The sequence below is a fragment of the Melanostigma gelatinosum genome (genome assembly GCF_949748355.1).
Source record: "Melanostigma gelatinosum genome assembly, chromosome: 13".
NCBI lineage: Eukaryota > Metazoa > Chordata > Actinopteri > Perciformes > Zoarcidae > Melanostigma > Melanostigma gelatinosum.
Window position 1 is genome coordinate 19,258,192 of NC_136646.1, and position 72,089 is coordinate 19,330,280.

General features: G+C 43.1%; 3 protein-coding genes across 4 annotated transcripts; 1 reads left to right on the forward strand and 2 right to left on the reverse strand.

Moving 5' to 3' along the window:
- Window positions 1-21,565: 21,565 nt before the first annotated feature.
- Window positions 21,566-25,180, reverse strand: lgals2a (lectin, galactoside-binding, soluble, 2a). The gene is made up of 4 exons (XM_079282307.1): window positions 25,045-25,180; window positions 22,883-22,962; window positions 22,342-22,513; window positions 21,566-22,050 (listed from the first exon to the last, which is right to left on the reverse strand). The coding sequence occupies exons 1-4, from the start codon at window positions 25,051-25,053 to the stop codon at window positions 21,904-21,906; spliced, it is 408 nt and encodes a 135-aa protein (XP_079138433.1). The 5' UTR covers window positions 25,054-25,180; the 3' UTR covers window positions 21,566-21,903.
- Window positions 25,181-27,351: 2,171 nt separating this feature from the next.
- On the forward strand, window positions 27,352-34,751 carry gtpbp1 (GTP binding protein 1). Of its 2 annotated transcripts, XM_079281868.1 has the most exons (14): window positions 27,352-27,724; window positions 29,372-29,483; window positions 29,610-29,790; window positions 29,973-30,156; window positions 30,447-30,611; window positions 30,728-30,851; window positions 31,086-31,200; window positions 31,298-31,442; window positions 31,535-31,717; window positions 31,876-32,011; window positions 32,597-32,775; window positions 33,134-33,295; window positions 33,541-33,591; window positions 33,760-34,751. In XM_079281868.1, the coding sequence occupies exons 1-14, from the start codon at window positions 27,524-27,526 to the stop codon at window positions 33,871-33,873; spliced, it is 2,052 nt and encodes a 683-aa protein (XP_079137994.1). In that variant the 5' UTR covers window positions 27,352-27,523; the 3' UTR covers window positions 33,874-34,751. The 2 variants fall into 2 exon arrangements, with proteins under 2 accessions (XP_079137994.1, XP_079137995.1); XM_079281869.1 differs by lacking the exon at window positions 33,541-33,591.
- Window positions 34,752-34,873: 122 nt separating this feature from the next.
- On the reverse strand, window positions 34,874-45,008 carry sgsm3 (small G protein signaling modulator 3). The gene is made up of 21 exons (XM_079281867.1): window positions 44,850-45,008; window positions 42,226-42,314; window positions 41,928-42,013; window positions 41,765-41,828; window positions 40,696-40,907; window positions 40,419-40,526; window positions 40,175-40,318; window positions 39,849-40,044; window positions 39,550-39,695; window positions 38,986-39,216; window positions 38,712-38,894; window positions 38,475-38,630; window positions 38,343-38,397; window positions 38,192-38,241; window positions 37,902-38,054; window positions 37,737-37,807; window positions 37,494-37,542; window positions 37,220-37,305; window positions 36,996-37,118; window positions 36,654-36,714; window positions 34,874-36,227 (listed from the first exon to the last, which is right to left on the reverse strand). Exons 2-21 carry the CDS (start codon window positions 42,230-42,232, stop codon window positions 36,144-36,146), a joined length of 2,265 nt encoding a protein of 754 aa, XP_079137993.1. The 5' UTR covers window positions 42,233-42,314; window positions 44,850-45,008; the 3' UTR covers window positions 34,874-36,143.
- Window positions 45,009-72,089: the final 27,081 nt, after the last annotated feature.

Sequence of the window (72,089 nt, forward strand, 5' to 3'; positions counted from 1 at the left end):
AAAATGTGTGGCAGCTGTAATTCATGCACATGGACACACTCTCGCAAACACAGTCCACAATCAATCAATCAACAAATAGACAGAGTGAGGGCTGACATTTTAAGCCCTGCAGCTCTCAGTTGTGTGTGTGTGTGTGTGTGGCCTTATGATGCAGAAAAGGGCCACAATGTACAGGTTTCCATAGTAGAAAGAGAGAAAAGGTCCACAAGATATCGAAAACACGAGTAATAGTCCAGTAATAGTCCAATAAAAGCCTATTTAAGTCGCTCCGACCGCTTGATGTTGACACAGAAGCAGAGGGAGAAAAGCGATGAGATGGTTATGATTAGATTTATTTCGTAATGATGGTAACGATAATTACAATGACGATGATGGCGGTAATGCAGCTGATGATGACAGGGACAGAGACGATGATGTTCATTTGTGGAGAGATGATGACAATGCTGCAGATGAAAATGTCCGATGTGTGATCACGTTGCTGTTTTTAATCGTGACGGCCTTGAAGGCGTTACAAAGTGATTGTGTGAAGGAAGAAACCTCCTCTGATATGCGACGTGTCAATACAATGCGATGGGAAAGACGGCAGGCGAGTCCAAAGTGAGAGTGAGCCGGAGGGGAGCATCGAAAGAGCACAACGGGCTTCCAGCCAAAGGAAAGTTCGCTCTGTATTTCTCATCTAAACACACACACACACACACACACACACACACACACAACAAGACAGCAGTCAATGTTAATTTACAAGCAAATGACAATGCTGAGGAAGTGCGTATGTGTCTGTGAATTTGTCCACACATATACAGCATGAAGAATGATTAGATGTGATTTCATAGCAGTGCTCGTTTCACTGCAAACTGGTGGTATTTGTCAATGCAGGCACATTGCCTTTGATGTCAGATCAATCTCATGTCTGATCAGAAAATCACAACTTTCCATTGGCTTCGCTTGCTGTGAATGGGAAATAATGGAACGCCTGGCATTCAGACAGCAACAGATTCTTGGATCTGTTTCTGTGTTAGAATATTTAGCCATGAAGCTTTGGCAACATTATCTTTGTTATTCTCGTGCCAATAAAACATATTGAATTGAATTGAATTGAGAACAAGAGATAGAATCAGATAGAGCAAAGAGCTGTTTTTCGAGCGATAACTAGTATCATCCACTCAAACGTGTCCCTGGGTCTCCAGACTGCTTAGCCAAAGCTGCTGTTGTTTGAACAAACTCTACGAAAGTGTTTGGAGTGTGTCATAGCGGCTGTTTTCTTTATCTCGTATACTGCAGTGAGCAAAAGTTATTTGTTGCCGTAACATACAACAGTTATAAAGAAATAGAAATGTCACAACATTCCTTGATAATGTAATCGCCAAATGTGAGTTATGTAACTGGAGAGCCTATAATGCTTCATACAGGTGTGCATCTATTTTCAAAAAGAAAAACCAGCATCTTATCATTCTGTACCTCATGAAGCTAAATGATCAAGGTTTGACGTGTTACCACCTTCATCACTGAAAAACTCAAACTTAAAGTCATTTATAGGCTTGAAAAAATCACCGTAATTTGCCACAATTTGTACCGTCAATCATTCTGCATGAATTATTTATTTTCAAGTAACAGATGAGTCATTTCAGAAGCATTTTCTAAGCTATGATTGATAATAACAATTTCCAAGAGGAATTTAAAAAAAAAGCGAAACTAATCTGTTACATTACTCTACGTATCCCTCGCAAGTGCTAAATGATCCATTAATCATGCAATCAACCAAGCAAAACACCATGAGACAGTTACGCCAGGGGAGTGCCACTTTGACTCCAAAGAAAGGGTCACAAATTGTCAAGGCGGGAGCGCCGTTTGTTCACATCACTGAGCAGCGAGCAGAGTGGGGAACGCGGTGTCCGTCAAAATGGCTTAGTGACGGTAGAGCTGAGATGGCCTTCTTCCTTACTGGTATTCATGTACTACGTCAAAACAACTCTATGGTGACAGAGGAGTGACTGGTCATCGTCGTCACTAAGGTCAGATGCACCAGATTAAAGGGAGTTTGTTGGTGGAGTGGTGTGTGTGTGAAGTTTTGTGTGAGGTTAGTGCAGCTGATCATTAATGTGGAGAGCAGGTGTGAAGTTGGATGTTTCTGGGACAACGGGACATACTGAGGTGTCTTCTGGGGGTGTTGTGGTCCGTATTCCATCAAACAGCAGATAGCATACTCTCTGTAGCACACACTCTTTTCCTCTAAAACCTCTACGTTGTTAAAGGGGTGTTGTGTTGTGTTGATTACTGTACAGTATGCTGAAAGAGAGTCTGACCATTAAACTCAACATGATAAGGAAGCCGTTTCGTGGCAACAAATTGTGAGCATTTTGGTGTAAAGATGTAACATACTGTCGCAATATATCATAGTCTAAGTCTAACAACAAGAGAAATTGTAAAAATGAAATATCATTCACTTTGAGAAGATTGATACCACTCTCACATCTATGTGGTAAATATGAAGCTATACCCCCAGCATCCAGTTAGCTTAACGTAGCATAAAGACGGAAACAGCTAGCCCGGCTTTCTCCAACGGTAACGAAGTCCGCCTGTCAGCACATTTAAAGCTCACTAATTAACAAGTCGAGTGTAGTTTGTTTAATCCGTACAAAACCAACATGTTGCTGTTTCATAAGGGGTTGTGAGCTAGCTCTTCCACCTGTTTCCAGTCTTTGTGCTAAGCTAGCATAGCCACTGCTGGCTACAGTAGTTATAGCATACTGCACTTTCATCTCAAACAATCTCTATATTTAGTGTGTTACAATTTCGGAATTATAACTTGATTGTATTCGTTATGTAGTACGTCTATGCAAATAATGTACGGTCAAACGTGAACACATTATTGTGCATAAAAAAGAAATGATTGGAAGGTGGTGACTCACGTGAGGGAAGATTATTCGTTCAAATCCCTCTACCTTACATAAATAGATAAACAAGACCACCATGCGTCATGTTTTCAGAACAATAAATCGGGAGAATGACATCATTGCCGACAGATTTAAATATCCTGTTGTTTTCTGCCTGCACGGTATCATAAGATGCCATGGGAAAATCTCAATTCTGAAATCATCCGAACAACTTTAAGCGCCGTTTCCTAATCCACCAGCACATTCTATTCACAGAGCGAACGGCAGCTTAACCAGCAACTATCACCTGTGATGAAGCCGGAAGACTGCGCAATAATCCCTGACATAACAAACACATCATTCTAAATACGTATCCACACCCCCACATGCTGTGCCGCATACAGTCTATAATTGGGATGTTGTGCGACGGGGCGACTGCTGCTTGTCAACAGAGATTAGCAGCAGATGCGTCTGTTTGTGTGTGTGTGTGAGGGTTTGTAACCATTGTTGCACCTGAGCACACAGAGTGAAAAACACCTGGATTAAATGTGATACTGTAAGGACACACCATGTGCAAGCACTCACATGAATAAAAGTCTGTGGATGCGTAAACAAGTGATACAAAACACAGACGGCTCCTTCTGTAGCTCCAGATGTAAAATAATGCCTGCAAATATCTGTGCAGACACTATTGAATATATATAGATATATTTATATATCTATATAGATATATATATACAGTATAAGGTCAGTGTGGAAGAACAGATGTCACATACAGTTACTTCAGTGTATATTTCCAGTACAGCAACATTCAGCTTTTACAGGAAAATGCCCTTCAGAATCGAAAAGCGAGGCGTTATTTCTGTCACAAAAACCTTTGTGTTTTGCACAAGTTTTCGAAGTTTTCGAAGTAGAAAAGGAAACGGGCATCTGCTGCTCTTTTATGAAAACGGGCCCATCAGGGTTGAGTCGGAGCCTCCCGATTGGCTGAGCACATCCATGCAACTTTGCGACGAAACTATCAAGGTATTTTTGTGATTCATTGTCAGCAAGGTATTGATTCAGCGCAGCGTTGATATCTCCGTCTGTAATTTGTTTGTCGTGTTAAATGTCGATCTCTCTTGGTGAGTGCCAACCTACAACTGCTGGTCCTCTTTGCAAACATCAAGACTGGGCCCCCTACCTCACTAAAATTGTTAATGGCTGAAGAGTTTTCTGCATTTTATTCATTTGGACAGACTGTAAAAACTAGCTCGTCAAGTTAATGTGACTCTCCTGAGCAGCTGCATTTGTAATAGTGATTTCGTGAGGAAAAAAAAGTCCCTCTTTACGAGGTGTTTATACTATTTTGTCGACCTGTGTATATTTTTCTTTGATCTCCCATTTTTACGGTTCTTTGCATGCATTCTGTCGTGTACACACCTCTATGGTCACACACACACACACACACACACACACACACACACACACACACACCCCTTTGGCTACAATCATGTTCAGTATGGAACAAGTGCAGAGCCTGTGGGTGAGTACATGAGTCAACAGCCTTGCCTGCCGGTGGCTTTCACAGTGACTGACATTTCAAGGAAGAGAGAGAGAGAAACACACACACACAACCACACACACACATGGAGAAAGAAGGAGTACGTCTGAAGTCCAGACCACCCGATGTATGATGCTCACACTTCAAGCAGGCCAATGAGAAGCCTCCGAGCATTGTTTAAACTACCCTTTGGCTTTACTTAAAGATAAATTCTCATAATATCAATGAAGCTAAAGACAAACTGGAAAAACTAAGATGCAGATGTGTTATCTTGTCAGTTTCTCTCATTTTTGCTTGTCTCTCTTGCAATTCATGCTTCTCTTTTCGTGTCATGTCTGACTGTACTCTCTCTGCTGGTGTTTGTCCCTCCACCAATCACATTTCCTCTTTCTTTGTTCACCATCATAGAATATCGACAGTCACAGCTACCAAACCTCTTCTCTGCTCTTGCTCCCTGCCTCCCTCCACGTCTCTCACTCTCTCTCTCTCTCTCTCTCTCTCTCTCTGGCCTTCACAGGAGGCTCTCAAGGCGCAGTATGTGGCTGCCCTCACCAGACAGTTGTCGAGCATAAACCGATCGTTTCACCTAACTGAATAATACCAGCATTCACTGCAGACCCACTCCCTTCCCGCTTGCTGTCCCTCTCGCTCTCTCTCTCTCTGTGCTCCCTCCAGCCCTTTGTCCTTTCCATCTCTTCTTCCCTTTCTCTCCGTCTGTCATAGCGTCTGGCTCGATCTTTACACCTTTTCACTTCCCTTTCGCTCCCTGCTTTGCTTCATGTCTTTTCTGTTTTAGTTTTTCAATTATTTTTATCCCCCGGTCACCTTGTCTTCCCATCTCTCCGACTTGTTCTCTCTTCGGCTTTTCGTTCCATCCGATGTTTTTATACACTCACCCTTTCTCTCTATTTGTGCCACCCCCCTGTTACTTTCAGGTCATTGTAAACGGCTGCTACAAAAGAACTATAAATTCCCTCTCTCTGCCCCCTATGGTGAGCCACAATACTGGATCTCACACGGGCCGGACCTGACGTCCGACTGTGACTGTGCTTTTATGTGCATGTGAGTGTGTTTGTCTGGGAAAGTGCGAAAGAAGATATAAATATGCGAGTGGCTTCCTAAACTGCGAGAGCACCTTGACCCATGGTCTATAAAGGACATGTCAAGTTGCTCCTCCTCATTTTTATTCTGAGGATTCTTTCGCATTTCTCCCTGCAGTGTTTGCTCTTAACAACAGCAGATAATTTGTTAACTTCCTGTTTACGGCTGCCAAAGATCCTGACCCTACAATAGCTGCAAGACAGACTCAAGGACACGAGCCATGCCGAACACCCATCCTGTGAATGTCAGAGTGTATGGAGTGGCACTCTTCCAGAATAAGACACTGGAGTCACTGATACAATAACGTCCCTTACAGTTTGTATCCAACACAGGAGATTAAAACTATTTCCATACATATTGAAGTAGCGAGTCATTTTCAGAGTTGATAGAAACAAACATGATTGGATTGGACAGAAAAGCTCTTTGTACCCCTCAACATAAGACCTGCTGTATACAGGAGCCGGGGGTTAGACGCCACTGTCAAAAGCTAAGATCAATAGAAGGGAAGGAAGGGGGATGGATATGAATGATCAGGCGTATTGATGCTTTGTTCCAAGGATCAGAGTTCACCTCAAACAACAGCCAGCTGCTTCTCATTAGGCAGCCACAGGGCATTTCATTGTTGTACGGCCTTATTAAGAGTGGCCTCAGCATTAGCAGAAATTCGTTCATTATCAGCATTGACAATAACATTCAGTTTGGGACGGCATATTGGAGGTCTAGTTCTCTTCAACTGGGACTAATAAAGAGGCAATGTGGGTGTCTGTGAATGCAATCTAATTATCTTATGTTGTTGACTTTAAGATGGCAGTTTTATGCGGAGTCACTTACAATGGGTGCAGCAGGAGAGTGAGCTTACATTTCTAGACAAATTACAAGCAACCACTGGTAGGGAGTCAAAATCAGTCAGACCATAAATATGCAACAACAAATGTCCCTTTACCCTTAAACTATTGTGCTTGAATGAAAAAAACGAATTATATGAAAGCATCATCCAGCACTTGGATCTACGACATCTATTTTTTTAGTTGTTTTTCATTCAATATCCATTATAGTCATAAATGTAACAAGGACTATTTTGTCAAAGCGTCAAATAAAAATGACATCAGCTGCAAGGAGAGGAGAGAGGGGGCGGTCACTCCAGTGAGATCATGGTCCGTCTGATCCGATGTTTGCACCACTGTCATAAAGGCATATTTTCATTGAAAGTTTCAAAAAAGGTCAGCAGTGAGGTCGCCAACATCACATTTTGTCAGTGCTGATTCTGGTGTAATGATGGAGTATTGCGAAATAATATAGAAGGCCATCAACTTTCTGTGCATGTGACAGAATACTGTTCAGCACCATGGACAGCGTCGAGGATTTGAGAGCAAAACATATTTAACTGGCGTTGTGTTAATAGTTGACCAGAAAGGAAAACGTGTTGTCATGAGGAAAATAAGATAATTCAGTGAATCATAATCTTGATTACAGTAGACAGAGTCCATTTAATAATGAACATGTTCAAGGTATTGCAGACTGTCCCTGAAATACAGAAACACTGTGGCCTGACTGTTGCAAAATCTACAATTGAATTTCCGTCTAAGCATTCACAATTCACATTGTTCTCAAAGAGGATGTCACGCTCTTTGCAGAAATCTGAAGAGAAAAATGCCAAAAAAAAGAACAAGAAAAAAGGATCACTTGTCGGATCAGTGAGGCTACAGGTCCAATAAACAAGCAACAACTCTGCCTCATCCGAGCGCTCTCAAGTCAGCGTTCCTTTGAAAGACTAGAAGTGGAAATAGGCCAAACTTACCTTGACTGACATTAAAAAAGGTGTGTCCAGGATTTACTGAACAAAACTGCGGAGGTCTCGCCTTCTCTGAGACACCTGGCCGGTGTGAACCATGGGAAATCACTATCCACTGGCCATTTATGGAATCGGTGCAAAAGGAGGCATTACGGCGAGAAAAAGCGAGGACGTCGTCGCGATGCTGCGGCGCAAAGCCCGGTTCCCCGATGGAAGATTGGGTTGTGTGCGTTGCAGCCTTGGCGACTCTGTGTGGTGCGCGCTCGTCTCCACTGGACTCACATTTCCAGAAAGCCAAGAAAACAATTAGACGGTACTTCTCAGTGTTTTTCACCCGCTAACTTTATTTAGGGGTTCCTAAACGTGCCGGTAGATGTCAAAGATAACCAATGCGTTGAGTTCCACTTTAAGCTGAATGTGCTAAGGAATTTGGGAACACTTTTTTTAACCACGGTCACGTTGACTGAGCACGCTTCAAAAAAAAAAATCCCACTCAGCAACAGCAAAATATCTGTCCGATCTAGCATGTTCTAACAACGTCTCTTCTTTTTTTCCATTTCCAAATTGGCACGAAGAACATTTCACTTCTCCTCAAACCATTCCGACACCAATTTCAGAGCTGAACTTGTTATTCCCAGACGCTGTATCCAAAAGGCGTGCCTGTATTCACACCCAATTGCAACAGTTAATCACCTGCGGACAAAAATACAACATTTTCTATGAGGCTTCACTTCATCGTGCGCCCATGTCCTCCTCCCGGTGGAACACGCGAACACGCGAGGGGCGCCTCTGTCAAGCCAGCCTCTTCATCCAAAATATCCCATGAAGGCTTACCCAAGGATGGCTTCTGACAAATGCATGCGTGAAAAAAACAAATGTTTAAAAACGTCCTCCACTTCAAAAGATCAGATGCTCCGAAAAAGTTGATCTTTTTAAAGTATTCCCACGCTCCATGGGTTTATTCATTTATCTCCAGCGCGTCAAAACCTGTTCTTGTGGTTGAATTCTCAGCGAAGAGTTCTGAGTGTGAGAGAGGGGGAGAGAGAGAGAGAGAGAGAGAGAGAGAGAGAGAGAGAGAGAGAGAGATTTATGAAACGGGCAACAATAAGCTCCTGAATGAAGATAATGCACTGCTGATTTGGGGGCATGCTCCTCATTATATATAGCGAACACTGATTTATTTAGTCCCATCTGGACAGTGCTTGGGTTACAGCAGTAAATCACTCCCTAAATTGAATTGAATTGAGATTGAGTGTTACACTATAGACGGGGAAAGGAGAGGAAGCGGAGCTGGACTCCGCGTCGAGTGTGCGGTGCGCGGGTACATGTTTGTGGCGTGCGTGGATGGCAGTCTGAAGGGAAATGGTGTATGGCAGATTAAATATTTGATGAGGCATGCTTATTATATCCTCATAATCAGTTCACACCAGCATTGTGATTGGAGGCACAGGGCAAACGTGGCATCAGTACGCGCACATAAATAGCCCAGACACGCACACAGCGGTGGATAATCTGGTTGAACGTGTCATGTCGTCATGAGATCGGACAAGCGGACGCACCATCCGCAGCGTGGAAGCGAAAGACTCACGCGTGGACAACTTCGATTCAAACACCACGCGGGGCGGCGGAGGGGGCGCACCGGACGAAGAGCACGGCGGATCATATTGGCAAGTGGGTGGTTATGATGCATTGGCATGTGATAAGATAGCATACTGTCTAGAGTGGAGTCAAGACTTGGGGAGAGAGAGAAAGAGAGAAGAGAGAGACAGAGACGCCTCAAGTGCTTAATGCAGATGAAAAGGAGAACTAAATCTTATTTGGACGAGGGGGCATGACTACACACACGCACGCACACACACGCACACACACAGTATAGAAAGTGTACACTGTGTATTCAGTGCCGTACTTCATATTCTTTCAGCACCATGGTCAGCTAACGAGCGAGCAGGGCCCTGTCGGCGCTGTCCAGCGCGCTGAAAATACTCTGTTTTCAAGACTCACATAAAAAGGCCATTACTCGCTCCATCAATCTGCCTAAACCTCCTCCAGAGGCCTCAGAGCACTTGGTCAACATGTTCTAACAAACTTGAGAGACACCTCAAAACTGTAGCACCTTCTTTTAACCACTAAAATATAATGACAACAAGTGTCAATCTTTATTTTATTTTTTTGCTGCAACGTTATTCCCCCCCCCCCCCCCCCCCCCCCAAATAGTCTGAGTGGTCCTCATTAATGAGCATTAACATATCATGTCTTCGACCCCATGACTTCATGGGAGGGACACATCTTAATTCCACCCATCTAATCAGGCATAACATAATGTGCAACAATTAAAAAGGGGCTGTTGCAGCTAATTTGATGGTGATTCATTTTTCTAAATGAAGTTCATAGCGACAGATTGATTAAGGATGTTCCATGCCGTGTCACAGTGTTTACAGAATGTCTTAAACACAATCAAGACAATCAACAGACCTTGTGATCAGTTTCATGTGGGAACGATGAGCTCCTCCATGACTCCTCACCATCTCTACGGCCGATATCTCCAAAATGGCAACTCACACAAAAACACTGAGATCTATATATATAAATAGCACTACAGGTAAGATGAAAAAAATGTACTTTTTCTTTCGGGTTTAACTGTCCCTTTAGGTCTGAAGTGCTCAAAATGTGTTGCATTGTTTTTCACTCATTAGACTGAACCACGCAATACGAAGAGGGAGAGCTGCAGAGATTTCAGATCAATTAAACATGACTACATTCCTTCACATGCCAGGTCAGTCACACTAAAAGCAGCTTTGAAGCTGAGGCTTGCGGGTTCATTTTAGACAGTCCCTATGTGTATCGACAGCAAAATACTTATTATGGCACGTTTATAACCTGCACACAAAAAGGGCTGGCATGAAAATTGTATGTTTTGCCATTGTGTGGTTATGACTAATTCAAGACGGCATGTGCAAAAATATCCCCACTTGCCAGCTTGAGGTAAAGTGCGTTATTCATAAGTTGTGAATAATTGAGGTTTAGGGAGCACAGTTGGAAATGAGGGGGTTTTATTTGCTGACTGTGTGCTTTGTGTGGGTTGGTAGTTATGAGGAAACACAATGCTTGGGTCAGGAAATGAGCATGCAGAACAAAGAAATAACAAAGCTATAGGTACCCTTTGTGTTTTAATGACCAATGAGCTTTCAAACTTGTCTTTTTTTAGTCTCCATTGGATATTGTTAACACTGGATAAGTCACTGACTCGGTGTTACTGCTGCTGAAATGTTTGGGCAGGAGACACGTTGGCATTGCTGCACTCATTAGGTTGTATTCGTTACCAAACAGTGTGGGAATGACTGAAAACAATGTGCCGATGAAAATGTCCACATCATGTTTTGTATTGCATGACATCGTGGGAACACCACGTCACATCAAATCTCCTCCCATCAAGTAAAGTGCATCACTACGAAGCAAAGCAATAAGACCGTAAATATGGAGAGGGAAGTAACACAACGTGGTGGTCTTATCAGTAAAAAAAACGAAAACATTAGTACAACCTGCTAAAGTGAACATCAGAGGTTTTTTACATTAACAGCAGCAGTGAAGATCATCATTTTTGCATTGCCTACATGTAATGTTTATAAGATGAATATGACAGCAGTGAAGAGGATTGATGCTGAATAAAAGCATTGCTCAGCCAGGACAAAATACTCACACGACGGACACTTACTGAGGGACACTGCAGAAGTATTCTGACTTTGTTTTTTGGCATCTAAATGTAACAAGTTTTTCCCAGCCATCATGTATGCTTAGCTTTAATGTCAAGGGATTTAGACTCACTTAAACCCCTCCTGGGCTTATGGCCCATTGACGTTGAATCCAAAAGGGCAACCTCCAGCAGAACTAATACAGTGCAGGTGGTTTGCTTTGAGGTAAAATGTGTTTTTAGAGTCTGGCAGGATAAATAAAACATCCAAAACTTTGTTTAAATCACGGTATGTCAGTTTGAATGACCGCATTGATAAAGGTTGCTACAGAGATGCCAGTTGAACACAGCCCCAAGGGCTGCTGGGAAGAGATAGGCTCCCAAGGTGTGTGTGAGTGTGTGTGAGTGTGTGTGTGCGCGTGTTTTCGTTCGTGGCTGTGTGTATGTGTGAAACTATGTGTTCTACCTCTCTCTGTAGAGATAAGGGAGAGTCCTGGTACCTGAAGCATGGAGGGATGTGGAGGAAAGTGCTTAGGGCCACAGGCTCAAACCACAAACCACTACCCAGTGGTTTGAGGACTGTTGTTAATAAGCCTCAACTTTGGCATTATGTCAGTCGCTATCTTGGTGTTTGGCCGTTGCCATCTTGGTTCTTTGCAACCAGAAGCGAGATGGTTGAGCCAAGTACAAATGAATGCTGAATAAGACATTTTTAGGCAAACTGTATTGTCTAGTTCAGTTTGAGGACTGCAGACGTTTAGTCTTTAGTTGTCAGCATGTACACAACATCTATTGATGTCATCTCATGTGACATGACATGTGTCTTTTATGTCTCATGTGAAGCACTTGCCAGTTTTTTCCCCTCTCTGCACAACACACACACACACACACACACACACACAGACATGTGAAACCACAACTGTGCCCCCCCCCCCCCTGTTCTTATGAAACATTCAGAGTCGCAGTTGACTGGACAAGTGTTCACCCTTTAGTGGATAAGCCCTTGAATGTCTATGTGTTTCACATCAGTCATGTCTAGGCCACGCTGAGGCTCATGTTACTCTTTCAATGTCACTTGAGAAAATGACAGGCAGAGAGGAAAGAAGGGTAAGAGGAGAGAGAGAGAGAGAGAGAGAGAGAGAGAGAGAGAGAGAGAGAGAGAGAGAGGGGTTAATGACGGGAAAAGTACAGAATTAAGAGGAGAGGAGTAAAGAAGAGAATACAAAAGGAGGAAGAAGAACCAAAAGGTCAGATAAAAAAGTTTAGAAAAAGGAAAAGGTGAACATAAGAGTCATACAGTCATTTCCTTATCTTAAAATGTTCATATAACGAAAACATATTTCGAATTGCATCATTTGAATTGCTTCCCATGAAGCTCCAGCTGAATTATAATAATTTGAGTGTAAAAGTGGTTTGTTTCATTAATATTTCATTACCTTATACCAACATTATGAAGTTGTATATTGTTGCCAATACTCCTTCAACATTTTTTCACATCGTACGCCCTGGGTGAAGAACTTCTCAAAAGGAAGATTACCATGTTGGGGACAGTGAGAAAAAACAAGCCGGAGCTTCCCACTGAGCTGCTTTTGATGAACAGGAAGGTAACATCCTCAACTTTTGCCTTTACTGACAAAGCCACTGTCGTCTCCTATGTACTTAGAGAGAATATAAAGCCATTAAAACACCAACTAATTATCTATTTTAAATGATATGTCAATCAGTGAGATTTTATTCTGATCTGCATATTTCTCCATAGTCGCTTAACAGGTATTCCCGGATGTTTAAGGGGGTGGGTGTCTTTTTTTTTTAAATTTAATGCGCTATTTAGGTAGTCAACAAACAAGCAAAAAGTTCCTAATTCATAAACTTGGAGAAAAATTTGAATTATGATCATTGTCTGGAGGTTGAAATTGCTGGGGTCAAATTGACCCCAATAGTAAAAGATGTCAGTAAATTTGAAGGTAACAGGAGGGTTAAACCAATTTAACTTGATTTCCAGTCTATTTACAGTATGTCCCTTCCCCTCACGGACAAACACGCACATACACGTACACACACTCACACACAACCTTACACGTACGTCTTCGGCTGCAGTCTCATTTCACAGTCTGCTCTTTACCTACCCAGAACCCCCCTGGAGGGATTTAGTAAATAGAAAGCTAGTTTGTACTTTCCATTCGAGCCTAATTCTATTACGCAGTTGGCTCTTATCGATCCTGAACATTCAGAGAGACATGCAAGAAAAGTAGCAAGTGGAGCACAGCGGAGGCCACTAAGGTTTGAGGGTGGAGGTGGGCAAAGGTGGGAGTGAGGGGGGGGGGGGGGGGGGGGGCGTTCGGTTGAGACATGAACAAAAAAATAAAAAATAGAAAGGATGAGGACGAGGGGGAACAGACATAAGTAAAGAAGGAGCGAGATTTATCTGCCCCCACCTGTAAAACATGTCACACTTGATAGCCATTGCACAAACACACACAATATCATTTTATCCTGTGTATTTCTAAGCAATACTGTGCACATGTGTGTGTGTGTGTGTGTGTGTATGTGTGTTCTTATGCCCCAATATTATGCATACACACTCCCTGTGTGGGTGAATGGAGAGCCACGACACACTGATTCAGATTGACAGCATGCATATCATTTGAACAGTGCAGGGACCTGAACAAGCCTAACACACATGAACAAGCACACGCACAGACGTGCACGTGTACGCACACACACACACACACCGGGCCGAGATAGGACGGTGACCACGGTGCGGGAGGCAAGAGTCAGGCAAGATATGAAAAAGCATATCTGAACGGGAAGCCGGGGGAATGCGTGCTATACGGTGAAGAGATTGGATTTGTTTGTGTGTTGATGTCTAACCCCAGGAAGTTCTTCACCATGGTGGTCACACCTGACTCAGCCTTCCTGAGGGGTCGAGTGTGCGCAAACCCTGAGAAAAAAAAGGGGGGGGATCGATTATGGGGGCACATTTCTTCAGAGACGGCGGTAGATGGAGGGTGAGAGAGAGAAAGGTGGCGGCGACAGAGCGGATGAAGGAAGAGATGAGTTCAGTGAGGGGGGAAGGCATAGAGGAGGGAGATGTACAATCGAGAACATACAAAAATACGACAGTCATCTCCGCTGCCTGAACTTAAAAGACGATTATCAGATAGCCGTGTATGTCCATTCTGTCGGAAGTAACACACAAAGACAGGTCCTGACCAAATATAGACTCAGTGACCACAAACTATCGAAAGAAGAGGATATTTTATTTTAAAAAGCACATGCTGACCCAGAGAGAGGATTGAACAGGGGTATGAAGAATACACATTTAGATCCCTGTTTCCCAAACTTTTTTCGGAGACCCACTTTTTTAAAATGGCAAACCACAGTGACCCAGTTCACAATAGGCCTGATCTATAAATCATGAGAAGAGCAAATTTGTGCATGAAAGAATGTTCCACTCGACCATTTGTACTGCCATTGCACATCACTTTGTATTGTCTTCGATTGGTTAACCTGTCATTGTAAAGAGATATTCGTGAATCACAACTTCGTTTTAAAAAACAAAATCACGTTTAATACTAAATGAGAACAAAAAAAACACATTTTGCTGCAGATCACAGGCTATTTCATTCTTTTCATTTCCTCCAGTGGCGGCTGGTGGAACATGTTCTAGGTAGGGCCATCCTATCAATTTCAGCAAACATCCCAGTATGATTTCATGCAAAAAAAATGTAAGTATCAAACACGCATTATTACTTGGCAGTTAAATATTTAACATGTATTCCAACACGAAAACAATCAGTAAATAACACTTATATAATATAATATAACATGTTCATTTATTGAGATGCCCCTATGGACCTTGTTATAGGAGGTAAAGATCAGGAGAAGTAAACATGAAGTGTAATTATGAATACTGATGTTAAATTAAGCTATGATGAGTTTTCACTGTTAATTTAACATCTCTATTACATGTTGATGCCTCCATGACCAAGTTAAGCAGATGAGACTGAGGACAATATGTAGAAGAAAAGATGTTCACTTTGCATAATATGTAGCTTGACAGAGTTCTCATGTGTGTCCTGGTGTTCTCATGTTTCCTTACCTCCTCATCCCTCACTCCCTACCCTGGTGTTCTCATGTTTCCTTACCTCCTCATCCCTCACTCCCGTAACTGTCTGTGCTGGATCCGTCCCCGTTGTTTTAAAAAGCTAAATAAATTATTAGCATGACGTCATCCAGCTAGCCAAACCTGTCTGGTGTACAGCTAGTACAGAAGCTTCGCATGTACTGCTTCCCTTTCCCGCGAGTCTGCTGTCTGATTGTGAGGTCAGGCTGATCTGATATCAGCTCTTTGGCTGCAGAATCTCCGCCAAAGTTCTCCTCTCAAACGGGGGTTGGAGGAGTGCTCGCGCTGGGGCGGGCGCCTGTAGAGACTTCTCCTGACGAGAACGCGCAGCGAGGGGGGCCTGATCGTTCTGGCCCACAGCTGAATCTATTTGAGGGCGCTGATTGGCTCAATTGTATGTCACTCATTTATATCTTGAATCAGCAATTGGGCCAAAACGATCAGGCCCTCCAAGCTGCGCGTTCTCAGAGTGTCGTGCACACAGACAGAGAGCACGAGCAGAGAGCACACAGGCAGAGAGCACGAGCAGGAAAAGCATATATTTTGCGCAGATATCATACTTTACACACATTACTGGGTACATTCCATCGTTCAAAAACACAAATATTGACAATTTATATAATTTATGATTATTATAATTTTTCTTTCTTTTTTTTTGTGTGGCTCATGGTGGGGCCATGCCCCATGGCCCTCTATTGACCAGCCGCCACTGATTTCCTCTCATCATAACAAACAGAAAGTAAGCTAGCATCACTGTTACAAGTTTTTGTTTTAGAACAATACCAACATTCAGGCTCCCTCATGTGGTCCAAAGGTGTACTGCAGATATAAAATAATAAAAGACTATGGAAGAAGTTCTGCCAATTTATTTGGCGTCCATAATGAGATTTTCCTGTCTTTTTTTTATTTAGAGAATCATCGAAAAAGTGCTACAAATAAAAACTAAATTTCCTCACGTACTCGATACAAATCATCTCACAGCTTGTTTCACAGGAACACAGGAGTCTGTCATATACGCTCGCTGCACCTAAATACACACTCGCTATCATGAATATAATAATACAAGAGGATGGACGCGACTTAAACGAATGAAAGCAACTGGGAGACGATAACGGAAAGCATCTTCATGCAAGCTGCTCGACAAAGCGAGCCAACTTCGGACTAAACAGATGGGCGAGAGGATGTCAAAGAACGTTCAGCTTGAAACTCTCCCAGTGTTTACAGTCGATGGTGAGGAAACTAACTAAGGGGGCTATCTCGATTAACACTGCTTCATTTATCACCGATGCACACCCACCATCACAATGCCTTTCTTGTCAGCTCCGTCACCGTAGTTTTGTCATTTAGAACAATGTTTCATTTGACAGCTCTGTTCTCACAACGTCTGAAGACAACAACAACAAAACAGTTTCTGGAGGCATTTTCTTTTATTCCTGAACTGTTAGAATGAGGAGAACCCGTTTCCCCTGCATGGATGAGGAGTGTGTTGTTGCTTTTCAAATATGAATCATCGAAACTCCCACGATTTACTTGATGGTGAGGGTACATCAAAACTCCCAGTGTTTGGTGACTGTGAGTACCAACATTTAAAGAAACACTGATAAATGTAACTCTCTTCAGCATCAAGTTTGCTGTTGGACACTATAATAGATATGCATCTTAATTCACTGCTATCAGGAGGTGGTCAGAAATATAGCATTGAGACTGTGCTGTGCAAGTTTATGGGGCCATTAAATGAAAATTCTGTTTTCGGGAGAACTTGGCATTTGATTTATGAAGGCGTGTCCTGAATATGACTCGCTGCATGCTCTCTAGGAGGTACATGTATGCTCCCATTGGATTGCACATGGAGGTAGATCAATGTATTGCAATGGAGGCTTGACTTAGAAAACCATTATTTCTATGCTGCACGGTCTCTGGCCCAAATTCAATTTAGAATTTAGGGATTTAGTGGACACATTTACCCAAAGTGACTTTGTAAAAGGAGTGAACGTGCCTCAGGCATCAACAGGGGACGCTGGCAGATAAGTCGATGTGCTGTGAAAAACTGGTACATTTAAGAAAAGTTAATCTTCAGAGGTGAAAGATCAAAATTCTAAATGCTCAGTAAATGCAAGTCTATCGCTGTGTTTACCGTATAAGCCTGCAGGTCTGTTCTTTATGCCACACGCCATGAAGGTTGGAATCAAGCAAAACAAGAGCAAACAGTCACCTTCACCCTGCAATGTCAAAAGAGTTTGACATTTTGGAATTGAACATCTGGTAATACGGATTTCAGATATGCAAGATATTCACATATTCTCAGTTTATATGCCTGCAGCATCAAACCAGCGGTGCTGATGTTGCTGTGCTTTAAGTTGGGGTTTTACAGCGATGAGCTTCATTCCAGCCCAGGAGAGAACAAGGTGAGTGACTTGCACACAAGGTGTGTGAGGTGCATGACAAATCTGCTTGGAGGTCATAGGCAATTAACTCTGCATCATAGTAGCGGTCTCCCTCGCTGTCTCTGTCACACACACACACACACACACACACTCACACACACACAGTACAGTATGTTTATGCAGACACAGAGATTGCACATTAACTGCTCAACTTGAATCCCCAAAAATGAAATTCACACATTGCATGTTCAGTGATGATGTAAATGGAAACGCTCTATGTGCCTCACCTATTTCACTCACTCAGTGTGCAATAGAGCTCTCTCCCTCTGACAGATATTTATAGATCAACATTTTATTTGGTACTTCTTGTCTGAGAATCAAGCTTTGTGTCGGGGTCACACAGCTCAGCTCAGGTTGTAGCAGCCGCAGTGCACAACCAGAGAATATTAATGCCAGTCATGCCATTGTGAATATCAAGTTGCATGTGCGGAACTGCTCTGAGCAGAACATTCGTCATCATTATCGTAATAACCGGAAGATATTATGAATGCACAACAAAACATTGCACAGTCAAGTGGTGCAGTGAAGAATTAAACAAAAATGCACGACCGTAAACAAAACGTGCTGAGGACGGCGGTTGCAATATTATTAAGCTGATACATCAATAAAATAACCTGCCACTCCAACACAGAGATGTAGAGAGGATATAAACTGCCCACAGACTCACACTTCAAAACAAAAAAGAGCAACACACAAAACAGCTGAGGTCCGTGAGTTACGATTATCGCACCGCCAGTTGTTTTACTCACCTGTCTGAACGTCATCCTGCCACGAGTTTTGTCCTCCTCAATGTGCTCCACGTTACACTTCTATGCTCGTCCATTCTCAGTCTCTCTGTCCCAGTAGAACCAGTCCACACAGTCTCTCTGTGTCCCAGTAGAACCTGTCCACGCAGTCTCTCTGTGTCCCAGTAGAACCTGTCCACACAGTCTCTCTCTGTGTCCCAGTAGAACCTGTCCACACAGTCTCTCTGTGTCCCAGTAGAACCTGTCCACACAGTCTCTCTGTGTCCACAAAATGTCTGTTTGTTTGACTCTATTTATCCTCTCTTGATTTAATGTCATGTTGCACAATCTAATCATCCACCACCACACTACTCATTCTGATCTTAACAAACCAAACATCTCTGCAGACCTATTTGTCTGATCATGAGCATACAACCCTTACCCACCTCCATCTCCACACACAGGCAACTCACATGTAATGTATGTGTTTGTCTTTTGTTGTTGTTGTTTGTACTGCTTGCCTTTCTGTTTGGGACTTGATTTTCAGTTCTCTTTGGGGACAACTCACACAAGCCCACCCACATATCTGTCTTCTTCTGCACAGTTATGCATCTTTGTTTTCATTTCATGGTTTCTTTACACATATATATATAAACACCAATCTTCATCCAAACTCCCCGGGGTAACACTTTCATGCTGTACCCAACAGGTTATGTATTCATGTTGCTCAGATAAAACCTCATGAGGTGGCCACGCAGAACATGAATCCAGGACCGCAGTCAGCTCAGGGCGGGCCCACGCGCCTCTCAATGTGTGGCTGATAGCTCCGGTGCAGGAATCTGGAGTCATGCTGGCGCTAAATATAGACAAAGGTTTTATGTAAGCTGAGGTGAATCATTCCATTCCACACATTCCAGCACATTTATTCACACACACGGATTAAGTGGCACGGCACAGGTAAAGGACACACATGTGTTAAACATCCGCAGTGCTCATCACAGGAAATAGATTTAGAGGACTGACAGCACAGCATACGCCTGCTGTCTGCCTGCTGAAATCCCACACAAACATGTGTGTGTGTATGTGTGTTTCTCCAGGGCATATATGAGCCAGTTGATTTGAATGTGTGAATCAAAGCCCAAACGTGATTGATTGGATGTGTGTGGAAGGGCTGGAGGGTTGTTCTTCACATAGGCATGCCAGTGTCTAAACAAACAGCACACACACACACACACACACACACACTGAATCACAGTAGGACGGAGCCCATGTAAGCATGTGAAACAGTGGAGCACAGGTTTGTGTCGCTCCCCTCCTTTGACATTCACTGGTTCATGCACACCACCTTGTTTTATTATCAGTATGAGCACAGTGAACAGAGGAGTCAGGGGTAGAGGTGAGTATCGAGCCTCGCTCAAGTGATCTGAGTGGATGCAGAACGAGCACAAACGCACTAGTACGCTAACAACACAGCCCTGGATATTGATCTCGTCTGCCACAACATAATGAAGAGGGGAAGTGTTCAAATGGGTTATTTCCAATTAAGAGTGCGGGAAGAGGGATGGGTTTACAGCTGAGGGATGACTGAGAGAGAGAGAGGGAGCATGAGAGAGACGAGTTGTCAGAGAGAGGCAGAGAGGAAGAAAAGAACCAGCAGGGGAAGATGGAGGAAAGGGAAAGATGTTGAAAAGAGAAAGAAAAGCAGAAAGAAAAGCAGATTTGTTTGAGGTAAAGAATTGAGGAGAAGAGAAGAAGGGGGGGGGGAAGCATGAGTGAGACAGAAAGAGATACAGGGAGTGGAGAATAAAAAAAGAGGAGAGGGACTGAATTGTGGTCATCATGGCAACCAGATCTCCTCCTCCTCTTTCTCTTCCTCCTCCTCCTCCTCCTCCTCCTCCTCCTCCAGAGAGAGCACCTTTGACACTGCTGGGTAGCTTCAGAGCACTGATAACCTCTCTATCTCTCACACACACACACACACACACACCTGAGTGTCTTGGAGAAACCTGCATGTCAGACTGACCATAAGCATCAAAGCCACAGACACACTCATGTGTCACTGCTGTTAATGGGTCCTGACAAACAGAAGAAAGGGAAATGTCATCCTGCATGATTCCCTCAGCCTTTGTCTGGAAGGATCAGAGCATGGGAACCTGTTCTTCACCTCCTCTTTTCCATCCATCTCTCCCAAAATCAGCCTCACACACATTGCCCTCTGTTACATCAGATTCGATTATGATGATACTTGCGAGTCTCTCAAAGACACACACACACACACACACGCACACACACACACACACACACACACACACACACACATAAAAGGGTGTCTGGTTGAAAGGACTGCAGAGATTTATGCCCTTGATCAGAGTTTCATGTCCATCTCTGTGCCATCCCATGCATGTCGGACACGTTGTGCTGGTCAGCCAGAGATAGACAGAGCTGTCAGATGGTAGGATGTTTGTTTAAGATATCGCTTCACTTTCTTCTTCACAGGCTTCAGTCGGACCGTCGTTGCAAGATCACAGGAAGTCATTTCGGCTTCTTTTAATGTTGTACATCTGTGTCATTTTAAGACGGTCAAAAATGAATGAAAAAGGTCAAATCAATATGGAATCCTACGTTGGCAGCATGCTGATGGCAGAGAAAGTGGTCAGACAACTTCTGCATGTGCACAAACGATTTCTCTGTGAATTCCACCCTGTGAAATTGTCACTTTAATGTTGGAACAAATGTGTGAACTGAGACATTTTCCCCAACGTCTTTCAGTGAATTGCATTCATATAGCAACGGCGCCATCTTCTGGCTAACATGGCTTACGTTTTAATTTATTTCATTCATTTGACTTTTGTGAGGTACAGAAACAGAATCTATTTCCATCCAAACTGTGATGAAATTGTGTTTATAGCTTGAGGATGCATGTCCTGTTCGCTGTGAACATCTGCTGGTCAAAGGAATTCATAGCAGGGAAACCGTGAACTCATCCCTCACGGACAAACAGCTCCAGTCTGCCTTCATAAGCTCCTCTATCCTGATGAAGACTGCTCTTTGATAGGAGGTGGGATGTAGTCCCAGTCAATGTTGATACTAATTATGAATCTAAAACATTACCGTCTTCTTATGAATGATGAGTAATCGTTGCGCATCAGTTCATAGCCAGTCGGTGTGACGGTTTCACCACAGTGGTCTTAAATGATAGAGTGCAGCAGTAACTGTGTTTCACAAATATTATAACAGTATCTTTGCTTGTTGAAGGAGTCACAAAAGTCCATGTTCATCAAGTCCGTGCTTTAATACATGTTGTCAAGGCAAGCTTTACGCTCAGTTATAAATCTGGAATGTCTGGGAGGGGAAACAAGAAAGCGTGGCGAATTTCCAAGCACCTTGAAGAACATGTAGAACCCTGTACATGTCTGTCTTTTTGTCTGCTTCCATCCACACATGTCAACAAGCTAAATCCTTGCACAGTACATTGTATGATAAACACGTAAGGCACTACTGATACCACATGACATGTGAGACCTTAAAAGCCGGGGCTATATATGTGACCTGATGCTACACTAATTGAAAAAAAATGAATTTCAATCCAAAATCCCAGGGAGGGTGGAGGTTTACTTGATCTCGAAGCTCGTGACGCGAACCTCCCCATCGATGCTGAAGCACGAGTATTTCTCTGCACCCATGCGGTTGGGGAAGTGGATCTGGGAGCCATCTGATAAAGTCACCTGGAACTCTGTCGGGGTGAATTCAATGATGATCTAGAACGGTGGGATGTGAGCAAGAGAGAGAGAGTGAGCTGCATGCTATCAAAGTAAATACCCGATCTGATGGAAAACAACAGATAGATAAAGCTCTCACAGATCTCTGTAAGTCCATAAATTGATGCTCAAATAATTAAAGTGATCAGAGGTACAGTGACACATTTACGAACAGAGGTCCCTAACAGACAGAGAGAGGCATAGCACGTACCTCCAGACACACACACACACACACACACACACACACACACACACACACACACACACACACACACACAGAGGAGCTCCCACCTTGAACTCCTCTCCCTGGTGGAAAGGAAAGCCTCCCTCACGGTACTCCTCGCACCAGCTGCCTTTCTGGTAAGAGTTGCAGACCACAGCATTCTCGTCTCCGTGGGCGTTGAAACGAGGGTTGATATGCATCGTGATCTCCTTCTCATCAGGGCCAACATTTAATGCAAAACTATGGCAGAGAAGAAAACAAAAAGATGTATTACTTGTCTAAATGGCTGCTTGTATTTAAAATGTGTAAGAAGACAGTGCACACAAACTATTGGGACAACCTCAGCAGGAGCGTGGGTGCTCTTCTCATCTGCTAACCATTATCTTCATCAAGCCCACATTACCGAATGGACGTTTAGAGTAGTCACTGATTGTAACTGATTACAGTTTCCACCTCCAGCTCTGTTTGAGAGTACATACCGTAAAGACTGGCCCTCGAGTTAATTTCACAGGGAAAATTGAACAAGTACAGAAAGTAGAAGAAGAAGAATAGGAAGGAAACACAGAAGATGTCTCATTGGCCTCAGCCACTTCTGTCGTTTGTACTTACTTTGTAGCATCAGGCTTGGGGACTCCAACAACAGTCAGGGTCTGCCCAACCTTGAAGGACATGTTCTTTATGATCATACCCTGTGGAAAAAAACAGGGGGGGGGGGGGGGGTGGGGGGGTGGGGGGGGTATCGTCACACAGTACGTTAGTGTGTGGAAATACTACTGGATTTTATACTACATCCAATCATTATTGCAGCTTCAGGCAATGAACAGCACCAGCAGTAGCTTCAGCCCTCCGATCCTCACTTCATCCTTAGAAATAACACAACATGTGTTTTCAATTATACTACCATCAGCCAACTGGTCAAAGATTCCAGCTCTTTCCTGTCCTAACCGTTGCCATGGCCCTTTTTTTTTTTTTTTTTAACTATCCGTTAAACGGAGTAATAGTTTCCTATAAGTGCAATACTGGATGGGCAGTATACACGGTGGAAAAAAAGGCTGAGCACAGCAGAAAACCTCAGCTCGGCTGCTGCTGTACATGTGTCAGGGGAACACTGTGCCGAGCCACGATTAGGAAATTACACTTGAGCAATCTATCATCTGGTTACGAAACACAGACCACCACTGTTTAACATTTTGTCACTTTGTCAAACAATGTATCTGGGGAACTGTTAACTGTTGCCAGGGAAACAGGTACAAACATAGCAGCCCTTTGTGGGTTTACAATTCTCCCCAATATGGTTAAAGTAGAAGTTTATGAGACATTGGATGAAATCTGAGCAGAGAAACCGCCTGAAGATCTTAGCATTACGCAATCATGTGTCTTGATAAGTAACAGAAAATGATTTCACACAAATATAGAGTTTTTTTAATTGTGATTTTTACGAGATAGAGAATTGTGATTCACCACTGCCTTTCAGAGGTTGATCTTAGCCAACTATCCAGAGGACGGTAGCAAGACTTTTAACAACTCGTGTGAGTTTTATGCACTGCAGCTGTTGGAAACATTTTTTCGCGAATCTCAACAGTGTTAAATACAGTCAGCAAGAAACCAAACGTTCCCACCGAAAGTAACTTTAAAGGCAGTTTATTTCGTTGATAAAGTTCAGGGTCAGAATGAAGAATGAATTTATCTGGAATAAAACCAAAAACTGTATTTGAATGTTCAACCAAACCATGAAATGAAAGGAAAGCTGGGGGGGATGTATGACATGCGACATTCTTTCCATGTTGGAGTCCAACTGTTAAGTGTGTGTTTATAACACATGGCAGTGGGGCTTGAGCTGTGTGGGGATGGGCTGAGGTCAAAGCTGGCAGTCGCCCTGCCCTGCATCTCTCCCGCTGTCTAACGGAATCTGAATGTTGCATTGTATAAGTGATGCCAATTCATCACACAACTAAGTATTTACAAAAAAACACATCCAGAAATAAAGGCATTATGAATTTGATCCTGCTGGAATTTCTGTAATACAAATACAAAATTGACTGAGATAGAATCACATGAAAAAAAAACCCCTCCTCATGACCACGTCTGCCTTTTTCACTTCAAGAGGTACACTTGAGAATTACAGCATTCTCTACAACATGGTGACTTTATTTCATTTTATCCTTTAATGTGATTTAAACCCGCTGCCCTCACCTCGCTGTGCCCTTTCCAATCACATGTGTACCCCTGTATTCAGCAAAAAGCCAGAATGATACAGGGCCTTATTGTAATCTACTGAGTTTATGACTACCAAGAGACCACAATGCATTGCTGGACGTGTTCAGCTGAGACGGAGAAGATTGGAACAAAATGGACAAATGTTCGAAAGCGTTCCAGTTCCAGTGTAATACACTTACTGCAAGGAAGAATGTGCCAACTTAAACAGCTGACTTTTTTTCCAATGCATTTGCTGCTTGTATTTAGTCGACTAATGTGAATGCACGTGTGCTCTGCCGAGAATACTTTGACCATGAAAGGCAATCCAAGAAGCCCAGACCTCTCGAAAGAAAGACAAAGCAGCTAAAATGATCCGCAATGAGCTGGTTTAGTGAAAGCACAGTTCAGCTGGTTCAGATGCATTGACTGTATGAGCTGAGCTGACACTCAACCCAGCTGTCAGTGCCACTTATAAAACAGGAGCCGACAGTGCTCGTCTATCTGAGTCACACGATTATCAGAACAGAGTAACAAGCAGTGCAGGGGCACAATAGTGGTGTCAAAGTGTTACTTACTTTATTCATCTTTGCAGATGGAGTCACTCAAGTCGGGTTGAGAAGAAGTGAGAGTGGTGCAGGGCCTTGACTCACTGCACCCTCGCAGGCTATATACAGTGTGGGAGGTTCCTTCAACCCGAGTGACATTTTCAAGCAGCGAATACAATCAGGCCACCGGAGAGCATCGACCAATGATGTCAAAGTGTGGTTATAGTCTGTAAATAACTACTTTAGTGCTTAACAAGTGATTGCAGACCTGACGTGGAGTGAGGATAATGAGTGATTTGTTGACATCAGACTGTTATATTATAAACCGGTGGTGTGGAGTCTGACTGTGAGAGGGTGAGAGGGTGAACTAGAGTGACAGACAAAAATAGAAATGCATTCGTTGCTAGGGAGATAACTAAATATTTGGCGCAGCCAATAGCCTTAATGCGCACTTACTGTATATAGCTTACAGTGGGATCAAATGGCCGCATTTGAGACCAGTCGGCCTGCTGCATAAGTCAACCTCAGTTTCGAGAGAAAGAGGCCAAAGGGGAATGCTGAAACTGAGTCAAAATCCTCACAATGATCTGAATCTCTGACTCGCAGCCTGTAACAGGCAACACTCTCAGCAGCTGACACACAAGTGACACAGCTGCTGTGACTCAATGAGGGAATGAGGCACACACACACGTACACTGCAGTGTGATACTACATAATGCCGTTTAGATTAAAACCACCAGGAGCAACTGTCACAGTGAACTTCGATGGAGATCGTTCAGTTTTATGAATGTAGGAGGGTTTGGTCACCTCGAGGGTTTAAAAGTATCTCTCTCTTTCACACACGCACACACACGCACACACACACACACACACACACACATTATATAATGCTTGTGGTTGCAGTTGCCTTTGGTTTGCAGTTTTCACTGTAAACACATCTGCTTTTACATGATGCTCACATGACAAACAAGCTCACTCTCACAGTCACTCAACAAACATCCACCACCAGATAGTGTAGCTTAATATAATGGCTGCTCTCTTTAGCTGCACGATGTATCCGGGAAGCTATATCAAGGAGACGTGGGTGCATCAGAAGTTCAATGTGGCACAAACATGTTATATTTTGTCTTGCCCCAAGACCCAGTCTTAAGACAGTCAGCAGATCTATTCACACAGAGACCTTTCACATAAACAGAGGAAGAACACACACACACACACACACACACACACACACACACACACACACACACACACACACACACACACACACACACACACAGATACACTTATTACAATCATTGTTTTTATTGCTGTATATTGAGTATACACTGTACTAAAGTTAATCTGCATTAATACCCACAACATGTAACATGTATGCCCTGTAAGTAATACTTCCTCTGTGAAAGTTCCTTTTTCCACCTACACACTTGGCGGTGCACAGACTAGCAGCTTTCTCTATTCGTTGTTCTACTTTGAGAGTTATATGATCGGTATGGCATCTGCTGTGACCTGAGGTGAAGTGGACAGTGGACCTGAGTGTGATTAAAAACAGGAGTGTTCACTGCCCTCCAGTGGCCACAGTGAGGGACTGCAACTCTGCATGAATTTGATGGCTGAAACATAACTGGTGTCGTGCAACGTCACCTTAAAACATCTCTGTAATCAGGGCTTTCAGTCATGCGTATCCAGCTCTCACACTTTAGTAAGAGGAAGGCGTCAGCAAACTTTGTTACAACCTTCTAACGTGCTGCTTAAACTTGAAAACTAAAGATCACACATTTTAGTCCTAAAAAATGATTGAACCTCATTACTGTAGGGAACAATGTCTCCTCTGTTCCTGTGTCTAGATACTCTGATAAAGACATTTAGAATCGAGCCGAGCTTTGAGCTAGTCAGAGGCAGACACAAAGCGATGATATTGACAGGAGTCAAAGGTGAACAGGAGACTCCCTCCCTGATGCAACCCTGTGTAATCTGCTTATGGGTAATGTAACACCATTGTAATGTGTAGTCATTACATAACTCCAGTACAATAGTATTACACTCTGATTGCAGCATTGCACAAACTACTCAAAGCTGCTCAATGAGGGCCTGGTCCACCATGTAATTATATGAACGACCCCCTCACTGGTATTGGTCCACTGCTAATATATTCACATTTCCTTTAATACTATTGGTGAACAGGAAGGAAAGAAGGCATGTACACACGATAAGCCACGCCCACCTTATTAATATTGATAAGGTGGTGGCAATTTACTTTTAACTGGCTTGAATGTACACTGACGTAATATAAATAAGCGGCACGTCGTTGTAATGTGAGCATAAGTGAGGTGTAACAGTTTGACGTAACGCTATCGACCGTACCTGTCTGTAGCGTAGCTGACAGACCTTGTGTTTGACGTTAGAGCTTTGCGGTGGACTCTCCAGCGTGTACGCGGTGTTTTGGTTTTTTGCCGGCCTGTCGTCACAACAGCTTGACATTTATCACTCTGCAAGGCTGGCATAGAAGATGGCATCAATGGCAGCGGCTCACGAGCCAGGTATACGAAGCCCCGGCTCCATACCGCTGATCGCTGATGCTTTAGTCCCCGAGAGTATATTCGCTCCGGACCGGGGAGGATGTGGGGACGACAGCGGGGACGAGTGCTTCGAGGACGGGGACATGATGAACGGCGAGCTCGAGGACCGCGGGGTTGACTTCACCAACAAGGTAGAGCGAGGCCCCGCAGTGCTAAACTACCGTTACATGGCCAAGCTAACGTCAGTAAACGTCAGTTATCCGCTCGTGAGAATGAATGAATGAAAAACAAAATATACGCGTTTCTTGCATGTAATAGAGCTTTGCAGTTAACAAACATAAGTTGCACCATAATGTAACCACTGATTACTTGGTAATTACACACGTCGGACTATCTCTGCTTCGCTTTCGCTGACGCTGAAGTAGCTAGCTGTGGCTAACGCTAGCCCCAGCTGATGCATGAACGCGCACGTTATCGTTGCTTATCAGTCGAAACACACGACCATATGCTACCACAACATGTCTCTAGCTGACCGTACCTGGGGATAGTGCACTGTCTAAAGAACGGAAAGAAAATACAGAAAACGTGTCAGACTTTGTTGTCAAACAAACCATAATATTGACATCTTGACATGGCGCAACACAACACAGGCTGATGTAATGTAAGGCAAGGAGATACTGGTCAGGCTAGCCTGCTGGACCACGAGCAGCAATAATGCCTATATGTCAATATAAAAAAAGGCTGTAGACATATTTTGAACTGTTAAAATTACCAAAACAAAAAAAAAGCCTGTTAGCAATAATAAAGAAAACAGCATCAGACCACAGACCTATTTTAAGTTCCTTAAAGTTGTATAAAACCTGTTAAACCTCTATGACAGTAACGACAATCAGGCTTGTGTCGAAAGCTCACATTACACATTACAATGGTGTTACATGACCCATAAGCAGATTACACAGGGTTGCATCAGGTCTCTTGTTCACCTTTGACTCCTGTCAAAGTGATCAGTTTGTGTCTGCCTCTCACGAGCTGTGATATACTGCACAATAACACTGAACCATGATATTCTTCAGTAACACCATCAATTTACTTTAAAATGTTTTAGCATATACTGTACTGTTAATAACACCGTCATAACGAGGGTTTTTTTCAGGGACACCTCTCTGTACCACTTTTCTTAATAGTGAAGTAAAAACGTGACTCAGCATGCATCATTCACATGCTGAGTTGTCTTAATTGTAGCAGTAATATGATGACAATTAGCGGTTAATAAAACATCCACACTTTCACAACAGGAAGGCACATTTGTCCCATTTCATTGAGTTGTCAGCCGTTCATGCCAGTGATACCGGACCCCTGGACACAAGTTATTTCATTCATGAAGAACTCCATCCTGTAATCTGTGTGTGTGTGTGTGTGTGTGTGTATGAAACATGAAAGTCACTGTACACCACGGCTAATATTATTTATTCCACAGCACTGGGTTCACATGTAACCTTGAGGTGTTTCATGGGAAGAGAGACAGCTGTGTTTGTGTGTGGAGAGCAGCTTTTGAACATTCCCTCTAGCTTTAGCCTACTTTCTACTGTGGCTGACATGCTGAAGAGTTGGGGAAAAATGCCCCCGAGTTGTTGCTTCCTTTCAAGTCCGGTCACTGTCTCTCATGAAAGCAACCACATCTGGTGCTATCTCCAAAAACTTCCTAACGTGACTGTCACTGATTGCAACTCATTGCATAAAGGATTTGCTTTGATCATCCATTTAACATAGAACAACCATCCAGCCGGTGTCATAACTCCAACAACTCTGTTTCCTTCTCACATGCACAAACCCAATAGCTGGCACTTGTTAGCCCAAATGGAGAGCAGTATGACTCGTTACTCCGCCAGCTCCGGGACAGAATGGAGGAGGGATGTGGAGAGACCATCTACGTGGTTGGGATGGGCTCAGGTGAGAAAACACCGACACTTTTCTCCCTATTTTTCCAGTCAATCTGTGCCAAAGCACTTTACTAAACCTTGTTAACTTGTTTACTTCCCTCTTGTCCCCCCCCCCCCCCCCCCCCCCTCGTGGTAGACGGTAGTGACTGGGGTCTGGATGAGAAGGACATGGAGGCCTCAGCAGCCACGGTGCGCTCGATGTGTGAGCAAGTGGACGCTGACCTCATTACTCTCCGAGAGCGTAGTGAGGCTGCCGGTTTGGTTCGCGACTACCTGATCCGCCGGCGTGTGGGTGAGCTGGACTTCCTGGAGGTCAGGTGGGTGGTCAGAGATTAGAATAGAAAGGTTTATGATGGTTATAATCAAGTAACACTCACAGCACCTATTAGTATGATGATAGTTCCTCTCTTTTTCACTCCATTGGCTACCAGAAAGTCAGAAAGTAATGCCTTCCTGCTACAGTTTTTTGGTGATATTTGAATACTCCTCTACCCTTTAGGGTTGCAGTCGTGGGTAACGTGGATGCCGGTAAGAGTACTCTGCTGGGAGTGTTAACGCACGGAGAGCTGGACAATGGCAGGGGCTTTGCCCGCCAAAAGCTCTTCAGACACAAACACGAGATGGAGAGTGGCAGGACCAGCAGTGTGGGCAACGATATCCTGGGCTTTGACCAGGAGGGACAGGTGAGGGCTAGAGAGGTGACAGAGCAGAGAAGCGAGTTATCGATATGACTGAGCTTAGTGCCACACGGCGAGGTTTTCAAATGCGTTGACATTGTGAATGACATGTTGGCCGTACGAGTAGGAGAAGCAGGCTTATCTTCAGATGAAGGAGCAACGGTTAACAGGAATGTAGAGGATGGCATCCAGGGAGTGCACCAGCTAAAAAAAACATGCTTACTGTATGAGCGCATGAGACAGTAGGAATGATGTGGATACAACTCCCTCCCACCCCCCCCTCTGTCTGGCCCTAGGTGGTAAACAAACCAGATAGTCATGGAGGAAGCCTGGACTGGACCAAGATCTGTGAGAAGTCCTCCAAGGTTATCACCTTCATAGACCTGGCTGGCCATGAGAAATACCTCAAGACCACGGTGTTTGGGATGACCGGACACCTGCCTGACTTCTGCATGCTCATGGTGAGAACGTTGCGTTGGTGTGTGTGTGTGTGTGTGTGTGAATGAGAGCATGAAAGCATGTTTTGTCTACCGTGTCCACAATGTGCAACACATGTTTCCCCGTTTCTTTTCACCAGGTGGGCAGTAATGCAGGCATCGTGGGGATGACCAAAGAGCACCTGGGCCTGGCCTTAGCCCTCAACGTGCCCGTGTTTGTGGTGGTGACCAAGATAGACATGTGTCCAGCCAACATCCTGCAAGGTCAGTCCTGTGGAGCTGTAACTCTGTGTGGATATGTTTCACTGTTACCTTTGAAGACCCAATGCAACAGTTAGGAGCAGCCGAGGAGGTATATATGCGGTTATCTTTTCCTGTCATGTCTCAAAGTTGCGCCATGTGTCGTATTGTAGTTTGTAGTTTGTATACGTTTTGTGCTGTGCTTATCATATACGGCTATGTGCCATAATTGCCGCGGTCGTGCTTTGCCCCTTACAGAGACATTGAAGCTGCTCCAGAGGTTGCTGAAGTCCCCCGGCTGCAGGAAGATCCCCGTCCTGGTGCAGAACAAGGACGACGTCATAGTCACGGCTTCAAACTTCAGCTCGGAGAGGTACTAAGTCTGTCCCGGCCGGATTCAGAGTAAGCTGTACAACTCTCCTTTATAACCCGTGTGTTGGTGTGTGTGCCCCCCCCCCCCCCCACCCCAGGATGTGTCCCATCTTCCAGATCTCCAATGTGTCTGGAGAGAACATGGACATGCTCAAGATGTTTCTCAACCTGCTCTCCTCCAGGACGTCCTACCGCGACGACCAGCCGGCTGAGTTTCAGATAGACGACACCTACTCTGTACCGGTACTGTCCAGTAAATAACGCTTCTCACTAAAAGCATTTTATATGAGTACAAACTTGTCTAAACAACCGGTTGTGTTCTGTTTGTGTCTCAGGGAGTGGGAACAGTAGTATCAGGAACAACTTTACGCGGACTCATACGTCTGAATGATACAATGCTACTAGGGCCAGACCCCCTGGGCAGCTTCATCCCCATTGCTGTGAAATCGATCCACCGCAAGAGAATGCCCGTGAAGGAGGTTAGAGGGGGCCAGACCGCCTCATTTGCCCTCAAAAAGGTAGAGAGGGAAAAATCTCCCACAGCAGCATCTAGCGGGGGAATTTGGGACTGTGCAGTGTTGATGTTTTTAGGGAAGGTTGTGTATTACCAGCATGGTCCCTGTATGGTTATTTCCCTCATTTCTTCCATCTTTCTTATCTCACTCCATTTGTGTAGATCAAGCGTTCGTCCATCAGAAAAGGCATGGTGATGGTGTCCCCAAGGTTGTGCCCGCAGGCTACCTGGGAGTTTGAGGCTGAGATCCTGGTGCTGCATCACCCAACTACGATATCCCCCAGATACCAGGCCATGGGTGGGTAACAATGACACGGAAAGGGGTCAAGGAGTTAGGGGGGGGGGGGCTTCGGAGAGCAATTTGAGCAAAGGCCACCAGCTGGTGTTTTCTGTCGGCAGCTCAGATTCTGGAGGGTCCGCGCTGACCATATCCTCCACTGCATCTGCAGCCTCCCTCTGGCTCAATATCTGAGTCAGCTGTAAAATATACCCTGTGAAAAAATCCTTGCCCATGACTATCTATCATTTTTCACGGTTGGAAAGCAACACAAGCGAAGGGAACGAGGAAGTGTTTGAGCGGCATCGCGCTCCACAGCTACTAAAGCTGAGAGTAGCACTCTGTAGTTCTTCCTCATACCATGTGGGAAGCGGAAGAACAGCTGTTTAGCAGCTGAGCCCCAGCCACACCGAGGACATCAGTAACAACTGCAGACGTTTTTCACACTATATACCCGACTCAGAAAGATAGAGATGAAGTAAAAAAATCTGCGAATTTTCCTTTTAGCAATAAGTGCATGTGGTTATTTTGGTGATTCATCGTTCCCCTTGCAGTATGCACAGAGTCATTATTCCCTGTTTCTTTTGTCCCTCACCCACCACTCAGTCCACTGTGGCAGCATTAGGCAGACAGCCACCATCTTGTCCATGAACAGAGACTGCTTACGGACAGGCGACAAGGCTTCAGTCCACTTCCGCTTCATCAAAACGCCCGAGTACCTGCACTGCGACCAGAGGCTGGTGTTCAGGGAGGGACGCACCAAGGCTGTGGGTACCATCACTAAGGTAACACACAGGGACTTATGCTGACACTGCGATATGACTGAACACGAGGATGGGGGCACTGTAGTCGTTCAGAGATATGCATTTCCCCCCATTACAATGATCTGCCAGTGCCTAAAGCCCGAATTATTAAACGGAATCATTTTCAGGACATTATCTGAATTGCCGATGGCCAATTTCCACAAGGATCATTCATTACATTTAACTAAGAAAGACGACGATAACCATCTTATATACCCAAGATATTTTCACTCGGCATTGAAGAGTCGGTTAAAGACCAGAAGAAGCATTTTTTAAATCCCAAGTAGCTGATTCTCTCTTTTTATCTTGAGACTCAAATATTGACTCTTATTCTTTTCAGCTGTTGCAATCCACCAATAACTTACCGTCCAATTCCAAACCTCCACAAATCAAAATGCAGTCGACAAAGAAGGCACCGCCGCGAAGAGAGGACGGCACCACGGCAGCCGCTGATGAAGCAGCAACAATAGCACAGTCGGCAGCCCCAAACGGGACACAACCGGTGAGGCACAAGTCAATAAAATACTTGTTTTATGAAGTGCGGCCGTATTTTCTTTGGATTTCCTGTGTACTTTCCCTAACATTGCTGCTCTTTTCTAACTTGTTAACTGCTCTGTGTCCTCCTCCCTTTTGTCTTGCAATATCTTTTCCACCGCTCAACACTTTTGTCTTCTTTCATCCTGAACTGCCACGTCACTCCTTCACTCTTCCCTCCCCCTCCTTTGCTTGCGTGGTTGGCTTCCTAAGGGAGAGGGAGATGAAGAGCCTCAGATAAAAGAGGGCAACAAAGAGAACAAGGTAAAATGAGTCGAGTCAAAGGAACAACAATAGTGGAGGACCCGAAAAAGGGGAGATTGTGTTTTTCTAAGCAAGATAGTCGAGTTCATAGCTCGATACATTTGAAGTGAAAGTTTCCTGTTCTTGGAGGTGCCTCGTCAAGTGTTTTTTGTTATCTCTCCCTCGCAGCCAAAGTCTGGAGGAGGCAGCAGGAGACGGGGCGGCCAGAGGCACAAAGGAAAAGGCCAGAACAGCAGCACCAACTCCACGGCGGCTCCCTCCTCAGGAACAGGAGGTTCCTAAACTGCCCTCCTGCAACGCTCCCTCTCTGCCGTCACTCCACAAGTGTCTTCATCCCACAAACCATGAAGGACAGACATGTTTGGAGCAAGACACTCCTTAGTCTGATCACTCCTTGCCTTTTCACACCAGGTCCTACATTATTTATTTTTAAAGGGAACACAAAGGTGTACGTCCCAAACCCAAAAAAAACATTTTAACGTCAGCTGCCTTTTACTCTTTTGAATGTTTCGGGTGATGGAAAGCAGTGTGGTTTGAGGTTAGCCTCACTTAGGATGACGACTTATTTAATTTGATGCATATTCGATGAGTCTATGAAATCAACAATTCATTCCTCCGGCTCAATGCGAGTGGAAGGGAGGGAGGCTAACCCGAAAACAAAGATCCAGTACCGATACGAGCAGCTATACGTGAACCCCCCCCCCCCCCCATGCATTCCCAGCGAAAAACAATTCATGTACTATTTATACTGCAGAATGTAAATTAGATGTTAGGTGTGCTCCGATTGGACGGATTCCATTGTACAAAATGTAATGCAAATAATAAATGAATGTAGCAGAAGGCGCACACGGTGATTTTGAATTCTAGATATGGAAAATATAAGCGGTTGCATTTTATAATCGTCAGTTATTTATTTGGCATATATTCAGAACATTCACTCGTAAGATGGTCTGACTTCTCACTCGCACTCTTTAGATTCAGGATCCATCATGCTTCCACTGCCAGTCAGCCACGTTACAAACCGTATAGTTATTACAGATACAGCACATCATCTTCATGATTACACGACATGCAGTGCTACTTGTAACTCTAGTACCCCATGCGTTATGGCCTGTTGCTGTCAACATGTTGTGACATTTTAAACACACGTCGCCGCTAAAAAAGACTATTAATAAACAGATTATACTGAACTTAACTGGGATTCTTTTTTCATGTGTATTTTATTTGAGTAAAAAAAAAAATTTTTAACAGGCGCAAAGATGGGTTTTCAATGTTTACAGTGCTCTTTTTCTCCAATATACTGGAAGTACAGCTCTTACTATATGTTACAGATGGAAAGGGGCAACTATCGACTCTTAATAGAAGGCAGAATATTGTGTATTTGGACTTTACATTTTTGATGATCATGCGAGTTACAAAGGCTACCATCATGTAAAACCACATTGAGTTCTGTGCACATGGGACGTTACAGTTAACAATGAAGTCCAAAGAGTTTCTCAACTGAGATAAAAGGAATATTTCAACACCTGTAAGATCCAATTAGCTTGGCAGGAATCTTTGCCATTAGCAAAGTATCCAAAAACTAGAAACAAAAAGTATATATATTTTGTGATGCACATGACAGTTTCACAACTTGAATCAGCGTATCAACCTTCTCAAGTCCCCACTTACAGTCTCATGAACGGTTTGACCAGTTTGAGGAAATAAACAGACACTTCCTGTTTTCTGATGCATGGGCAGATTTAAGGTCAGTTTGGAGATCAGTTTCTAGTGAGAACCATAAACGTTGCTTTAACCTGCAAGGGCACATTTAGTCACACGCAAAACAGTCTTACTTTATACACACACAACATTTATTTACTATATATCCAAACACTGAACGTATTGATCTGCTTCATTTACATGATGTCATACAGGTGCAGACTGTTCAGGTAGCGCACACACACACACCCAAAGTCTTGTATTACAATTCAAAAAGGCTTTACTCGGCATGTGCAACGTCAGTATTTAATGAAATGTATTTATGGAGTTCATGATATTGAGGTAAGTAGCATTCCTCTCAAAAACAGAATTAGTAACTCTACAGCTCCATGTTTAGGAATGTGTTGGTCTTATTGTCTGGGACTTTACAGGGCGGTGTGTTTGTCGTGGGGGAGGAGCTGCTGCTGGATTTTACAGACACACAGAAGAGAATGGACTGAACGTCTCACTCCGGCAGAAAACACTCAGTTAGCTGAACGGCCAGAGCAGGGAGTACTGAATAAATACTTACTGTTCGGACACACCGAGTGCTGCAGTCCTATGGGTACAGACTATTCTGTACGAGAGTGTTCTACTAACTAGTATATATAGCTTTCACCATGTAGTGCAACCTCCTACACCGGGTCTGAATTAAAATAAAGAATGCATTTTAATGCACATAAACTGGTCGGCCTTTATCCGATGCGGGAAGGTCTGAGAGGAGTCTGTAGCAGACAGTGGAGTTGATAATCTGAAAAGCAGGCAAGGAGACAGACGAGACACAGACACGCAGGACAGATTCTGCAGCGTGTCTAGCCATCGATGTCCCAGCTGAAGAGATGATGTTTCACCAACATATCCTGCACTCCCTCCTTCAGCGGCCTCTGCTCCTTCTCCTGGAAAAGAGGAACGCGTTTACCCAAAGACAAAATCAGCACTACAGCAGAGATGATTTTAAAGATGTACTGTGTTGTTGACCGCTGACGAAAGCTCACTTTTTCAAAAGATCAAGAGTTTGAGTTAAGAAGAGAAATGTCCAAACTCCTTGTGCGATATTGTCTCAGTCCTAAATCAGCAGATAAGTAAACTAGTAACTAATGACTACATTAAAGCATGTTAATTAGTAACTAATGACTATACTAACGCATGTTACCCAGAGGTCCCAACTAAAGAGGGGATGCTCAACCAGCACATCCATAACTTTGGCTTTCAGAATAGTGGATTTCTGAAACAGCATACAGTCAGAGGTTTTCCTCCCCTGAATACTAAGACTTGCTTACTACTGCTGAACAGGAGCATGCTGGGTAATCTCCTTCACTCACCTCTTTCTTGTCAGGCAGCTCACAATCCTGGGAGAGGCTGAAGGCAAACTTTGATAGCACCCTGAGGAGACAACAACAGCAGACAGTCATTATTTCCTTTATTGGTCAGATGATGTGTCCATATCCATTTTTGTTCTTAAAGCCCTTTTTAGATATTTAACCCTACTTTAACTACTGGTGTATTTGTGGGAAATGTGGAAGTACGGTGAATATTGCCAACCAGCTTCATGAATTCTGTACGGAGTCATTGCCAGCTCATCATATTTATCCATTCCTGGTTTGTTTCCTTCAAGTTTCCACAGGCAACCAGAACCAATCAAACCAGGCCGCAGTGTTTCTTACCTGAGCTCACACTTGATCTGTACCCATCCAGGACTGCGAAGGAATGACCAGGGATGATACCATTTCTCTACAGCAGCCATGCTGGAGCACAACACCTCCAACCATAGGTGCAACACCTGCTCACTGGGGGGGGGGGGGACACACACACGTTAAAACCTAAGCCTGTGGTCTCTGTAAACATGATTTTGATTCCGTGCGTGTGTGAGTCAGTCTTGAGAACTCACTTAAGGCCGACACAGGCAAGAGACCTAAACTTGACATCCATCTGAGCGTGTGCGGTGTCGTGGCTCATGTTGACTGACTGCACCGCCTGGGAAGAGAAAAGCTGGCGCTCATGCACTTCCTGCTTGATGATGACTAGGCACTACTTTCATTAAACACACTTCATGTCCATAAAATAATTGAAAATATTTCACTTTGATCCTCACTGCACTCAACATTTAGCTAAATAAAACAAATATGCAGCGCATTTGTTTTTCACCACTAGTGAATTCTTACTCTGTATAGCAGCTCCTCTGGTGTTAGTACTTTCCCATCTTCATCTAACCTGGTGAAGAGCAGAAGAGAAAAAGCTGAAAGTGGACTCATTCCGCTGCCAAAACACATTTCACTTCTTACTGACAGTCAACATTTATTTGTTTGATTGTTTTCATCCAGTACTTCATGTCGATAGGTACGGATGATCCATGTGAATAGAATCCCTCACAGCCATGTTACATGTTCACTGTCTGACAGTTTTACCTGTAGGTTTTACACAGCACTAGTCTGGAGTAGACCGAGTTAAAGTCCCTCTCTACCTCTCGACTGGCCGCCTGATAGAAAACAAGAAGACACACAATGATGTAGTCCTCTGGTGAATTTGATTCAACTCTGCAATATGGTGCCATTGAAGAAAAGCTCTCCTACCTCTTCTATGAATAACCAAGGATGACACGGGCCTCCCAGTATCGATGTCTTCTTGAGACCGTGCTGAAAAATGGCCTTCAGGGCCGGACACAGTGTTCCTCTGGCGAGGTCCGTCACTGCCTCAGTCACCGTGTCGTCACCTGCTAATGAGTACTGCAGACACAAAAGGAAAGATCAGTTTAAGCCACCGATAATCAGGAAACTGGATGCAAGTAAACACATCAAAGGACTGTCGACTCAGCATAGGCACACGCACGTCTTATCAAGCTGATAATGAACTGCTTGCATACCTCTTTGCTTCTTTCATCGAGGACCTCCACAAATTTAGCTGGGAACCAACCTGTTCAAAAGAAGATCTTTGTCAAATGAGCTTCAAAACTGATGAAAAGAGAAATCAGTGATGGCAGCACTGGGTGCCATCGATACATAGGAAGCACACACCTCTCAGGCCGTTGAGCTCTCCAACCCAACAGTGCTCATCTTTCTGTGAGATGATCTGAAAGAGACAAACACAGCTGTATAAGACTCACAGGTGAGCGGGGAAGTGTGCGAGTGACGCAATGCAAGACTCACAGTGATGATGTCATTCTTCCTGAAGCCAAGTTCATCGTCGTCATGACGCTCAAAGTCCAGCAGAGCCTTTCCCCGTCTCCGTCGGTTGCGAGACACCACGAGGAAGCTCTCGTGATCCCGCTGGTGGCTCTCCATGGAGTAGTCAGGAGTCAGCTCCTGGGGAGACATCAGGGCAACATTGAGTCAAACTGGAAGCTCTGAACTACACTCTCGCTGCGCTTCAGCGTGTGAACTCACAGTGCTGGAGTGACGAGGGTCCAGACAGTGGAAGTGGTCTGAAGTGCGGGTGATGGCCTCTCGCAAGGCTGCTACTAACTCAGTCTGCTTAATGTTCTTGGATTTTAGGGCCTCTGCCTCATCCTCCCCAAACAGCAGGGAGCTCAGGGTGGACTTCCTGCGCAGGGACTGTCTCCTCACCACCTGAACACATACAAACGCACATGACACGGATTAGTCTCAGACAAAAATAATTGCTGTTTCAGCAGACCAAGTTAAGACTACAACAACTGACCTTGTTGAGATTGGTGTTGTGCGTCGTGTTTCCATTGCTGAGCTGTGCCTGTTCGTTTAGGATGTAGGCCAGGTGCTTGTGCCGGTGGGCTTCCAGTGTTTCCTGGGACAGAGTCCCCGCTAGCCTCATAGCCTCCCCGAGAACTGCCGGACCATCTCTCAGCTGGCTTGGCAAGTCCGAGAGAGTGTTAAAAATCGATGCAGAGTTCTCCGAGGACACAAGTTCCTCCTCCTGGGGGTCGGGGAGTAAATTGCAACAGGATCAATACTCAACATAAACAGTTTTTGTCAATGGAAGAAGGAGCTGGTACCAATACTGTGGGATGGTTTCTAGCTACATTAGCGTGTCTGTTGGCGACATGTCTCAGGGGATAAAGCAGCCGTCTAGTAATGTGTCTATGTGAATGTTAGCATGTGTTGTAAAGCGCTTCGAGTGGTCAGGATATGACAAAAGATTTGTTTGCATCTATTCAAGAAAATCAAATCGGTAATTGCACACTCTAAAATAACTCTAAAGCAAAAAGGGGGCTCAAGACTCACAAAATATGTGACGTAGGGCAAATACCTTGATTTTGAGCATGCCCAGTGTGACCTGGAAGAGTACCAGGGAGCCCTGGTAAAAGAGCAGATCCCAGATCCTGAGGAGCAGACGGATGTCCACCACGCTGGCAAATGACGTCAGGAACCAATGCAGAGTGATCAGCGACAACTCTGGATGTATGAGGAGGAGGAGGTTACGTATTGCATACGATATACAGTTTATAGCTGAACGGTTGTGGGCAATCTATTGTTGTTGGAATGCCCATGTTGCCTCTCTGACCCCACGCACCACATCTCACCACCTTCCATAAGACCCATCCTTACCTATGTCATGCTCCTGCAGGAGACGGTCGAGGGGCGGCAGGTACTGAACAATGAGCTGGCGGAGAACCCTTTGGTCCGTTTGGACGCCCAGCAGCGTGGAGGAGAAGTAGGCCGGAGGAAGGAGGTCTTCGATAAGGGCACACATCATCCAAAGCACATCCTCCTCCTCGAGGAAGAGCAGAAGACAGGAAACCACCTGAAGAGGTCGAGACAGAGGGGTCGGGTCGGCACAAAGAAAAGGCTACATGTACTGTAAATGTGATGAGTGCATTTATATGAACGCCGAGTGTGCTGGCTGAAGTAATGTAGTCGCTTGTGGTTCTCACCATGCCGGTGCCCTGGCAGTACCCAATGTCTGGGTAGAGCCAGGCCAGACCTTTCAGTACCCGTCTCAGCCTCGGCACTCCAACACTCGTCATGCTACAGAAACACGCGTTGGTGGGCATCGTCCGCAACAGGTCCTTCTCTATCTGAAGGACACAATCGCATCATGATTCTCCAGCAGTACTACGCTGGGTGAAGAGTCTGCAGTAAGTGTTTGGTTACGTGTACAGGAGCTTCGGCTGTTACCTGTTTCGCTGAGCTGGTGTCATCATTAGAACTGTTCTTGATGATTTCTCTGTAAGAGATCTCAGACGTCCTCTTCTTCTGCAGAGCTCCAGCCAGACGCATCCACAGCTAACACACACACACACAATAGCTTTAAAGGCACCTGTAGCAGTCTAGCGACAATAAACTTCATTTTTATGAATTCACAGTATTTCAGCCCAATATGTACCACTTCTAATCAACAGCACTTCTAATCAACAGCTTAAACAGTTCTGCCATGCCGAGCACGTCCATTTACCTGTGGCCTCATGCTGTGAGGTATGCCAGCCATCACCAGCGTACGCAGACGCTCGGAGCGGGAGAGGACCGGATCAATGAGCTCCCAGGTCAGGTCGCCCACCGTGTGGTTGTGGGTGAACTCCAGGTGGGCCTGCCAGCGCAACCGCTGCTGGGGGTCTTCACGCTGGGGCGAGCCTTCAGTGCCCAGCCAGGACCGGGGCTTCCCTTCATCTGAGTGAGACGAGAGTGACACAGCAGGATTTAGTAGTGTTTGGGTTTACTTGTTAATCTAAATATTAATAAAAGCAAAGCCCAGTCCACCTCTTGAATTGGGGTATGGAAGAATGATATCAAGAACAATCGTTAGGTAACCAATTATGATAAGGACAAGGAAGGAAAGGAGGCGAGTGAGGGGAAAGGTGTCCGGATAAGAGACAAGTGGCTAAATAACAAAGACAGAAATAGAACCAAGTGGAGACATACTGCACGTTGCCCACCGAGCAGTTGACAGCTCGTTTGTTGCGTTTCCATGTTAAAGGTCATATTATTATATGTCGACGAATACTTTGAAAATAAAGAATACATCCACATCAACTTTCACAAACGTACTGATTAAAAGTATTAAACTCAGATGTTTTAATTGAAAATTTGTTGACTGGTCAAAAATACATTGTGTGGCAATTACTCTTGTGAAGTGAACGCAATAGAACGTGAGCCAGAGACATCCAATTACTGAATGTTATCAATAGCACCTTTAACTATTGAGCAAAAACACAACAAGAATTATATCAGCATGTTAACTGTTAAGGAAAAATAACAACCAACATTAAATATACAAACAACCACATGAATGCAGAAAAAAGTGCTGCCGGACAAAATTGCAGAATAAGCAGAGGAAACAGCACCCACCCCCCCCGAGGCAAGAGATAAAAACTGCAGTCATAACTCAGATCACGTGCACTTCATTTGTGTAATGTACTGTTGCCACTGTGACCAAATAAGGAGATTTCTATTTGCGTTTCTTGAAAGAGGAAAAGTGAGGACAGAAGAAAAGGGCCCCGATGTGTGAACGTGAGTCGACACTTTACCTTCAGTGTCTACTTTGAAGCCAAACTCATCATACTGAGGTTCAGGCTGTTCTGAGGGCTCTTTCTGTAAGAGGACAACAAATAACATGCATTTCATTAGTAGAGGAAAAGGTAAAGGAGACTATGTTTGCACATAAAACAGCACATGAAGTCACAGCCTCACTTGATGGTACTTGGCCAAAATGTCCTGGGGCCACATGCTTGGGGTGAGAGCAGAGAAGGGGCCGCCAGGGGCCGGTGTGTAGGTTCCTAAAACAGAGATCACAACTAATTACACAGAACATGTGATGCACACTAGAAAAGGATTTTTGACAATACTAAAGCCGGTTGAAACCGCAAATGAGATTTCAAAATATATCCAAAGTAAAGAGGTCAGGACATGTCTGAGGACAGGAAATACATCTTCTGACACCGCTCTTCAAAATAAAAGCCTTTTGCACCAAATTCATTTAAATCTTTACCCGACATGTTGTTGGTAGTACAGTGAATGGCTTCTATAGACGGGTATTAGTCACTTTTGGAGAAAGGAGGTCAGCAGACAGCACCCACTCTGTGAAAAGGACAACGAGAAGAAGTAGTTGGTGGTAAGTGCAAACTAATTATCATGTTAGTCAGCAGCATGAATAAGGTTGACTTGAATGTTGCAGTGACAATCCACCCAAGGCAGAATGAAATACACATATTTACAGGATCAGATAAATGAAGTCCATCATGTTGTTCCTCGTCTACGTTTACCTTCTGGAAACCTCTTTGCCGTAAATAAAAGAACCGTTACAGTGAGTCCAACTACTCTGTCAAAGTAATGTCCCTTCTGCAAGCGTTACTAAAGGAAGAGATTCAGAGGCTCTACACAAATAAGTGAGAGAGGAAGAGATACAGAGAGTTCTGGTTTCTCTTCCCATACGACTGCTGTATCTACCAGAGGCTATTTACCTCAATTAACTGCTCTATTGGTAAAAGTCCAGGGGAAATTAACAAACATTCTGTGAGGATACTCTGAGAGAGCCAGCTTAACAATATTTAGTTCATTTTTTCATAAGGAAATTATATTTTGTTGTTGATATGACGTATCCTGAGAGGGGACACTGTTTGGAGTATAGGCACACGTGAGCAGACGCAGCAGCACATTAACATTAACCTGCGGAAGAGGCTCTCGCCAAAATGATTCATTCCAGCAGCAGGCTCACAGCATCTGAACAGGGATTTAGGACTTAAGAGAGATGAGAAATCAATTTGGGGTTTGGAGGAGGGCCAAGCCCTTTCAGGCTCGCTCTGTGTGTAGCTCAGAGGAGTGCTGGGATTTTGGAGCGACTCCCTTACAAAGAACACAAACGGTTCAATCGTCTGCAAAGAAAACAAACACGACTGAGACCCCCCGCAAACTGTTCGTATTGACAATCTCACTGCAAAATTCTGCTGTGGAAGCAAAAGTTACACCTGAAACATTAGTTTAATAATGAATAAGTAAATAGACATCAATATTATCAGCAACTGTTTTAAAAGGTTAATTAATACATTTTTCCAATAAAAATACCAGATGATGTTCCCGCCGGTCAAATCTAACAATGTTCTGCTGTTCTTTTCTGATGTGAAGGTTTTTACATTTATTGAATAAACAAAGTAATCAATTTTTAAAAAACATTATGATTTTGAATCCTTATTGTCAGAGTTCTACTACAATTTGATCATTAATGCAAAGAATTATGGCAAATCTGAAAATTGTTAGGTTGTTTACAATCGAATGACATGTAGGTGGTATCAGCTGTTCCTGAAGTTATCAATAACTTTATATTATGTCAAGAATAGAGACCAATAGTATTTGCTGCTGACACTGGACCACCACAGATACATCACATTGCATACGTTTTGGCAGATTTAGTCCTTTATAAGGAATTTGAGGGTTCTTCAGCAAAAATGTTTACGTGAAATAAAATATTAGCTGATGCATTTGATCGACACTATGGAATTCAAATATTAGCATTGACCTCAAAAGTCCAGTTTCCTTTTTACTCTGAACACAAAAAGATATTTTCCATTACTGAGGTGCAGCTGAGATCAGCTGTGTTTGCACACATGGTCAACACCCTGTTGCAAATAAAGCAACATCCTGCTGTAACACCCTGCTGCACGAGCGTGTGTGTGTATATATATATGGTAAACACTCCTTCCTTTTAAAGCAATAGAGTTCTTATTTGTACCCTGATAACGGCGTTTGTGTTGCCCACTAGGCCTTCCGCCGCCTCCGCCCCCCATATCCTAACACCTCAGTCAGTTGTTCTTCCCAGTAACCACAACAATGGTGACTCATGTTGCCCGCTCGCGAGTACGCCCACTCCAAACTGGCCAAGTATGTCGGCGAATTACAGGCTCGTGCACCGCCAAGTCAGCTTTGGCTGAATAATGATGGACAGTCCTGTGTACTGTTTAGCAGACTGCGTGTGTCTTTCCGTATGTCTCGCTTACACACACACACACACACACACACACACACACGTGCCACTGCGTTTAACAGGAATGTCGCTAGGAGAACACACACAGCATAGCGGTACCTGTCAGGGTGCAACATGAAGGGTTTAATGTAAACTGAGGCATCTGATAAACCAGTCAGTTGACCAAGAATCTATGCTGAAAAAGCTAAAGATGTGCACGGTTGTTCATCAGACACGCGATTAAGTCAAACTTGAGCTGATTTGAAAAGTATTTTGCTTACTTGTGAGCTATGCAACATCACCATCACTGTGGAAATAGTAACGTTCAATATCAACTTAACGTCAGCTGAATTAACGTTACGTCAAACCCCCTGCTGACGTAAAATGCAGGTAAAAGACGATAAAATGAGCTGTAGTTTAAAATGAAATGGCCACACATTGAACCGATATCTACACATTCTGCTGACAGTTGCACAAAACCTAAAGCCTACAAATTGTTCCAACTCCTAACGTCCGTCTCGAAGACTAATGTAACGTTGACGTTATTAACACCGAGTTTTCAGCTGTTAGCCAAACACGCTACCTTTCGCTTTTAGCTAGTCAGGTTAACAGTTAACGTCACATACAACGACCATTAGCCTGCTAGCATAACTTACCGTGACATTATTCTTGTGAAAGCACAATGATATGGTTTATGGCGAACGTGTCTTCTGTCGTTGGAAGGGGGGTGAAACGCCATATGCTATGCCATCATTCGTCTCGTATTTGTTATTTCGCTACGTAGCGCACCTGCTAGCGACGCGCATCCCCGTCGTATCCTTACACCCTTTAAGGTTTTCCCTTTCCATCCCGAGAAGTAGTTCCAGATCCCGGAACTACACTTCTCACAGAACATATCCTTCCACAGAGATGACGTAGACACACGACGTTTTTTTTTTTTTCTCCATTCATTCATGAGTTTCCTCCAACCAGTCACGATTCCCTAGCAGCCTACCAATCATACTGTGAGATGCAATAAACATCGAACAGTTATTGCTCACAAAGCACCCAGATGGACCCCCCCCATGTCGATTGTTTGTGTATTTGTTATTTTGAACGACACCTTTTGAATCATGCTCTTTTTAAGAGGATGTGTCCCTGATAAACTGGCAATAACAACAACAAAAATGTATACATCAATGATGTTTTTTACTTGAAAGGTATGATGCACCAATAACGTTAAAAGTATGATATTATAGCCTAAGAAGTCTTTAAATTCTTATGATTTCATAAATTATGTTCTTAGCCCTAAGTTCGAGCATGGGTAGATATCCTTACAAAATTAGTTGTCATATTGAATTGAAAGGTGCTGTTTTTATGGATCTGACTGACATTCAAATGCAGTTTAAGTATCGTTGATTCGTTGGTCATCATAATGAAGACCAATATTTATCCTTTTCATTATTTCCCCTAAGAGACTAATCTTGAATTTCCTCTAAAATGGTTTCACTGATGGTTGAAACATAATGCTTTTACACGATTGCGCCACAAGATGACTCTAGTGCAATGAGCACAAGCTATTCCACATTTTCACATTCATTAGCTGAAAATAAGACCTATAACAGCATACTGCATGTCCCATTATCACAGCTACAAGCATCTTCCACCTCCACACAACCACCAACAATCTCACCCACAAACACACACCTAAAATAAAATATTATAATTTCAGTCTGGTGTGCTCCATGTAGTCCAAATTGGCCTCCGAAGACAAAACCCTGTGTTATCTCACTATTAGTATCGTGGAAGTCAGACCAGGTGGGCAAAATAACCAAATGATGAGCCATTCTCCTTCAATGCTGGAGCTGCACATTTTGCACAGTTAAGAGACTGAATTTGAATGTCTAAAAAATAAATGTGTGTGTGTTCATGAAAACACATGTTGCATAGCCTCCTAGAGGGGTCGATAATCCTTTAAAATGCAAATCACACAAGTGTCTCACTCTGTTTTTACTTATTACTCTTATATGCAACAGAGCATCCCTCAGTTTCTGCAGTCATCTTTTGACTCTTGCCACTGACACACGTGTACTGTGAAAAGTTTGTATGTCCTTTCCTCTAAAATCTCCTTCGCCTTGAATACCCTTCCCTCAACCTCTCTCTTCCTTCTCACCCCCTTCCCCTCTGCCTCTGCCCGGTGACACATCAGTGTGACGCCTTTCAGTCCTTTCTAACCCTCTCGCATTGCTTGCACAGTTTGCTGCACCATGCCAGAGTGAGTCACATCATTAGAATTGCTGCTGCCTAAAAGGCGATCTTGCCCACAGCTCGCCGGCCAAATAACCCCAATAATGCGTTCACCACATGTTCCCCCGATGTGGTGGGCACGGTTTAGCAAGCCCTGGATCTTACACTGCAGTTGCTATGACGTCAGTGAGAGAGAGAGAGAGAGAGAGAGAGAAGGGGGGGCGAGGGAGGAATGAGGAGACTGTGTGTGTGTGTGTGTTTGTGTGTGTGTGTGTGTGTGTGTGTGTGTGTGTGTGTGTGTGTGTGTGTGTGTGTTGGTCTAAACCACAAGAAAATAAAGGGCAAGTGTAAGATGAGCAATAAAGAGACATCAGTTTTTCTGATATATTGTTCATATGAAGCAAAAGAAACCTCAGGCTCACACATATGTGGGTGCAGGTTTTTAGTCAAAAGCTTGCACGTGCACAGATACAAGCACACACGCACACGTGTTAGTGACTTGTTCATCAAATGAAAGAGATTATTGATGCAGGTGAATTCAGCAGTTTGATGGATGAGAGAAGAAAAGAAACAGAGAGGACCACTTGTTCACGCGAAGTCAATTTGCTGCAGTCCTGCAGTTTCCCGTCGGGACAGAAAGATGGCGCTGTTGCATTACTTCAGTCAGTTTTCAATTAACTGTACGTGTGCCATATTTGAGTAGATTAGATTGTAAATGTAAATGTGTCTGTGCCCACAGGTGCGCATGCGTGTAAGCATGCATTGATGCGTGTGAGAAGGGGCTTGTATATCAAAGCTGCTCATGCGTATACATTTATGTGTATGCTGTATGCGCGCATTCTCTTTACTGTACTGTATGTTCAGTGTTTTCCCCAGCATGCATAAAAACATCACAATCGGGGGCGTGACTCCTGTGAGTCCTCCTGATATTTTCATACGGACACAATTTGAACTAAATAAAATAAATTTTGCCAAACATGATTAAGTCTATAGAGCGCGCAGGTTTGTGCAACCTGCATGATGTGGCCTCTGCCTCTGGGATCATTTCAACATAATTCATTCATATAAGGCCAAGATAGGCTAAGTCAGGCTCGGTCTCTTGAGATGGATCATGGGGCGTTCCCCCAGTCTCAGAGGATCTCTCCTGTGATGAGGAGGATTGAAGGTAAAGGGCAGGGGCTCTGAGGCTATTGCACTGGCAACTGATTTCTCCTGGGTGTTGTGATGGGAGTGGCTGCTCTTTGAATTTATGATTCTGTGTTGTTGAATCTACACTGTATGTGGGGTAGAGCAGGTGCATGGGGCAAAGGAAAAGGAGGGCAAACATGCTTTCGTGCTACCAATTTAACAAGAAAAGGAGCTCTATGGGATGAAGAAAAATGTATTTTTAATATCATATTTGCTTCTTCTGGGTCATGGGAAACATGAGGAGGACAGGAAGCTGAAAGAGAAGGAAAAAAATGACACAAGTCTCATGACATATTTATTGCAGCACAAATCCTATTCTCTCTGTTTAAGCTTGTTTTATTATATGCTGAGGTCAAGTCATTTGGGAAATGACGCACTGAACATCCAAACACATTCACACACCATGGGGTTGATGTGATGTAAAGGAGGTGAGAGATGCGAAGGTCCTGAGGGATAAAGACAGTGAATGAAGGAGAGGGAAGCATAAGAGCTGGAGTTACAATGTGAGATATTAAACGCAGAGCCACAGAGGTAAAGATAGTAATCATAAAGCCACAGAAGAATTTGTAGATGCTACTTTCACTGCCGCGTAAAAAAGGACTTGCATTGATGCGTCACTGCAATACACACCGTGCTATTCTGCAATATAACAACGGAACTATATGTGGTAGCTATTCATTTTTATTTTATTAGAACAGTCATATACATACAGGTATATGAAACCTGAGCGACTGCCTGGGGAGCAACTTAGGGTTCAGTGTCACGCTGAAGGACAATTTGAAAGGGGATCAAACTGTGATTAAAAGACAAAGTGCTCCAGCCGCTGAGCGACAGCCAGCCCTTATCACAGGGATCACAGCAGACATTTCAGCCCTCTGCCATTTGCACGGCAATTATGTCTCTTCATTCTGTCCATCTGCTGTGGCCATTTGTTGGGTGGGAGGCCGGCCATTATTTGCCTTAGTGATAGACACAGGCCAATGGATGACATGGCTCCATAAATCCATCGAACATGCTCCCTCCCATCTTGAATTCGTGTGACCTTGAATGTAACGCTTGTTAAACCTTGAACACCTCGCTGAGTGTATTATCGTGTCTGTATATTGTGCGTTTGAGATTGTGCCAGTTCAGATTAACTCACAGCTGACAGATATGTCTAAAAATAGTGCGGTTCACAATCCATTACAAACAGATTAGTGTACACACTTTTCAATCCACAGTATGTCGATACTGCGGTCATGTAGGGACAACTGGCAATATGTAGATATCAAGTACTTGTCATTGCACAACGTTTTTAGAAATGCAAGCTAATAAATTGAGCAAATCCTCATCTATATGGAATGGAACGCATGGGAATCACTGTTCCTCAATAATTGTGAATTATGTCTTGTTATTATTGTGTGCTGTGTTGAGAATGTAATAAGAACTCATGTTTGAGTATAACTGTTATGAGCTGTTTTGTGGTATACTTTCGCAGTTGCTGTTGTTTTGGGCTGGGGGAGTTCCTTTTGGCTCACTGCAAACCAGGATTCTGGCGGAGGATAATATTGTATATTGGCTTCAGGGATTTGTCTGCCACACACAGCCCACAACCATTACCGTGTGATATTGGCACCATGGGAAACTAAACATAACTTTTGTGTTATGGGATATGTTGTCCCATTTTCATACAACACTCATATTCAGCTATATAGATATTTCCTCTGAAAGCTGTGGTTTTATTTTACCCTTGGAAAGGGTCAAATACTACACAACAGGAACATGTCAAACTCCTGGTGACGGCATTTTTTTCTTCTTTTAAAAGAAAATTATTCAGTGGAAAACCTTGATTTAACTGAAACAACAATAAGCTGACAAATATGCTAAATGTGTCATTTATTGGGATAGATTGAAATGGCCCATACTGTAGCTTGTCTTTATCTCTCTCATTAGTCTTTGTTACAAAAATAAAAAGGAAGAAAGCGGAACAGACTCAGGGGACAGGAAAGGTCTAAGAAATAAATAAGAATGGAACAGAGATCATGACTTATGTCTCCACATCTGTCTGTGTGTGTGTGTGTGCACATCTGTGTGCTTTATATTTGTCACGAAGTGCTGCCTAAGAGGATAAAAGAGCAGTGTCATATGCTGACTTCTATCACAGTTCTAATAATAATGAGCACACATGGGCTCCTCTGCCATGACAATATGCCTGCAAATATACATGCAGTTTGTAAAGTGAGCTTGGTTCGAAGCCTTAATGTTTAAAGAGCAGGAGGATCACGGAAATGTAAGAGAAAGGCTATCAGTCAATAAAGTTGTGATCTGTTAGATTACTTAATGCACATCTTTCTGTGTGTGTGTGTGTGTGTGTGTGTGTGTGTGTGGTAATGCAGCTGTCACCAACAGATGGTTTTTTGTCAGTGTTTATGCACATGATGGTTTTTGGTTAGTAAGGCAAGCCAAGGCAAGTTTATTTGTATAGCACATTTCAACAACAAGGTAATTCAAAGTGCTTCACATAAAACCATTGAAAGCATCAAAAGGCAAAAGAAAATGAGATTTAAAAACAATTAATAACATTCATTGAAACAATAAAAAAACAGTGTAAGAAATAAAATGCAGTAGTAAAATGCAGAAATGCAGGAAATTGATGAATATATTAATTGAATCGGGTTCATTTAAAGGCAGCAGCAAACATAAAAGTCTTCAATCTTGATTTAAAGGAGCTGAGGGTCTCAGCAGACCTGCATCTTTCTGGGACTTTGTTCCAGATATGTGGAGCAGAAAAACTGAACGCTGCTAGACGAGTACAGTATTATGCTGTAATCTACGACTGTAATACATACAGACCCTTCCTCTTTATCTGTCTACACAAGTAAACACTTTTTCAACCTAAATCTTCTCGTATTTTACTCTTTGTTGCTTTCTCGTTATCACACTCTGTCAGGGATAATCCCCGCGTCAGTCTGCCTAATCTGAGCCCCTCTGAGATGACTCTGAATGATGTCTGAGGTTGACAATTGTTGCACCAAACATCACACAAACAGATGTATTGACTTGAGATGAGTGAAAACCTGATTTTAACATTCACGCATAAAAAAGACAAGACCAGCCCATGTTTTATTGATTGATTTACATACATGTAATATTGTGAGGAGCAAGAGGAAGCATTTCACTCATCCTATAGGCCAGCAGTCAACACCAGCTTCTTTGGATCCCATGGTCGCCGTCTCTACATGCTCAGGGTCTATGGGCCGCCTGTGGCTCAGGGGCTATCGAGCGGGTAGTCTTCTAACCAAAAGGTTCGTTCCCCAGCTGTCAAATTCCATGTATGTACCATGTATGTGATGACTGAAATGAAGTTCAAGGTTTGGTTACACAGTACGTTAATGCTTGAGCTCGACTTGCATTGATACACTAATTCCTTCCTGTATTGTTGTATTGTATGTATTTTAACTGTGAAATAATCCAGATACTAATATCAAAAACATGTGCAGAAAGGTTGTGCAGTCCCTGGCAACTTCTGACAGGGACAACGTTTCCCCACTTCAAAAGCAACATCACCCACCCAATCCACCTCATTCTCTTACTGCGACTAATTGTCTCATTAATAGACAATGATAAAGGATCGGAATTTGAACGTTAGCAGTAGGTACTGATAGAGATCTTTTGGCCTGCTAGCGCAGATACAAATCAGGCGCAGGAGGAGAACTCGGTGATGGTAATCACTGCTAATAGGAGTGAATGGGGTCCCTGTAGCCCTGATACACATCGGTTGATAGAGAGAGTGCTGTTTACTTCCTGTCAACACTCTGCCTGCTGGTAAATGCTGTGGGGTCTTTGTGCGTCTTTGTGCATGCGCTGTATAAAAAAGAAATAAAAGAAAGCAAGTGTGAGTGTGTGGAAGAGATTAAGAGCATGCGACATAACCGGTGTGTTTTTATATACAGTTAGAGTATAAGAGGTCATGGTCATGTGTGCGTATAAGTAGGAATGAGTGGGAGCAAGATCAAGACCTTAAAGGCTGGTTGGATTTGGTTGCAACTACCGACTGAAATGTTACCAAGAGACTTGATTAAAAAGCTGTCTGGGTATCTGAACCGAACAAGCAACACCAATGCCTATAACACCATATGTACTGTAGGTGGAAACACACAAACATGCACAAAAACACAGAAAAACACGCCGCTCGCTAATCGCTCCAATAATAGCTTGCTTCCTCCCAATGTAGGCAGTATTATCCTTTTAAAATGCAGAATTGAACTGCACAACAGCTGCTAGTAAAGAAAACAAGGTACGCGACGCCTGTAATCTGTCACCCAAGTTGAATGAACCACTGGCAGTCGATCAACCAAGAATGTTGTTATTTGTTTTCTTCCGGCGGTGTGATGAATCAGGGGAGGACATCATCCGGATAAATATAAGGACAACATTGTATATGTATCATATGCACTGGCAGCATGAGATGGCAGATGGTCACTAAGCACACGCGACATGACTACGACTGACTGTTTGCTGACAGTGGACAGTGAGGATAGGACAGCATATTCCGTTTTGCACACCCACAATAATTGTGTTTCAGTGTGTGAGCATCTTTCCACGTTACTAATAAAGGGCTTTATTAATTAGAGTCCTTTCTGGTATGCACCATTCCTATTTTGACCTTATATACTCTGTGGCTTTATGTAACTTGTATATCTATGTATGCTGTGCAGCTCAGTGTGTGCACTGAGCAGTCATATGTCAGGCAGTGAATAACAGAGCTGTCACTGTTCTTTCCGACACTAAATCTCCTGCAACTCATCGAATGTTTTTCTTTCCCTCATCTTCCTCACATTTCTCTCCATCTTCCTCCATGTCAATCCTCCCATAGTGTCTCTTATCTGCTCTCAGCACAGATCCAAGCGTCACTCTGTCTGCCTCTCTTCTCTCTGCCAGTCATTTGTCCAGGCCCGCTGACCCCATCCTTTCTGTCTCTCCGGTCATCCGTGCTTTTCTACCCTCATTCTTCACAAGCTCTGCTCACCTCTCTCCCCCTGCTCGCCAGCCCCGTCTGCCCGCTTTCTGTCCTCGGTTTCTCCACCTGATAACAAGCAGGGTATAGTGCAATGCTACGCTCCGCTGGCTCCCCTCCCTGCCGCACACAAATAATGTGAATGGTGCACATCGAGAACCAGGAGGCACACAGGCAATGTTTGAAAATGTTTGATTTATCTATTTTCACCGTGAGTCATCACCCTGGTGAGGGGCTGGTACCAGCCATGAAGTAATGAAATTTAAGGCTGTCTTTCACTGGCTAGCTTCGCTTTTAATAGGAGTGCTGAAGCAGCAAGACATGGATATGAATAATGCCATAATTCATGCCCAGAACATTCATTTTTCTGCATGACAGCGCGAGAGCCCTGTGAAATGTTTTGCATAGATCAAGTCGGCTTCGTTGCCCTTGTAGTACTCTAGTAAAGTTATGTGGAAATATACTTCATAAAGATGCAAGAGGAGTTAAGATGAATTTCCCTTGTGCTAGGAGTAAAGGGAATTCTAAAGTCGTGAGTTCAATAATTGTTAATATTCTGGACTACATTATTGAAAAACGGTTTTCTGTGTATGAAGTTGCGTACTACTTACATGATTCAGAAACAATACATGAGCCAGACTGTGAACGAATGAAACATCTGAGCATTGGTAGGCTGAAAAATGTTAGTGTGTCTTAATTATTCTATAAAAAAATGCAGTGGCAACACTTACAATGCAAATTACAATGATGATTCACGAATATATATCTGTTCTCATGAAACATCATGATCTAATTTATAGTTCTCAAATCAGAGTTATTCAGGAGCTACTGATTAACGATTCATAAATGATCTGTTGTTCCTCATCCGCTCACATGTTTGTACCGTATAGTGTTATACCAACTAAGGTGAGATGCAGTTGAATTGTGATCGTCTGTGCAAAGCTAAACTTGAACAGCATGAACAACAACAAAGAATGCGAGCCAATGTATAATCCTCTGCTGGTGGTGCCACTTTCAGGATGCTGAAGCACTGCACAGGACAAATCAAGTCACGGTGCCACAAAAACAGATTGTTGGTCAGCAGGGGCAGCTAAGGCTGGACATGAGTTGGCAGGGTAGCCTCTCTTAACAATCTCACCTCTCTGAAATATCTGAAACCATGAACATCTCACCCTAACCCAGGGCTGTGCTGTGCATTTGCCGCAAATGGTATTTTTCGAATTTAAGTTCTGCTTGTCTTGGATTTTTAAATCAGATTTTCATGTTTCTTAAAGTACAAAGTCACAGAAAAACCACAAATATTGATAAGGCTAATAGATAATAGCATAGGTAAAAATGACGTTGAAAAAAAAAAGAATAAGCGTGCAAAAAAACAGCGTGTGAATAGATTGTGGCTCTCAAAGGGGAATTTATGACTGGTGCTATGAAAGCTAAAAACGACAACTGACAATAGTCTGATTAGCATCAGGAGTGCTGCAGCCTCAGTTCAGCACAGTAGCAACTTAAAATAATGAATTCTCAACACACCATTCATGTTGTTACCTTGAATTTGACATGCCCTGGAAGAATAGAGCAATAGGCGCAGCAGACGATGAATTAAAAACACATCAATCACAAGTAGGGCTCAATTTAGTGACATATTCTTCTGCTGCCTTCAAAATGAATTCAATTCATGAAAACATGAGAATAAAAACAAGGTCGGAATATAACATTTGACAAATGTGACATCATAAATTCATACATTTTAACAGCCCAATATTGTTTATTTGTGTCCGCAGAAACTGTTTCACACTCACAGGCCGAGCATTCGGTTTGGGATTGCACCCTAAACTTATTTTTGCTGTATTGATTAATAAAGACGGCAGTTTTTGTACCATTATAGGTGAAGATGTGTATACATGTCTGTCTGTTGGAGTGAATCATAATCGCTAGATGCCTTTGGCAGGACAGTGGCGTGAGGAGGACAGGCGTTCAGCTGCCTAGCCAGTTCATGCCCACATGACAGCAAACATGCACTTTGCTTCATGTGTTATTTAGCTGACACTGAACTTTGACCTCTCTGGTGAAGGGAAGCAACAAAGAAAATGTCCCTTCAGGATTCAAACCAATGTCACTGTGAGACAACACAAAGGCTGAGTTCTGGTCTCACCACATGAAGAGGGTTCAGTCCTACATGTTTATATGTATATTCCTGACATGAAGATCTGACTACGCTGGGGATCTTTTGTAACAAGGTTGGGGAGATAGTGTCGGACAGACCGAGTGTGCTGAATAATATGATCATGACCTCAAGCAGAGCGTTAAAGCTACATTATGAGCAAAAGAGGTGCAAATGGTTGAGTGACAAGTCAAGAGATGGAGACTAAAAGCAGAGAAAGAGAGTGAGTGTGCATAGGGAGCAGGCGGAGGAGGGAGGGAGTGAAGAAGAACAACGCAAAGAGGATGAGGGTGCAGTGATAAGAGAATGAGGAGCGAAGAGGAGGAGGCTCCTCCGGGGTGTAATTAAGGCTCTGAATCGTGTTCGCCATTGACCGCTAGGACAGAAGAAGAGATGAGGGGAGAGATGTGCAAGTGAAGCGAAGATAGAACACAAGGGAAGGGGAGTCCCTTTAGTGGAAGACAGAGAGTAAAAAAGGTAAACAAAGAAAAAAAGTGAGCATGAGAAAGAGGAAGATGATCGTGTGATTAAAGGAAATGCTGCAGTCGAAAAACAAGTAACATGGGGACGTGCTTCAAAGATCACAGAGGATGGAGGATAGAAAAGGTGTGAAAATGTATTCGAAACTGAACACGAGAGAGAGAGAGAGAGAAAAGAAAGAGTCCTGAAAAGGAAATGTGAAAGAGTGTAAGCGTAAATGTAGTTGACAGATTGATGGAATTTCATCTACTCTGCAGAGAGTTGTAACTGTAACATGTTTTCACTTTGAGGTGATGATGGAAAAACGTCTCTCTGACACAATGATTGATGCGCGAGAAGCTTTTTCTTTTGCCGATTGAGATTGTATTGAAGGCATAGGAATATTCACAGACATAAAACAAGGAGTAAAGGACAATACACACATAACTTAAAACAGAGGATGCAGACATTCCATTGTTAAAAGGAAGAAGAAATGTAAATACATACATATACAATACACAACAAGAGTATAAAAGAGGCAGTGTTGTAGTTGGGACAAAGTGAACAAATGCATGGATGTGTGTGTGTGTGTGTGTGTGTGTGTGTGTGTGTGCATGGGTGGGATATAAGCCACGGGTTTGTCTTTAAAGGCCATTAATGCAGAGAACAAATCTTTCCCGTTTCAAACGTTATCTTTCTATCCTGCCCAGCAGTGAGAAGGCAATCTGTTCATTTGCCGCCTCGCAAGCAGATGATGCAAGTCTGTGATTGATGGTGCAAGAGCTGACTTCCATTGTTGGACAAGCAGTCTCCAGGCTGACACAATAGAGGTCTGGACTAGTTCAGTGTAGATAGAAGGAATCACGTCTTTCAGAGTGATGGATCCCCAACAGAAATAATCAAATGCAAAAAGGGGACTTCCCTGCCAATAATTCTCTGGATAAAAACATAAACTGATGTCCAAACATCCTGTACTCATGGGGCGATACCATAGGACGTGGGCTAAAGTACATTTCATCACTTAGGGTCACTTTTAAGCTGAACCATATACATTGTACAGGGCATCCAATACATTCTGTTAAATTGAATGACCGAAGTGTAAAAACCCACTAATTTACTGCAAACTCCTAAATCTGTTTCCCATACAGTTTTCAGGGAGCTGATAGTGTTATATTTCTGTAGTGGCACAGAGTAGTGAAGTGATGCTTTCGGGCCCTTACCGTAGCTTGAGTTTGTAAAAGTGCGGCAGGGATTGCGTCATACACTAGAGGTTGTATTCAGGAAGGGGTCAAAGGTCAGGCTCGTTGCAGACTTCTTCCAAACTCCCTTAAGGCACGGCAGTACGGGACGAGACTGAGCACTTGCTGGTAGACAGAGGCAGAAAGACGTGCAACCAAGCGAAGAGCAGAGCAACAGTGTACTTCTAACAGTGTACGACACTGAACCTCTCTGGAGGGAGAGACCACGGAGCTGGCACAGATGTATCTTCTCCATCCCTACGCCTCCGTGCTGCACGTTATTTGGAAGTTTACTATTCCAAAGAATTAGGCCACACAGCTGATGAACACCTGTGGAAACACTTCACTAAGAATGTCTATTAGAGAGAAGCTTGACTTATAGTTGGTCAATATTTGTCTTGGTGGAGGACAGCCCTTACAGGAAGAGCAAGAGAGACAGGCAGACATGTGTCATGAGGCTCGGTGACAGCTGTCTCATTTCATTTCCATCCTCTTCCATGCCCCGGCAATAAAATCAATTTAATATCAATCGAGTTTTATTCAACAATGCCAATATGAATTGTTATTTTGTGAAGAGAGGCTCGGAGTATCAACCTCACGATGACACTTCAGGGAAGGGAAAGGCTGAGAGGAGGAAGATGGTCAACGTTGTGTCTGCGTATAAAAAGACAGAGGCACAAGGGGAAGAGACGTTGGCAATGTGTGCACTGTCGAGATTGTTTCTGACAAACATGTGGCTGCTGCTTTTGAATACAGTTTAAACTTTAAAAGTCTTTTATCTGCTGGTGATAAAGCTTTGTGCTTTTTTCCAGTTACTCTCAGCTTTCCAAAAATCGTTTTTAGGAATGGGTTTCTTTCATCGGTCCACAAGTATGAAGAGAATGATTTTGATCTATTTCTACACCGGGTAGCACAGGATGAGGAGGTAAACACTCATCATTTGAGTAAACTGTGCCAAATTTGGAAATTAGGTTGAATCAAAATATATCAGTGATTCGATAAACAAAAGTATCAGCTAAGTTTAAAAAGCTAAGTTTAAAAAACTATCAACACTGTCAAAATCCATCACATCGAGCCCAGCTTTATTCTTGCCAATGTACACAAAGTACATCTACTTGTAACACAGAAACGTTACAGGAAACTTTCTGGTTTCAAACTTCAATGTGTAAAGTTTCAGTGTGCGAGGCGGGGGATGGTCTGCGCACAGCACAACGTAGCAGATTTACAAAATGCCTTTGAAACTGGCACGCCTTTGAAAGAACTTCTCTTGGGATTCGCTGGCTCCCACAGGACAGAGAAGTAAAAGCCACAGAGAACTGCTCTGCTCCAACAATCAAAACGGATCCCATTTGACACGTGTGACACACACAACTGACAGGATAAGCCCAACAAACACTGTTAATTGTTTCATCTGACATGAGGCCACAGAGGGACGTATTAAGATACCAATTATTAATGTAAACCCTGAGGAACTCAATATTCCGACTCGTCTTCTCTGCCGTCAAAGAAACCGGATATTATGTGGAGAACTTTCACTCAGACCCCTGAGACCATAACTGAGGATGACAATTCAGCTCCAGTTCAACAAGATGAATTGAAGCATGAAGATGATTTGGAAAAAGTCAGCGTTAATTGACGCTGGCAGTCGTAGGATGACTGTGCATTGGGTGCTCTTCCCTCTCCAGAAGGAGATTTGTTGCTGTGAGCGGTTGGCTGCATGGGCCCGTCGCTGATGCCGAGCTCCCTCGGGTGCGGTGGTGAGTCAGGTTCCCTGTCGCAATGCATTCGCTACAACACAGACATGCTCTGGGGAGTCCATGACTGATCCTTGTGTACTGCAGTGTGCTGTGTGTGTGTGTGTGTGTGTGTGTGTGTGTCAGAGTGTACACATGACATATGTCCTGCAGAACTAAGAAAGTCTTTGGAGCCACTTGTCAAACACCTTGACCCAGTAGGGACATGGCAGACACTTATCCTAAGTGTAGTTTGTGTTGTAATGTGTGACTTGAAGAACATTATGACAGTTTGCTCTCGCTCTCTAAACCCACGTTATCTTTTTGTTCATATCGACCACAACTATCAAGTGGTGATTTTTTGCATGTGGGATACTCATACGACGCACATGCTGGTGTTTGCAGGTTTGCTGCGTTTCCGCATGCTCTATATTGGGTCATGTTCACAGTGCGGCTGCCATATTGATGATAAAGATTGATGAAGCACACTCTGATTGCCAAGCACATCACACAGCAGGTGACTGCTGCTGCTTTGAATCGAAAGCAGGTCGCTTTTCCAGTTACAATGAATGCACTGGAATCTGAATTTAAAATACACAGACTTTTAACAGAGGGGGGGGGGGGGGGGAAGAATACAAGAATAAATATTGGCAGCACTCTCTATGATGCCCATGTCTATAAAATGCTTCATAATGTGTGAGGATTATTGTTATCAAGCATCCACGTAAGCATTACGTTGATCCACGTAATGAGGTGCTTTGATAGACTACATTTGAAAAATCATCAGTGCATAAAGTGAATGCATCGCTCTCTGACAGGAGTTAATTCAATTCACGTGACATAAATACATCGCTGGATGGCAGATGCAGTCGTTGGATTCATTCTAAAATGCGTGGCTGCACCTCACTGGATATTGTTTTAACTCACCAGCATTGCTACAGCCTGGAAAGGACTGTAGCAGCCTTTCAATAATTGTCCTCATGAACAGGGTGATGTACACGGCTGGAGTTTAAAAGAGTCTGTTTCATCCTTGAGTGCTGTTTTCATGCTTGCTATCATTTACCGAAATATCGCACACTGCTACTTTTTTACAAAAAAATATATGCCACTCTTACATCGTTATATTCTTTCCATTCTAGCTCGCACCTGTCATAAAAGTGACAGTTTGGGTCCCAGGAGTCTGTCCTCAGCTTCTCCTGTCATGTGTAATATAACACCAGCAACAAGCATCTGGTCTCGTCCACCAGTCAGAAATATTGTTCTAAATTCATTTGAGAATCAATCCGGACTTTGCTGGCATCTCGTACCTTCAAGAATGTGGCAGTGAAAATGTGAACTATTCCCATGCCACTGCTTGATCTTTGAAAAACATATCGATCGTGACCTGCCTTCTTGGCTGCTCTCCAGCCAGCTCCATCCAACCCTCAGGCCCTTTTAAACTATTGAACCCGGTGGATGACTTCCATGTGTGACAATAAGAAGTCTGCGTCAGTGAGTTCGCAGTAGTGACCGAGTCGCCTTAGTAAATGAAGCGTTACGTGTTTAGGTTCACTCTCACTGCTCTCACAGCATTATTTTTGGCTGCAGCGAGCAGCTGTTTTCAGCGAAAGGCTCTGATAAAACCACTTTACACTACCTGCTGAGCACCAAAAGGGCAGACAGACAAACTTTCGGACTAGCTGGTGCACACAGTACACAGAAACATAAAGCAGCTAGAATTCCCTCAGGAGTTGGTAGGGACCAAAAAAAAGAGCGAAAAGAGTGATCACTGGACTTAGATTTGCTGGGTGACCAGCAACACGATTCTAAATGAATGAATGCTCCTCTGTAACTGCTGAGGACATCAGCAACTTAAAAAGGTGATACTATGTCAATGTTGTACTCACAACTTGTTGTACTCAAACTTTTAAAATTATTTTGTGGGATTCTCTCTCAAATAGAAATGACCTTGTTTGAAAGAATTTTCACTTGTCACGGGTATGCCTAATATTATATTCATAACCACATGAGAGAATAAGACACCGACGTTCTTATTATCCTTTCATTGCTCTTCAACCTCTGCCCTTTTCTTATACCTGAAGAGAAACCACTCAAGCGGTAATTCGTCTTTCAAGAAATGCTTATCTTAAGATAAATGAAGGAGCGTAGGGGTGAGGGAGATAAGAGGGAGGAAGAAATTACACAGAGGAGTTAACATTCAACAGTTAGCTAACCTTTGTGTCCCTTTCATGTCTCTTGGCTCTATCCACAGAAATCCCATTTTACATTTCCTATTCTTTATCTTGGTATTGTATCCCTGCCTGTTAAACCAGTTTGTTGATCAAAGCAGATACATAGCAGCAGAACTAAGTAGATGAAGAACAGGACCATTTATGGTGAAATATTATGTTGATTTTTTCTTCTTACAAATCTTTGCGAGTAATTTAGGACTGATCAAAGGTGATTTAATGAAATTATCTCCAAAGATTTCCATAATTTAAAACCCATACAAATCGTCCATGTCAGCACATTTGTGCACTGCATGTTCCTGTGCCAGTGAGGATTGTCCCCGTGAATGCGGGTAATAATGACCTCAGGTCATAACAAATTCAAATGAAATGATTTAATTTTGAACGGAGAATTCCCCGTTTTCTGTCTTTCACTCTTGACCTAATTACTGTTCTGCCCTCGACAATAGGTCCACGTAATACGCTGCATGTAACGTCAGAACATGTGTTTACCTTTAGCTATTGTCGTTAGCTATCTATTGTAGGTCCTACATACATGACGCCACTTGTGACCCCATGTGGAATATTATAACTGTACACAAATCCCTTGACGAGTAAAGAGATTGAATAAAAACACATGATCTGGCTGGAGGGTGACATTGTGGAACACTGTGTTTGGATGGCATCACTCTGCACAAACTGAGCTTCCTTCTCCACAGCTGTGTGTAACAGTGTGTCCTTTATAATTTGTGTTTTTCAAAAGCTATCCATAGATTTTCATCGAAAGGCAACAGCAAGAGAACGAGACAGCCTTATATTTGTGTGCGGGTACATGTGTGTGTGTGTGTGTGTGTGTGTGTGTGTATGTACGACCACGGGTGCACACATGCTTCCATCTAATTACAGTGCAAGGGAGTTGAAACCTTTACAATGCCCCTTCAACAGCGTAAATTATCATAATCATGTTTATCTGAGTAGTCAGACTTTTTCTCCCCCCCCCCACTCTGCCCTCTCTTTCATCCTCTTCCTCACTCTCTTTCCCTCTCTTCCTCTATTGGTGCTTTTGAAGCAGCGAGGTATAATTAAAGTTTGCACATGACACACACACACACACACAAGTGCACACACACACACTGGAGGCTTCGCATGGAGAAATAGAGCACATTAAATATTGATGTGGGCACTGTGAGAGGTTATTCCTCCCTGAAATTTTAATGTCTTCTTCTCTGGTAGAACCTCGAGAGCATTATATACATATAATGCAGCCTTCGGCCCGATAGGGTGAAAGGTGCTTTACGAACGATGGACCTTTTGTCATGTAATTTGCCACAAGTACGTCACCAAAACCATAGTTTACACTGATGATAAACCTTTGCAAAAATAATTGAAATACCTGCAGTGAAGTCATCATAAAGTATTGAAATGTCACAAAACTAAACATTTTGAAAGAAGTCATTTGTTTGTTTTAAAAAAGAGAGCAGTAACCCCAGGAAGTCATTTCTGAAGCACGTATTGCAGTGTTTGATAATTCTTGTTGAGCATCTCATTAAAATATTAAGAAAATCTAATGAGACAACAGTGAGTTTAAATATAAATAAATGAAAGATATAAAAGCCATTCATAAAAAAACGTAATATCTCCCACTTTATGTAATAAAGTGTGTATGAATGCAGCGCTACCTTGGTTTTCTGATTTACCTTTCATATGCATCGTCAAATTGTGTTAAGAGTTACAATTCAAGGAAAGGGTTTAATTAGAAACGGCCTGTTGTTTTGTTTTTTTCCACCTTCATGTCCCACTAAGGGGACAGCAAGGTCTGTGGCCATGACAGCCTGTCAGCTGGGGTCCACAGCGTGATGGGGTCCAAGTGGAGCATGACAGGCCTGGCGATGGGCTGATGGTGCACAGCCTTCTGGGAAGGTCAGTTCTCCAGGCAGGGGGCGAGAGGTAAAGGTTAGTCACGATGCAACAGGGAACAGCAGAGAGGTTAAATCAGCCCGTGTGATGCCAAAGTAGAGGGCTGCTTAACACAACACCACACAATATCCTGGCCAAATGCTCCAAACAAATGGGGGTGACCACAATCTAAATTCAGAGTCATGAGTTATTTAGATAAAAAAAATGTAATAAAAACAGGACAAGAAGTTCAACCAAACTGCTGAAAGCCGGTCAAAATAAAACTGCATCTTTTAATTTTCAGGTGTGGCGTCGGGCAACAGTTTCCATCAAAGCTTGCTTAGCTTAGTTTTAGCGAGACCACGGTATCAAGCAAAAAGCCACTACTGTGCCACAAGCCAGGAACTGCACGTCCGTGTACCTTCTGATAGTTTATGGATTGGATTAAATCCAAAGTGGTGGAAAGAGAAAATGTATCACAATTTAGTTTTGTCCTCCCTGCCGCCAGGAGACTACGACGCCAAGAGCAGCTGCGTGTGATGGACCTTTAGTTAGTGGCAGTATAGCAACTCAACTTCAGCCAGCACAAACCTCAGCGCTGGGAGTTGTTGCAGCTCAACAGGTTAGGCAGAAGTGGTCCCTGGTATCATTTTCTAATGTTTGTCATTTTGGACTTAATCCAAGAAACAAACTGTTAAAATGTGACAAGCCCCCCCCGGGCAGCTGGGAGTTATAGTGAGTCACTACCTCTCGAGGTACAAGTGGTATTACAAGACAGGATGGGCCGCGGATTGCATGCTCATTTCAGATATCTCTGCAACATCATACATCCTGGTGATAATGGTAATTCTATTATTTAATGTTCAAACTAAAATTCAGGCTTACACTTTGCACCTCCAAGGCGTGAATTTCAGCAAGATTACAATTGTATACTGTTAATTTCCCATGAATATTACACAGAATGAATCTGCATTCCAGGTTTCCCACAATGTGGAAATGGCTGCAGAACACTTTTTTGTTATACACGTGTGTTACTGACCATAACTCTCTGTTGTGAAATGCACAACCCATTATCTATGTTGAGGACAATTCCAGCAGTGTCGATGGAGCCAAATCCTGACGGAGAGGGGAATTTTGTTTTCAAATTGATGTGTTACTCTAAGTGTGGCCTGCAAGCAGCATGACTCAGCCAAGCAGCGGTATGACACACACACACACACACACACAAAAGACAATAAACCACACTAGCAACAAAGACATTAAACCTTCAATTCTTGACATGCCATTAATGAATTTTTCAGCACAGCCACCATTTGCTGCAGCGTGTACATGTATTTGTATTCCATAGCCACATCAACATGACTAAAGTGGCTGAGAGAACTGAAAGCAACTGTCCAAAGCAGATTTCTTCCTGCACATCAAGGCCGTATACCATAAACTGTGGATATCTCACACATACATATACATGAAGTCATGCTGACACACAGACAAAGTAAGCTTAAAATGTAAACACACATAATGCTTGTACACACATGCAAGGAAACACACACACACACCTACACTGAAACACACACAAACGGTGTAATTGATCAACTGCAGCTCTTAGCTGGAGGATGTTTCACAGAACGATAACCCATGTGGGATTAATGGTATCAGATAGAGAACGCAGCACCAAATGACCTCAGAGGATGAGGCAGGAGTGGTGTGTTGTGAGCGTATTTGTTTACTTGACTGCACATGTAAAAAATACATGAAAGAAAATGATGAGAAGAGTAAAAGGAAAATCCAATAAAGGCAAATCATAAGAGTGCAGTGTGTGAAAGGGAAGGGAAAACTTGTTGGTAACATATTTTAATGCACCATTTAAATGAATCCTTTTTCTCTGTTTGAACGATTTGCGATTGTGTTGAAGCATGTTGAACACTCCTTCAACAGTTTAGCTCAAAAATAGTCTTTAAAGAGAGATTTGAAAGCATAAACACACACATTAGGCTATTGCTGTGTAATACAGTACTTAGGTGAATTTGCATTATGGGATATTATATGAAACCAGATTTACTTTAGAATAAAAGCTACTTCAGTGTTTGAGATGTCACTGGTGCCAAGAGGAAACTGGTTAGCATTGCTTGTCAGTGAATCACTGTAGGGTCAGAGGTGAAATGTGTTTTCGTGAATATGTAATTATAGCAGAGAGAGACAAAGAAACTTCGCTGCCAGAAGAAAGTCGCTGACTGACGACAATGTTTTTATTTTTAACACTGGCAGGTTGATAACAGATAAAGCAGATTACAGCCATTGTTCTATATTGGGGACATTTGAATGAATCATCTTCTTGTCATTGTTGTGCGCCTCTTGACTTAATTAAAAGTCTTTCAAAGACAAACTCAAATAAGACTGATCACGACCCAACAAAGCTCGTCTAAAAGTGTTGCTGAGACGTTGAAATATGTATCACTCTGCACAAAGCCCAATAAATGTGTTGTTGAAAAGAGAAGTTTTCTTTAAAGAAGCGCTCACACACACAGAGACTCAGTAATGCTGTTGTTGATCCCTAACATAATTCATATTACAGGACTCTACTTCATGCATCCAGACAGTTTTCATAATCATCTCAGCAGGTTGTTAGGTTCAACAGTCAGTTCATCCAAATAATTCATGTAAATTGTTACCTGAAGTGGTATCTACCCATGAAAACAGCTTTGGTATTACGTGCCCAGCTCAACTGATTTTTTTATATCCCTTTTTGGATATTACTGGTTAGCAGAAAATAAAACATGCAAAAGATCTTTGTAAAAAGATTGTAAAATGCAACGTGAAATAACATTCAGGTATACCCCTGACTCTGAGCTTAGGTTACTTTTCACACACTATATTACTGCTTGTAGCTCCCTGGTGGCAAAGAGACTAATGCCCAAATCACTACTTCCTGCTCGTGGCTGAAATTACTTTTCATATGCATTATATTATTACACTATGGCGTGACAATTTCTCGCAGGTACAATTATGGGCTCGCCTTTGCTAATGGCCTCCAACTGCATAGCTGCAACAACAACAGCTGCTGCTGGTTTCAAGCAAAGCTCCTGGGTATGTGATCGGCTTCTGGTTATTACTTGAGCCTGGTGTTCATAAGCCCGGGTTGTTTAGAGGCTGAGTCGAGGTCTGACATATCCTGAGGTCCTGATATATGTTTGTGTTTGTGTGTTTTTCTGTTTGCTTGCTCATATTCTATGGCTACAATAAAGCGACTGTGTTGGCATTGACAGAGGGTGACTGCCGGTATGTGGCCTCAGAATCTGACGCATCACACACACCCACATGTAGCATGCTGAATCATAGTGTAGTCCCCTCTCTTCCATTCCTCCATCCTGTACTGCTGCTCTGCCGTTTCCTCTGCTGCTCACATGGGAGTTTTTCTTTTCTGTTTTCATCCCAGTGTTGGTAGACCAGCGCTACTCTATCACGGGACAATTCTGACTGCAAGCCGTTGCCAAACAAAGACACCGACACATACCTCAAGCCAGCTGATACATTTAAAGATGTAAGACAAAGGTTATAGTTACAGGTTTGTGATTGACGCAAACTCTGATCCCCTGCATTAGATATTATATGTCTCGCTCTCTGACCTTTACAACCTCAGCCATACATACTACATACAGGGCAGAGGACACTGGGCTGACTACACCTTCTAATGGTCCACATATGATTAGCGTTGAGGAATTCTGCCAAGAGGTTAACGTAGATGCTGCAACAGCATCAGTTCTATCAGAACTGGGGGGTATGTCTTCATTGAAAGAAGAGCAAACAACAACACTGAAGGCGTTTATACACACATATACGTAGTCATCTTCTTCATGCCTTACTACATTCTATCTATGCCATCTCATCTGTGATCCTGTCTTGCACAAACACACAGATGGGAACACACGTGCATTCACACTGGACTGAATCAAATGTAGCAAAGCACACACACACACACACACGCATTACTCTTGCATAACCAACGGCTGCAAATACGTCTAAAAACTCATTCAACATTCATTACATGCCATTTATTTTGAAGCACATTGAATAAAACATCTGGCAGAATTCTGAATGCTCACTCTACATAAAAAATGCAGAGGAGGCCTTCCAACAGGTTTTTAATGAGCCTGATTGGTTGGAGGAGACATGTGAGTGAGTGAGTGTGGTTCATTTGTAGATGTTGTGTGACACCTCAGCTCCAATTCTTGACATATTTGTATTCAAGCACTGCTGCCTCTGCACAGCTAATGCCTTTGTTGCACTGTTGTTGTCAGCAGAATCAGGACTCTTCTGTGATTACCGGAGCTAATTACAATACAAATACAGGACAATTATCTTTGAGATGGTGTAAAGCCATATTAATGAAGTTGCTCTTCTTGCTTATTGTAATTCTTGCTTGTTGTAATTAGTATGAATGCCCAGGCAACAATGATTGTTGCCTGGGCATTGGTCATTCAGTCTCGCTGTTATCTGTGGTTGTTCTCATTAATATCGTTCTAAATTGTATGTCTCATATTTCTGCTATTATAATAGAAAAACAGGGAGGGAACAAAACACTTGAATGGTTATTCACATGGAGTTGTGCACAGTGCACATGTAATTGCGTGCATTGAAAACCAACAGGATATAATGTTAAAACAGAATACATTACATGTTGGTTCAGTGGGCTCCGATACCCTGAGGGAGTTTCCACACCCTTCTGAAAACGTTAGATCACGTAAGAGAGAGGGGCTGAGCAAGGACCTGGTCGGCCAGGGTCGACACTGCTGAAAGTGAAAGACGATTTCACATGATCGGACACGCCTATATTGGCAGGGGTCCTGAGCAGCGGTTTCCACTGAAGCAGATGGGTCGAATCTATGCTGAAAACGTGCTGTGGCATGAGTTCCCGATACACTGCCCCCTTCAGTTTCGGGGAATATTCGTTTGCCGCAAGCAGAAGCAGGCACAAAGAAACAAAAGATCCAAATGTTTCCTCCTCATGATTTCACGTCAGCTCATATCCATGTAGAAATTATAACCAAGTATAACTTTGCTCAGCAGCAAAATGTAAAAAAGGAAACCATGCGATGAGTGAGGACCTGAAGAGAGATAAGAAAGGATTAAAGGATGGAGCAGGTTTAAAAAAGCAAAAGAGGGTGGGACGGAGGGATGAAGAGACATTAAAATGAGCCTTAATAGTTTTATAAGTGCACAGGGTGATTCCTGACATGCTGTTAATGCGGGAGTTAGGATGACACATAGTATTCAGAGTAATTACATGGTGCCATGGAAGGCTTTTAAATCCCTGCCAGCAGTAGCTGCTCGTGCTGTACTTGTTTTTCTAGACAGAAATAACATCAGAGCTGGATAGGCCTGCTGTTAATCTACTCTCACTACAGCAAAGAAGGAGTAGCACAATGTTAACTGCGTGTAGCTGTGTGACCTGTACAATTTGAGGTTAAAGCACTGCTAAGCACCACCCAAGAGTAGCCTCTTTATATACGCAGAGGAGTGGAAATTAGACAGACACTTGGCCTCTTCGAGTGCAATTGTACAAATAAAAACGGGCAACAATGCCGCACTATAAATATACGACCACTTTACTGTTGTGAAGTAATTCCTGAATGCAATTGAAAATCTGTGAACCTGTGAGTACATTTAGGGTAGATTCCTAAAATCTGGATATCCTGCATGAGTGGTTTATCAAGATATTTGGTCATAGTCGTTCTGCTTTTAGACGAGTTCTTGTGATGGGTGGCGATGACAAATCCTCCAGTCGTGTGGAAAATGTTCACTGCTTTAAACGACCTCTTAGAGAGCGCGGCAAAGGCTCGGTGGTGACAGCTGGGAGAAGAACGTGAGCAGGGTCCTTGCTGCCAGGCTTACTGGCGACGTCAGCGACCCTGCCTTGATGAGCGTGCGCTCTCACACAACTGTCTGAACTCTCGTTGCAGAGACAGAGTACTGTCACCTTTTCTCCTGCTCACACATCCACCACAGTGAAATGTCAGAGGTGTGTGCAAATAGAAGAAGAGGACGTTTCAACCATGCTGCCAAATAAATGACGTATACAGCAAATTACAGGAGAGAAATACGAATAGATCTTTTCCATGCACAAACAATTCTGTTAGCAAGTCGGTAGCCATGCACTGAAAACCGTCACCATTAAACGTTAAAGCAGCAGAAAAACAAAGCAACGTGCCCGTTCCTTTGAGAGACGTCTTTGGTGTAAATTACACAACCAAATTTAAATTTGGGATTCTTTGAAGAAACGGAAATCCCCTCTGTGTTGAAATAGTCTTTAAAGCACTGACAGCAAAATGAAATGTTGCAAAGTTGCGATTTTACTGACACATTTGTTTTCTCCAATCTCCATCTCCTCAACCTTTGGAAGGAACCATTTACGCCTCAAAATAGAGAGAAGTTCTGCAGGGAAAGAGCAATGGATATCATGAGTTATTAATAGGTCTTTTGGCTTTTTTTGCTTATTTTATGGTGCATAACACCTTATGCCTTGTTTACATGTGCAATGCATACAACCTTCAGAAGCAGGAGGATGGTATTCACACAGATTCTTTGAGTGGGAGGACAGGTTGTAACTCTTAATGTAGCCATGGTTGTAAGCAGTCTTCTTCCTCTGTTGTCTCTTACAATGCACCTTCAATGCAAACATCATTCATACAAAGATTTATATAATTGATATTTATACAGCCCAAATAACAACATTAGGTGTCTCTTCTTCTGGACCTATGCAGTATTCTGCATACAGTATTGATTTGCTGTTGTTATGTGAAAGTCTTTACATTCAATGATTGTTACTATCATGTGTGAGATTCAGAGCTCATATTACCTCCAGTAAGAAACAACATTCAGACTTGTGGACTCCCTGCAGCAGGACGTTTTCAATTTTGGCTTTTTTAAAAATCCACAGGATACATCTCCCAGTCACTTCTGTTCTTTTGGGGAAGGCTGACATAAAACAGCTTGAGCTCCCTTGTTTCTGTGTGACTATTGGCAAACTTCACGAGAGTTCCAGCACACACAGAGATTAATATTTAGAAATTGTTACAGATTTACAATTGTTTGGGTGAAGGTTTCCTGTAATTCCAGCTGAACATTAAAAAGTTAGTTTTGATTGACGATTGGAGTGAAAGTCTTGTAGTCGTATTTTGAGTGATTTCGTGGTAAATGAACTTGTTTGGGATTGAATAGAGATTCGTGAGGAGGGGGTGCCCTTGTCCCCTGAGGTTGGGGGGTTGGGTGCATGTTGGTGGTTCACATGGACCAGTTTTCATAGAGACTATTCATTCAGGAGGAAGAACTGTAGATAATCACACTATTTGTAAGAGATGGAATTCTCGAAATGACTTTTTTTGAAATGCCCACCAGGGAGAAGCGAGAATTTTCATTTCATTTTGTTCATTTATTTATTGGTAATTTGGGGGAAGCAACCTTTTAAATTAAATCAAAGGGGAAAAAAGATCACCTCCGTGAAGCACTGTGAAGTCTAAAAAAAACCAATAAAAGTCCATATATTGTAGGCGTATATGCAAATACACTGACAGTAGATAAAAATGAAAACTCCTTGTGTTGATAATTAAGTTGGTACGCCAAAACAAAATATAGTGATTCAACCAGGGGAAAATAAAAATGTATCGCTTTGATGGAGCGCAGCCGCTTTGTTGCCTCTATTCTTGAATAAACGTGGACGCTGTGCACAACAGTGGTTTACTGTGCAGAAGAGCATGCAGATTAATAAGGTAACTTGTACGATCACAGTGCCACGTTTGAAGATTTAAATATTTCATGAATTTACCGCTGCTGTGCGACGGCCGCAGTGAACAGAGTTCAAGAAAAGGAAAAAATTCTTTCTACATTTGGTCAGCGTGACACATTGTCAGGCTGGAAAGAAGTTGAAAACTGCTCTGCATAGTACAGCTGGGTTACATCACTTATTCCCAATAACCCCCCCCCCCCTTAATAAAGAAATAAGCGTTTATCTTTAATAGGTTGAATTTAATTGACATTCAACCCCATAACATTCATGCGGATTAAAGCTCGGTGGGTTTAAATAGCCCCAATTAAAACAGACTAATATCTCACAGTCTCAAACGAAGATGAATGTCACAGGACTCAATACTATAATTACATTCTGACACATACTGTCACACACTCATGCATGTGCTGACACACACACACACACACACACACACACACATTTCTGTTCATCCCCTTAACTTTCGATTCATCACATTCTGATGATCATTATTCTTTTGAACATTGAATTCCTGCATTGAGGGGATTACAGTCATTTTCTCAGCAGTGTGTGTGTGTGTGTGTGTGTGTGTGACGTCAAAGGGAGATTATAGTAAATCTCACACTCTCTGGTCAATAAAAATTGTGGAGTTCCCACAGAATTTTGGAGGTCAACTTTACTGCACAGTACTTTGATCATCTGCTCTTTCATGTGTTTGACTTCCTTTGTGTCTGTCTCTTTTTATATGCACACAAACACACACACGCACACAATGTAGTAACACAATAAGAGGTGTGGGCATGAAAGGGCACACACAAATAGCAGGCAGGATTAACTATTGTGTCAAACGCAGAACAGATAGTCAAGGGTTAATCCAGCCCCCTAATCCTCAGGCCATGAAGAGCTTAACATGGAGGGTTGGGAGTTACAGATATTTGGAAATGTGGAATATTTCTATAGCTGCTCAGTTTGGCTTACAGAACTCTCAGCAGGGAGGTTGAGGCAACAATAAAAAGAAGAGGATGTTGGTGTGTGTGGGGGGGGGGGGGGGGAAAGGGGGGGGGGCTTGTTTTTTGAGATGGACAGAGCAAAACCATAGTGAGAGAGAGAAATAAGATACAAAAGGAAAATATGATGAATGATGTCATGCAGTCAAAAATAGAGAGAGAGAGACAGATATCCAGGGATATTTCACAGACAGTGAGTTTTATTTTATTGGACTCATCCTACCAAACTTAAATCTTATAACACCGATGCCTCAAAAACTTTTTTCCGTGTTTTTTTCAGAGGCACTTTTATCTTTTTTTAGTTACACACTAAATATTTCACATGAAACAGATAGAAACCCAGCTGTCATGATGGTACATTCATTTTTAATCATTTGAACTTCGTCAGGTTACAGAATTGGGGCAGACAGCCTCCTGCTGGCTCAGACAGTCCTGGTTGAGACAGACGGAGACACAAGAAATATTAGTCACTGACCTTGTCCTCTCAAGGAAATGTTGAATGTCCTCCGATCATAGACCTAGAGTTATAACAGCATACTACTCTTGTTTTTCACCTCGGTTTTCAGTGTAAATGGGACAAAGTCAAGTGACTACACTCTCTCTCATGACACACAAACCATCATGACCACAACATGTAACAACCTCGTGTAACAGGCGCACCGAGAGCGAGCCTCCGTTCCATCGTGCTCTCCATCCCGAGTTGTGGAGTTCAGGGCAGCTGATGCCACAGTCTGCAACATAGACTGTCGAGCACAAAGCAACGGGTCACCACTGAATCACTACGAGTCATATTTTATTAAACCGAAGGTGGGGGCACCATAGCACAGTTTTATAATCCCCCACAAAGCAGGGTTGTCCTCGTTATACCTTGTCATTTTGGTAAAATATGAGAGCTAAATGTATGGTATAGAATAGTCATTATGGGTGTCATTTTCAATTGAAATTCCAATCCAAAGCATCTCTTTATAGTCCTTAAAGATAATCAGTCTATAGTTTAAGTATCTGCCTGATTTAGAATCCGATTTTTTG

Coding starts and splice junctions, on each gene's coding strand:
- sgsm3 (XM_079281867.1), bottom strand. Junction 40,527..40,695: donor CTCACAGCATGAGGCCACAG/GTAAATGGACGT, acceptor TGTGTGTGTTAG/CTGTGGATGCGTCTGGCTGG. Junction 38,398..38,474: donor GGAAGAATGACATCATCACT/GTGAGTCTTGCA, acceptor TGTCTCTTTCAG/ATCATCTCACAGAAAGATGA.
- gtpbp1 (XM_079281868.1), top strand. CDS start 27,524: ATGGCATCAATGGCAGCGGCTCACGAGCCAGGTATACGAAGCCCCGGC. Junction 32,776..33,133: donor CTGTGGGTACCATCACTAAG/GTAACACACAGG, acceptor TATTCTTTTCAG/CTGTTGCAATCCACCAATAA. Junction 33,592..33,759: donor AGGGCAACAAAGAGAACAAG/GTAAAATGAGTC, acceptor TCTCCCTCGCAG/CCAAAGTCTGGAGGAGGCAG.
- lgals2a (XM_079282307.1), bottom strand. Junction 22,514..22,882: donor CCCAAGCCTGATGCTACAAA/GTAAGTACAAAC, acceptor TCTCTGCCATAG/TTTTGCATTAAATGTTGGCC. Junction 22,051..22,341: donor ACCAGGGAGAGGAGTTCAAG/GTGGGAGCTCCT, acceptor CCACCGTTCTAG/ATCATCATTGAATTCACCCC.